This window comes from Ambystoma mexicanum (assembly GCF_040938575.1).
Source record: "Ambystoma mexicanum isolate Mex_15411 chromosome 12 unlocalized genomic scaffold, UKY_AmexF1_1 Mex_chr12_unloc.1, whole genome shotgun sequence".
NCBI lineage: Eukaryota > Metazoa > Chordata > Amphibia > Caudata > Ambystomatidae > Ambystoma > Ambystoma mexicanum.
The window spans coordinates 2,499,234-2,571,322 of NW_027182322.1; the positions used below are offsets into that span (position 1 = coordinate 2,499,234).

At 46.3% G+C, this 72,089-nt stretch overlaps 11 non-coding genes across 11 annotated transcripts; all 11 read left to right on the plus strand.

The window, feature by feature from the left end:
• The first annotated feature begins 14,812 nt into the window (after nt 1-14,812).
• Nucleotides 14,813-14,884, plus strand: TRNAH-GUG (transfer RNA histidin (anticodon GUG)). Its single transcript has one exon. It is a non-coding gene; the product is annotated as a tRNA-His (tRNA).
• Nucleotides 14,885-17,282: 2,398 nt separating this feature from the next.
• On the plus strand, nt 17,283-17,354 carry TRNAH-GUG (transfer RNA histidin (anticodon GUG)). Its single transcript has one exon. It is a non-coding gene; the product is annotated as a tRNA-His (tRNA).
• Nucleotides 17,355-19,752: 2,398 nt separating this feature from the next.
• Nucleotides 19,753-19,824, plus strand: TRNAH-GUG (transfer RNA histidin (anticodon GUG)). The gene has a single exon. It is a non-coding gene; the product is annotated as a tRNA-His (tRNA).
• Nucleotides 19,825-22,222: 2,398 nt separating this feature from the next.
• Nucleotides 22,223-22,294, plus strand: TRNAH-GUG (transfer RNA histidin (anticodon GUG)). Its single transcript has one exon. It is a non-coding gene; the product is annotated as a tRNA-His (tRNA).
• A 2,160-nt stretch (nt 22,295-24,454) lies between these two features.
• Nucleotides 24,455-24,526, plus strand: TRNAH-GUG (transfer RNA histidin (anticodon GUG)). The gene has a single exon. It is a non-coding gene; the product is annotated as a tRNA-His (tRNA).
• Nucleotides 24,527-26,924: 2,398 nt separating this feature from the next.
• TRNAH-GUG (transfer RNA histidin (anticodon GUG)) lies at nt 26,925-26,996 on the plus strand. Its single transcript has one exon. It is a non-coding gene; the product is annotated as a tRNA-His (tRNA).
• A 7,320-nt stretch (nt 26,997-34,316) lies between these two features.
• TRNAH-GUG (transfer RNA histidin (anticodon GUG)) lies at nt 34,317-34,388 on the plus strand. Its single transcript has one exon. It is a non-coding gene; the product is annotated as a tRNA-His (tRNA).
• Nucleotides 34,389-47,630: 13,242 nt separating this feature from the next.
• Nucleotides 47,631-47,702, plus strand: TRNAH-GUG (transfer RNA histidin (anticodon GUG)). Its single transcript has one exon. It is a non-coding gene; the product is annotated as a tRNA-His (tRNA).
• Nucleotides 47,703-50,218: 2,516 nt separating this feature from the next.
• Nucleotides 50,219-50,290, plus strand: TRNAH-GUG (transfer RNA histidin (anticodon GUG)). The gene has a single exon. It is a non-coding gene; the product is annotated as a tRNA-His (tRNA).
• Nucleotides 50,291-55,276: 4,986 nt separating this feature from the next.
• On the plus strand, nt 55,277-55,348 carry TRNAH-GUG (transfer RNA histidin (anticodon GUG)). Its single transcript has one exon. It is a non-coding gene; the product is annotated as a tRNA-His (tRNA).
• A 2,279-nt stretch (nt 55,349-57,627) lies between these two features.
• On the plus strand, nt 57,628-57,699 carry TRNAH-GUG (transfer RNA histidin (anticodon GUG)). Its single transcript has one exon. It is a non-coding gene; the product is annotated as a tRNA-His (tRNA).
• The last annotated feature ends 14,390 nt before the right edge of the window (nt 57,700-72,089 follow it).

The window sequence follows — 72,089 nt, forward strand, 5'->3', positions numbered from 1 at the left end:
TTTGTTTCTTTAATGCTCTTTGCACACTTTTTCATCGGGTGACTGTAATGTATTTCAACCAAATCTAATTAAGAGCGCATTATGTGGTGACATTTGCAGTACATGAAACATTATAACACTGCCATTTACGTCAATAACCACTAGCTTGATTAAGACATATGTATTGCAGCGACAGTATTTCCCAGTTACAAATGGGAATAAAAACAACATCCGCGAGGGATTGAACCAACGACATTTAACTGATGTTGCCAATGGAGCGCGTTACAGAGAGCGCGAGGTCCCGCCTTTACAGTCACACGCTGATGATAATACAGATGTTTAAATAAACAGGCATATCTGTGGACTTGTGGTCTTTCTACATTGGGACTCATAGTCTAGTCCTAGGCTATTGTAGGCACTGGAGTATCTTTTAGTGGAATGAGAGGCATTCTGTAGTCGCGTGAAAGGACCTTTCAAGTCAATCTGATCTGTATTGTCCTGTGAAAAAAAGCGTTCTGAGACACAGTGAGGAGTTTTTGGGGATAATGGGAAAATCATTTCCAACTAAATGACAGGAATTTCTTAGTCCAATCATGAGGTGTGCTAGGCTTTTTTATACTGTGGCGGAAAGAGAGAGAGTATAACAGTCATTATAAATAAAGGGCCAAGGAAGTTACAGTTTATGGAAGGAACAATTTGCACATAGTTTTAGAATGTGGTCAGGAGGAGGACAATGTGCTTACACATATGAAACATTAGAAGGTAGACATTATGGAAGCACATATATTTCTTTATTTTTATTGTATTTGGGGAGAGGGGGTTAATATAGCACGTCCAATGTGGAAAAGGGCTTTCAATAGCACCTTGCAGGTGGGCGACATCTAGAGCTGTGCAGTAGCCACCCATGCCCCAGACGTCAAAGAGAACAAGAAGTTACACATGTTGGAAGTGAGGGTGAGACATTGAGGAGATATGATCCCCGTATGAAGCCGAGAGAAGGAGGAGGCGTGAACGTGCATCCATGTATGCAGGCGAGAAGGGAAGGAGCATTGGTCATGCATCCCTGCATGAGGGTGAGACAGGGAGGAGATATGATCCCCGTATGAAGCTGAGAGAAGGAGGAGGCGTGAACGTGCAGCCATGTATGCGGGCGAGACAGGAAGGAGCATTGGTCATGCATCCCTGCATGAGGGTGAGACAGGGAGGAGATATGATCCCCGTATGAAGCCGAGAGAAGGAGGAGGCGTGAACGTGCATCCATGTATGCAGGCGAGAAGGGAAGGAGCATTGGTCATGCATGCCTGCATGAGGGTGAGACAGGGAGGAGATATGATCCCTGTATGAAGCCGAGAGAAGGAGGAGGCGTGAACGTGCATCCATGTATGCGGGCGAGACAGGAAGGAGCATTGGTCATGCATCCCTGCATGAGGGTGAGACAGGGAGGAGATATGATCCCCGTATGAAGCCGAGAGAAGGAGGAGGCGTGAACGTGCATCCATGTATGCGGGCGAGACGGGAAGGAGCATTGGTCATGCATCCCTTCCTGAGGGTGAGACAGGGAGGAGATAAAATCCCTGTATGAAGCCGAGAGAACGAGGAGACATGAACGTGCATCCATGTATGCGGGCGAGAAGGGAAGGAGCATTGGTCATGCATCCCTGCATGAGGGTGAGACAGGGAGGAGATAAAATCCCTGTATGAAGCCAAGAGAACGAGGCGGCATGAACATACATCCTTGTATGCAGGTGTGACATGGAGTCATCATGAACATGCATCCCTTTATAAGGACATAACATGGAGGACGCATGAACATGAATGCCTGAATTTTATGGTGGTGGCCTTCGGGTGATTTGGCACGTGCAATTGGTGAAGAGCACTTCTCCTGCGCAAAAAAAGAAATGTACTATTAGCACCCCGGAGGGAGCCTCTGCACTTCTTATAGGGAGAAAACTCTGCAATGGAAGGGGACAGGGTCAATAACAGCTGTAAACTCTCACAAGACCATCACTGCTCTCACACTTTCCTGCTCTCAGGCTGGCGGGCCATTATCGGCCCTGGCTGCCGCACCATTGCCAGGTTTGTGTAACTATATTATTTCTAATTGGCTCCACTTTGATGACTTTCATTTGGATTCTGACTTGATTATTGAGATCTTAAATAAGTGACTGGGGATCAGGTGTCCACTTATTCTCATGGATAACATCACAACCAACCTTTAATTCAAACATGAGTCATGACATCACAGATGGATTACAGCTTATGATAGAGGTGGAACGTCACATTGTAGTAGCCCAAGTAGCTCGCCGTGATCATATAGTGGTTAGTACTCTGCGTTGTGGCCGCAGCAACCTCGGTTCGAATCCGAGTCACGGCATTGCGGTGTGGCAATGTCACGGCAGTTGGGCAGATATTTTAGAATTTCCATTAATACATTGGCAATCTCTGTGGAGGACTGAAACAATTCGATATGTCCTGTTACTGTTATGAACCTTTTGTTTCTTTAATGCTCTTTGCACACTTTTTCATCGGGTGACTGTAATGTATTTCAACCAAATCTAATTAAGAGCGCATTATGTGGTGACATTTGCAGTACATGAAACATTATAACACTGCCATTTACGTCAATAACCACTAGCTTGATTAAGACATATGTATTGCAGCGACAGTATTTCCCAGTTACAAATGGGAATAAAAACAACATCCGCGAGGGATTGAACCAACGACATTTAACTGATGTTGCCAATGGAGCGCGTTACAGAGAGCGCGAGGTCCCGCCTTTACAGTCACACGCTGATGATAATACAGATGTTTAAATAAACAGGCATATCTGTGGACTTGTGGTCTTTCTACATTGGGACTCATAGTCTAGTCCTAGGCTATTGTAGGCACTGGAGTATCTTTTAGTGGAATGAGAGGCATTCTGTAGTCGCGTGAAAGGACCTTTCAAGTCAATCTGATCTGTATTGTCCTGTGAAAAAAAGCGTTCTTAGACACAGTGAGGAGTTTTTGGGGATAATGGGAAAATCATTTCCAACTAAATGACAGGAATTTCTTCGTCCAATCATGAGGTGTGCTAGGCTTTTTTATACTGTGGCGGAAAGAGAGAGAGTATAACAGTCATTATAAATAAAGGGCCAAGGAAGTTACAGTTTATGGAAGGAACAATTTGCACATAGTTCTAGAATGTGGTCAGGAGGAGGACAATGTGCTTACACATATGAAACATTAGAAGGTAGACATTATGGAAGCACATATATTTCTTTATTTTTATTGTATTTGGGGAGAGGGGGTTAATATAGCACGTCCAATGTGGAAAAGTGCTTTCAATAGCACCTTGCAGGTGGGCGACATCTAGAGCTGTGCAGTAGCCACCCATGCCCCAGACGTCAAAGAGAACAAGAAGTTACACATGTTGGAAGTGAGGGTGAGACATTGAGGAGATATGATCCCCGTATGAAGCCGAGAGAAGGAGGAGGCGTGAACGTGCATCCATGTATGCAGGCGAGAAGGGAAGGAGCATTGGTCATGCATCCCTGCATGAGGGTGAGACAGGGAGGAGATATGATCCCCGTATGAAGCCGAGAGAAGGAGGAGGCGTGAACGTGCAGCCATGTATGCGGGCGAGACAGGAAGGAGCATTGGTCATGCATCCCTGCATGAGGGTGAGACAGGGAGGAGATATGATCCCCGTATGAAGCCGAGAGAAGGAGGAGGCGTGAACGTGCATCCATGTATGCAGGCGAGAAGGGAAGGAGCATTGGTCATGCATGCCTGCATGAGGGTGAGACAGGGAGGAGATATGATCCCTGTATGAAGCCGAGAGAAGGAGGAGGCGTGAACGTGCATCCATGTATGCGGGCGAGACAGGAAGGAGCATTGGTCATGCATCCCTGCATGAGGGTGAGACAGGGAGGAGATATGATCCCCGTATGAAGCCGAGAGAAGGAGGAGGCGTGAACGTGCATCCATATATGCGGGCGAGACGGGAAGGAGCATTGGTCATGCATCCCTTCCTGAGGGTGAGACAGGGAGGAGATAAAATCCCTGTATGAAGCCGAGAGAACGAGGAGACATGAACGTGCATCCATGTATGCGGGCGAGAAGGGAAGGAGCATTGGTCATGCATCCCTGCATGAGGGTGAGACAGGGAGGAGATAAAATCCCTGTATGAAGCCAAGAGAACGAGGCGGCATGAACATACATCCTTGTATGCAGGTGTGACATGGAGTCATCATGAACATGCATCCCTTTATAAGGACATAACATGGAGGACGCATGAACATGAATGCCTGAATTTTATGGTGGTGGCCTTCGGGTGATTTGGCACGTGCAATTGGTGAAGAGCACTTCTCCTGCGCAAAAAAAGAAATGTACTATTAGCACCCCGGAGGGAGCCTCTGCACTTCTTATAGGGAGAAAACTCTGCAATGGAAGGAGACAGGGTCAATAACAGCTGTAAACTCTCACAAGACCATCACTGCTCTCACACTTTCCTGCTCTCAGGCTGGCGGGCCATTATCGGCCCTGGCTGCCGCACCATTGCCAGGTTTGTGTAACTATATTATTTCTAATTGGCTCCACTTTGATGACTTTCATTTGGATTCTGACTTGATTATTGAGATCTTAAATAAGTGACTGGGGATCAGGTGTCCACTTATTCTCATGGATAACATCACAACCAACCTTTAATTCAAACATGAGTCATGACATCACAGATGGATTACAGCTTATGATAGAGGTGGAACGTCACATTGTAGTAGCCCAAGTAGCTCGCCGTGATCGTATAGTGGTTAGTACTCTGCGTTGTGGCCGCAGCAACCTCGGTCCGAGTCACGGCATTGCGGTGAGGCAATGTCACGGCAGTTGGGCAGATATTTTAGAATTTCCATTAATACATTGGCAATCTCTGTGGAGGACTGAAACAATTCGATATGTCCTGTTACTGTTATGAACCTTTTGTTTCTTTAATGCTCTTTGCACACTTTTTCATCGGGTGACTGTAATGTATTTCAACCAAATCTAATTAAGAGCGCATTATGTGGTGACATTTGCAGTACATGAAACATTATAACACTGCCATTTACGTCAATAACCACTAGCTTGATTAAGACATATGTATTGCAGCGACAGTATTTCCCAGTTACAAATGGGAATAAAAACAACATCCGCGAGGGATTGAACCAACGACATTTAACTGATGTTGCCAATGGAGCGCGTTACAGAGAGCGCGAGGTCCCGCCTTTACAGTCACACGCTGATGATAATACAGATGTTTAAATAAACAGGCATATCTGTGGACTTGTGGTCTTTCTACATTGGGACTCATAGTCTAGTCCTAGGCTATTGTAGGCACTGGAGTATCTTTTAGTGGAATGAGAGGCATTCTGTAGTCGCGTGAAAGGACCTTTCAAGTCAATCTGATCTGTATTGTCCTGTGAAAAAAAGCGTTCTTAGACACAGTGAGGAGTTTTTGGGGATAATGGGAAAATCATTTCCAACTAAATGACAGGAATTTCTTAGTCCAATCATGAGGTGTGCTAGGCTTTTTTATACTGTGGCGGAAAGAGAGAGAGTATAACAGTCATTATAAATAAAGGGCCAAGGAAGTTACAGTTTATGGAAGGAACAATTTGCACATAGTTTTAGAATGTGGTCAGGAGGAGGACAATGTGCTTACACATATGAAACATTAGAAGGTAGACATTATGGAAGCACATATATTTCTTTATTTTTATTGTATTTGGGGAGAGGGGGTTAATATAGCACGTCCAATGTGGAAAAGTGCTTTCAATAGCACCTTGCAGGTGGGCGACATCTAGAGCTGTGCAGTAGCCACCCATGCCCCAGACGTCAAAGAGAACAAGAAGTTACACATGTTGGAAGTGAGGGTGAGACATTAAGGAGATATGATCCCCGTATGAAGCCGAGAGAAGGAGGAGGCGTGAACGTGCATCCATGTATGCAGGCGAGAAGGGAAGGAGCATTGGTCATGCATCCCTGCATGAGGGTGAGACAGGGAGGAGATATGATCCCCGTATGAAGCCGAGAGAAGGAGGAGGCGTGAACGTGCAGCCATGTATGCGGGCGAGACAGGAAGGAGCATTGGTCATGCATCCCTGCATGAGGGTGAGACAGGGAGGAGATATGATCCCCGTATGAAGCCGAGAGAAGGAGGAGGCGTGAACGTGCATCCATGTATGCAGGCGAGAAGGGAAGGAGCATTGGTCATGCATGCCTGCATGAGGGTGAGACAGGGAGGAGATATGATCCCTGTATGAAGCCGAGAGAAGGAGGAGGCGTGAACGTGCATCCATGTATGCGGGCGAGACAGGAAGGAGCATTGGTCATGCATCCCTGCATGAGGGTGAGACAGGGAGGAGATATGATCCCCGTATGAAGCCGAGAGAAGGAGGAGGCGTGAACGTGCATCCATGTATGCGGGCGAGACGGGAAGGAGCATTGGTCATGCATCCCTTCCTGAGGGTGAGACAGGGAGGAGATAAAATCCCTGTATGAAGCCGAGAGAACGAGGAGACATGAACGTGCATCCATGTATGCGGGCGAGAAGGGAAGGAGCATTGGTCATGTCTCCCTGCATGAGGGTGAGACAGGGAGGAGATAAAATCCCTGTATGAAGCCAAGAGAACGAGGCGGCATGAACATACATCCTTGTATGCAGGTTTGACATGGAGTCATCATGAACATGCCGGTCAAGTGGCACAGCGAGTAGAGCGCTCGCTTTGACATCAGTGCAGAGCCTGCGAACGCAGGTTCGAATCCCGGCAGCGCCAAACTCAGCGTTTCATCCTTCCGAGGTCGATAAATGAACACCACACACCGTGGGTAATAATAAGCAGCGCTCAGATACCTGAGGGTTCGTAGCGCTATATAAAAGCCAAATTATTATTATTATTATTATTAACATGCATCCCTTTATAAGGACATAACATGGAGGACGCATGAACATGAATGCCTGAATTTTATGGTGGTGGCCTTCGGGTGATTTGGCACGTGCAATTGGTGAAGAGCACTTCTCCTGCGCAAAAAAAGAAATGTACTATTAGCACCCCGGAGGGAGCCTCTGCACTTCTTATAGGGAGAAAACTCTGCAATGGAAGGGGACAGGGTCAATAACAGCTGTAAACTCTCACAAGACCATCACTGCTCTCACACTTTCCTGCTCTCAGGCTGGCGGGCCATTATCGGCCCTGGCTGCCGCACCATTGCCAGGTTTGTGTAACTATATTATTTCTAATTGGCTCCACTTTGATGACTTTCATTTGGATTCTGACTTGATTATTGAGATCTTAAATAAGTGACTGGGGATCAGGTGTCCACTTATTATCATGGATAACATCACAACCAACCTTTAATTCAAACATGAGTCATGACATCACAGATGGATTACAGCTTATGATAGAGGTGGAACGTCACATTGTAGTAGCCCAAGTAGCTCGCCGTGATCGTATAGTGGTTAGTACTCTGCGTTGTGGCCGCAGCAACCTCGGTCCGAATCCGAGTTGGGCAGATATTTTAGAATTTCCATTAATACATTGGCAATCTCTGTGGAGGACTGAAACAATTCGATATGTCCTGTTACTGTTATGAACCTTTTGTTTCTTTAATGCTCTTTGCACACTTTTTCATCGGGTGACTGTAATGTATTTCAACCAAATCTAATTAAGAGCGCATTATGTGGTGACATTTGCAGTACATGAAACATTATAACACTGCCATTTACGTCAATAACCACTAGCTTGATTAAGACATATGTATTGCAGCGACAGTATTTCCCAGTTACAAATGGGAATAAAAACAACATCCGCGAGGGATCGAACCAACGACATTTAACTGATGTTGCCAATGGAGCGCGTTACAGAGAGCGCGAGGTCCCGCCTTTACAGTCACACGCTGATGATAATACAGATGTTTAAATAAACAGGCATATCTGTGGACTTGTGGTCTTTCTACATTGGGACTCATAGTCTAGTCCTAGGCTATTGTAGGCACTGGAGTATCTTTTAGTGGAATGAGAGGCATTCTGTAGTCGCGTGAAAGGACCTTTCAAGTCAATCTGATCTGTATTGTCCTGTGAAAAAAAGCGTTCTTAGACACAGTGAGGAGTTTTTGGGGATAATGGGAAAATCATTTCCAACTAAATGACAGGAATTTCTTAGTCCAATCATGAGGTGTGCTAGGCTTTTTTATACTGTGGCGGAAAGAGAGAGAGTATAACAGTCATTATAAATAAAGGGCCAAGGAAGTTACAGTTTATGGAAGGAACAATTTGCACATAGTTTTAGAATGTGGTCAGGAGGAGGACAATGTGCTTACACATATGAAACATTAGAAGGTAGACATTATGGAAGCACATATATTTCTTTATTTTTATTGTATTTGGGGAGAGGGGGTTAATATAGCACGTCCAATGTGGAAAAGTGCTTTCAATAGCACCTTGCAGGTGGGCGACATCTAGAGCTGTGCAGTAGCCACCCATGCCCCAGACGTCAAAGAGAACAAGAAGTTACACATGTTGGAAGTGAGGGTGAGACATTGAGGAGATATGATCCCCGTATGAAGCCGAGAGAAGGAGGAGGCGTGAACGTGCATCCATGTATGCAGGCGAGAAGGGAAGGAGCATTGGTCATGCATCCCTGCATGAGGGTGAGACAGGGAGGAGATATGATCCCCGTATGAAGCCGAGAGAAGGAGGAGGCGTGAACGTGCATCCATGTATGCGGGCGGGACAGGAAGGAGCATTGGTCATGCATCCCTGCATGAGGGTGAGACAGGGAGGAGATATGATCCCCGTATGAAGCCGAGAGAAGGAGGAGGCGTGAACGTGCATCCATGTATGCAGGCGAGAAGGGAAGGAGCATTGGTCATGCATGCCTGCATGAGGGTGAGACAGGGAGGAGATATGATCCCTGTATGAAGCCGAGAGAAGGAGGAGGCGTGAACGTGCATCCATGTATGCGGGCGAGACAGGAAGGAGCATTGGTCATGCATCCCTGCATGAGGGTGAGACAGGGAGGAGATATGATCCCCGTATGAAGCCGAGAGAAGGAGGAGGCGTGAACGTGCATCCATGTATGCGGGCGAGACGGGAAGGAGCATTGGTCATGCATCCCTTCCTGAGGGTGAGACAGGGAGGAGATAAAATCCCTGTATGAAGCCGAGAGAACGAGGAGACATGAACGTGCATCCATGTATGCGGGCGAGAAGGGAAGGAGCATTGGTCATGCATCCCTGCATGAGGGTGAGACAGGGAGGAGATAAAATCCCTGTATGAAGCCAAGAGAACGAGGCGGCATGAACATACATCCTTGTATGCAGGTGTGACATGGAGTCATCATGAACATGCATCCCTTTATAAGGACATAACATGGAGGACGCATGAACATGAATGCCTGAATTTTATGGTGGTGGCCTTCAGGTGATTTGGCACGTGCAATTGGTGAAGAGCACTTCTCCTGCGCAAAAAAAGAAATGTACTATTAGCACCCCGGAGGGAGCCTCTGCACTTCTTATAGGGAGAAAACTCTGCAATGGAAGGGGACAGGGTCAATAACAGCTGTAAACTCTCACAAGACCATCACTGCTCTCACACTTTCCTGCTCTCAGACTGGCGGGCCATTATCGGCCCTGGCTGCCGCACCATTGCCAGGTTTGTGTAACTATATTATTTCTAATTGGCTCCACTTTGATGACTTTCATTTGGATTCTGACTTGATTATTGAGATCTTAAATAAGTGACTGGGGATCAGGTGTCCACTTATTCTCATGGATAACATCACAACCAACCTTTAATTCAAACATGAGTCATGACATCACAGATGGATTACAGCTTATGATAGAGGTGGAACGTCACATTGTAGTAGCCCAAGTAGCTCGCTGTGATCGTATAGTGGTTAGTACTCTGCGTTGTGGCCGCAGCAACCTCGGTTCGACTCCGAGTCACGGCATTGCGGTGAGGCAATGTCACGGCAGTTGGGCAGATATTTTAGAATTTCCATTAATACATTGGCAATCTCTGTGGAGGACTGAAACAATTCGATATGTCCTGTTACTGTTATGAACCTTTTGTTTCTTTAGTGCTCTTTGCACACTTTTTCATCGGGTGACTGTAATGTATTTCAACCAAATCTAATTAAGAGCGCATTATGTGGTGACATTTGCAGTACATGAAACATTATAACACTGCCATTTACGTCAATAACCACTAGCTTGATTAAGACATATGTATTGCAGCGACAGTATTTCCCAGTTACAAATGGGAATAAAAACAACATCCGCGAGGGATTGAACCAACGACATTTAACTGATGTTGCCAATGGAGCGCGTTACAGAGAGCGCGAGGTCCCGCCTTTACAGTCACACGCTGATGATAATACAGATGTTTAAATAAACAGGCATATCTGTGGACTTGTGGTCTTTCTACATTGGGACTCTTAGTCTAGTCCTAGGCTATTGTAGGCACTGGAGTATCTTTTAGTGGAATGAGAGGCATTCTGTAGTCGCGTGAAAGGACCTTTCAAGTCAATCTGATCTGTATTGTCCTGTGAAAAAAAGCGTTCTTAGACACAGTGAGGAGTTTTTGGGGATAATGGGAAAATCATTTCCAACTAAATGACAGGAATTTCTTAGTCCAATCATGAGGTGTGCTAGGCTTTTTTATACTGTGGCGGAAAGAGAGAGAGTATAACAGTCATTATAAATAAAGGGCCAAGGAAGTTACAGTTTATGGAAGGAACAATTTGCACATAGTTTTAGAATGTGGTCAGGAGGAGGACAATGTGCTTACACATATGAAACATTAGAAGGTAGACATTATGGAAGCACATATATTTCTTTATTTTTATTGTATTTGGGGAGAGGGGGTTAATATAGCACGTCCAATGTGGAAAAGTGCTTTCAATAGCACCTTGCAGGTGGGCGACATCTAGAGCTGTGCAGTAGCCACCCATGCCCCAGACGTCAAAGAGAACAAGAAGTTGCACATGTTGGAAGTGAGGGTGAGACATTGAGGAGATATGATCCCCGTATGAAGCCGAGAGAAGGAGGAGGCGTGAACGTGCATCCATGTATGCAGGCGAGAAGGGAAGGAGCATTGGTCATGCATCCCTGCATGAGGGTGAGACAGGGAGGAGATATGATCCCCGTATGAAGCCGAGAGAAGGAGGAGGCGTGAACGTGCATCCATGTATGCGGGCGAGACAGGAAGGAGCATTGGTCATGCATCCCTGCATGAGGGTGAGACAGGGAGGAGATATGATCCCCGTATGAAGCCGAGAGAAGGAGGAGGCGTGAACGTGCATCCATGTATGCAGGCGAGAAGGGAAGGAGCATTGGTCATGCATCCCTGCATGAGGGTGAGACAGGGAGGAGATATGATCCCCGTATGAAGCCGAGAGAAGGAGGAGGCGTGAACGTGCATCCATGTATGCGGGCGAGACAGGAAGGAGCATTGGTCATGCATCCCTGCATGAGGGTGAGACAGGGAGGAGATATGATCCCCGTATGAAGCCGAGAGAAGGAGGAGGCGTGAACGTGCATCCATGTATGCGGGCGAGACGGGAAGGAGCATTGGTCATGCATCCCTTCCTGAGGGTGAGACAGGGAGGAGATAAAATCCCTGTATGAAGCCGAGAGAACGAGGAGACATGAACGTGCATCCATGTATGCGGGCGAGAAGGGAAGGAGCATTGGTCATGCATCCCTGCATGAGGGTGAGACAGGGAGGAGATAAAATCCCTGTATGAAGCCAAGAGAACGAGGCGGCATGAACATGCATCCTTGTATGCAGGTGTGACATGGAGTCATCATGAACATGCATCCCTTTATAAGGACATAACATGGAGGACGCATGAACATGAATGCCTGAATTTTATGGTGGTGGCCTTCGGGTGATTTGGCACGTGCAATTGGTGAAGAGCACTTCTCCTGCGCAAAAAAATAAATGTACTATTAGCACCCCGGAGGGAGCCTCTGCACTTCTTATAGGGAGAAAACTCTGCAATGGAAGGGGACAGGGTCAATAACAGCTGTAAACTCTCACAAGACCATCACTGCTCTCACACTTTCCTGCTCTCAGGCTGGCGGGCCATTATCGGCCCTGGCTGCCGCACCATTGCCAGGTTTGTGTAACTATATTATTTCTAATTGGCTCCACTTTGATGACTTTCATTTGGATTCTGACTTGATTATTGAGATCTTAAATAAGTGACTGGGGATCAGGTGTCCACTTATTCTCATGGATAACATCACAACCAACCTTTAATTCAAACATGAGTCATGACATCACAGATGGAGTACAGCTTATGATAGAGGTGGAACGACACATTGTAGCAGCCCAAGTAGCTTGCCGTGATTGTATAGTGGTTAGTACTCTGCGTTGTGGCCGCAGCAACCTCGGTTCGGATCCGAGTCACGGCATTGCGGTGAGGCAATGTCACGGCAGTTGGGCAGATATTTTAGAATTTCCATTAATACATTGGCAATCTCTGTGGAGGACTGAAACAATTCGATATGTCCTGTTACTGTTATGAACCTTTTGTTTCTTTAATGCTCTTTGCACACTTTTTCATCGGGTGACTGTAATGTATTTCAACCAAATCTAATTAAGAGCGCATTATGTGGTGACATTTGCAGTACATGAAACATTATAACACTGCCATTTACGTCAATAACCACTAGCTTGATTAAGACATATGTATTGCAGCGACAGTATTTCCCAGTTACAAATGGGAATAAAAACAACATCCGCGAGGGATTGAACCAACGACATTTAACTGATGTTGCCAATGGAGCGCGTTACAGAGAGCGCGAGGTCCCGCCTTTACAGTCACACGCTGATGATAATACAGATGTTTAAATAAACAGGCATATCTGTGGACTTGTGGTCTTTCTACATTGGGACTCATAGTCTAGTCCTAGGCTATTGTAGGCACTGGAGTATCTTTTAGTGGAATGAGAGGCATTCTGTAGTCGCGTGAAAGGACCTTTCAAGTCAATCTGATCTGTATTGTCCTGTGAAAAAAAGCGTTCTGAGACACAGTGAGGAGTTTTTGGGGATAATGGGAAAATCATTTCCAACTAAATGACAGGAATTTCTTAGTCCAATCATGAGGTGTGCTAGGCTTTTTTATACTGTGGCGGAAAGAGAGAGAGTATAACAGTCATTATAAATAAAGGGCCAAGGAAGTTACAGTTTATGGAAGGAACAATTTGCACATAGTTTTAGAATGTGGTCAGGAGGAGGACAATGTGCTTACACATATGAAACATTAGAAGGTAGACATTATGGAAGCACATATATTTCTTTATTTTTATTGTATTTGGGGAGAGGGGGTTAATATAGCACGTCCAATGTGGAAAAGGGCTTTCAATAGCACCTTGCAGGTGGGCGACATCTAGAGCTGTGCAGTAGCCACCCATGCCCCAGACGTCAAAGAGAACAAGAAGTTACACATGTTGGAAGTGAGGGTGAGACATTGAGGAGATATGATCCCCGTATGAAGCCGAGAGAAGGAGGAGGCGTGAACGTGCATCCATGTATGCAGGCGAGAAGGGAAGGAGCATTGGTCATGCATCCCTGCATGAGGGTGAGACAGGGAGGAGATATGATCCCCGTATGAAGCCGAGAGAAGGAGGAGGCGTGAACGTGCAGCCATGTATGCGGGCGAGACAGGAAGGAGCATTGGTCATGCATCCCTGCATGAGGGTGAGACAGGGAGGAGATATGATCCCCGTATGAAGCCGAGAGAAGGAGGAGGCGTGAACGTGCATCCATGTATGCAGGCGAGAAGGGAAGGAGCATTGGTCATGCATGCCTGCATGAGGGTGAGACAGGGAGGAGATATGATCCCTGTATGAAGCCGAGAGAAGGAGGAGGCGTGAACGTGCATCCATGTATGCGGGCGAGACAGGAAGGAGCATTGGTCATGCATCCCTGCATGAGGGTGAGACAGGGAGGAGATATGATCCCCGTATGAAGCCGAGAGAAGGAGGAGGCGTGAACGTGCATCCATGTATGCGGGCGAGACGGGAAGGAGCATTGGTCATGCATCCCTTCCTGAGGGTGAGACAGGGAGGAGATAAAATCCCTGTATGAAGCCGAGAGAACGAGGAGACATGAACGTGCATCCATGTATGCGGGCGAGAAGGGAAGGAGCATTGGTCATGCATCCCTGCATGAGGGTGAGACAGGGAGGAGATAAAATCCCTGTATGAAGCCAAGAGAACGAGGCGGCATGAACATACATCCTTGTATGCAGGTGTGACATGGAGTCATCATGAACATGCATCCCTTTATAAGGACATAACATGGAGGACGCATGAACATGAATGCCTGAATTTTATGGTGGTGGCCTTCGGGTGATTTGGCACGTGCAATTGGTGAAGAGCACTTCTCCTGCGCAAAAAAAGAAATGTACTATTAGCACCCCGGAGGGAGCCTCTGCACTTCTTATAGGGAGAAAACTCTGCAATGGAAGGGGACAGGGTCAATAACAGCTGTAAACTCTCACAAGACCATCACTGCTCTCACACTTTCCTGCTCTCAGGCTGGCGGGCCATTATCGGCCCTGGCTGCCGCACCATTGCCAGGTTTGTGTAACTATATTATTTCTAATTGGCTCCACTTTGATGACTTTCATTTGGATTCTGACTTGATTATTGAGATCTTAAATAAGTGACTGGGGATCAGGTGTCCACTTATTCTCATGGATAACATCACAACCAACCTTTAATTCAAACATGAATCATGACATCACAGATGGATTACAGCTTATGATAGAGGTGGAACGTCACATTGTAGCAGCCCAAGTAGCTCGCCGTGATCGTATAGTGGTTAGTACTCTGCGTTGTGGCCGCAGCAACCTCGGTTCGAATCCGAGTCACGGCATTGCGGTGAGGCAATGTCACGGCAGTTGGGCAGATATTTTAGAATTTCCATTAATACATTGGCAATCTCTGTGGAGGACTGAAACAATTCGATATGTCCTGTTACTGTTATGAACCTTTTGTTTCTTTAATGCTCTTTGCACACTTTTTCATCGGGTGACTGTAATGTATTTCAACCAAATCTAATTAAGAGCGCATTATGTGGTGACATTTGCAGTACATGAAACATTATAACACTGCCATTTACGTCAATAACCACTAGCTTGATTAAGACATATGTATTGCAGCGACAGTATTTCCCAGTTACAAATGGGAATAAAAACAACATCCGCGAGGGATTGAACCAACGACATTTAACTGATGTTGCCAATGGAGCGCGTTACAGAGAGCGCGAGGTCCCGCCTTTACAGTCACACGCTGATGATAATACAGATGTTTAAATAAACAGGCATATCTGTGGACTTGTGGTCTTTCTACATTGGGACTCATAGTCTAGTCCTAGGCTATTGTAGGCACTGGAGTATCTTTTAGTGGAATGAGAGGCATTCTGTAGTCGCGTGAAAGGACCTTTCAAGTCAATCTGATCTGTATTGTCCTGTGAAAAAAAGCGTTCTTAGACACAGTGAGGAGTTTTTGGGGATAATGGGAAAATCATTTCCAACTAAATGACAGGAATTTCTTAGTCCAATCATGAGGTGTGCTAGGCTTTTTTATACTGTGGCGGAAAGAGAGAGAGTATAACAGTCATTATAAATAAAGGGCCAAGGAAGTTACAGTTTATGGAAGGAACAATTTGCACATAGTTTTAGAATGTGGTCAGGAGGAGGACAATGTGCTTACACATATGAAACATTAGAAGGTAGACATTATGGAAGCACATATATTTCTTTATTTTTATTGTATTTGGGGAGAGGGGGTTAATATAGCACGTCCAATGTGGAAAAGTGCTTTCAATAGCACCTTGCAGGTGGGCGACATCTAGAGCTGTGCAGTAGCCACCCATGCCCCAGACGTCAAAGAGAACAAGAAGTTACACATGTTGGAAGTGAGGGTGAGACATTGAGGAGATATGATCCCCGTATGAAGCCGAGAGAAGGAGGAGGCGTGAACGTGCATCCATGTATGCAGGCGAGAAGGGAAGGAGCATTGGTCATGCATCCCTGCATGAGGGTGAGACAGGGAGGAGATATGATCCCCGTATGAAGCCGAGAGAAGGAGGAGGCGTGAACGTGCAGCCATGTATGCGGGCGAGACAGGAAGGAGCATTGGTCATGCATCCCTGCATGAGGGTGAGACAGGGAGGAGATATGATCCCCGTATGAAGCCGAGAGAAGGAGGAGGCGTGAACGTGCATCCATGTATGCAGGCGAGAAGGGAAGGAGCATTGGTCATGCATGCCTGCATGAGGGTGAGACAGGGAGGAGATATGATCCCTGTATGAAGCCGAGAGAAGGAGGAGGCGTGAACGTGCATCCATGTATGCGGGCGAGACAGGAAGGAGCATTGGTCATGCATCCCTGCATGAGGGTGAGACAGGGAGGAGATATGATCCCCGTATGAAGCCGAGAGAAGGAGGAGGCGTGAACGTGCATCCATGTATGCGGGCGAGACGGGAAGGAGCATTGGTCATGCATCCCTTCCTGAGGGTGAGACAGGGAGGAGATAAAATCCCTGTATGAAGCCGAGAGAACGAGGAGACATGAACGTGCATCCATGTATGCGGGCGAGAAGGGAAGGAGCATTGGTCATGCATCCCTGCATGAGGGTGAGACAGGGAGGAGATAAAATCCCTGTATGAAGCCAAGAGAACGAGGCGGCATGAACATACATCCTTGTATGCAGGTGTGACATGGAGTCATCATGAACATGCATCCCTTTATAAGGACATAACATGGAGGACGCATGAACATGAATGCCTGAATTTTATGGTGGTGGCCTTCGGGTGATTTGGCACGTGCAATTGGTGAAGAGCACTTCTCCTGCGCAAAAAAAGAAATGTACTATTAGCACCCCGGAGGGAGCCTCTGCACTTCTTATAGGGAGAAAACTCTGCAATGGAAGGGGACAGGGTCAATAACAGCTGTAAACTCTCACAAGACCATCACTGCTCTCACACTTTCCTGCTCTCAGGCTGGCGGGCCATTATCGGCCCTGGCTGCCGCACCATTGCCAGGTTTGTGTAACTATATTATTTCTAATTGGCTCCACTTTGATGACTTTCATTTGGATTCTGACTTGATTATTGAGATCTTAAATAAGTGACTGGGGATCAGGTGTCCACTTATTCTCATGGATAACATCACAACCAACCTTTAATTCAAACATGAGTCATGACATCACAGATGGATTACAGCTTATGATAGAGGTGGAACGTCACATTGTAGTAGCCCAAGTAGCTCGCCGTGATCGTATAGTGGTTAGTACTCTGCGTTGTGGCCGCAGCAACCTCGGTTCGAATCCGAGTCACGGCATTGCGGTGTGGCAATGTCACGGCAGTTGGGCAGATATTTTAGAATTTCCATTAATACATTGGCAATCTCTGTGGAGGACTGAAACAATTCGATATGTCCTGTTACTGTTATGAACCTTTTGTTTCTTTAATGCTCTTTGCACACTTTTTCATCGGGTGACTGTAATGTATTTCAACCAAATCTAATTAAGAGCGCATTATGTGGTGACATTTGCAGTACATGAAACATTATAACACTGCCATTTACGTCAATAACCACTAGCTTGATTAAGACATATGTATTGCAGCGACAGTATTTCCCAGTTACAAATGGGAATAAAAACAACATCCGCGAGGGATTGAACCAACGACATTTAACTGATGTTGCCAATGGAGCGCGTTACAGAGAGCGCGAGGTCCCGCCTTTACAGTCACACGCTGATGATAATACAGATGTTTAAATAAACAGGCATATCTGTGGACTTGTGGTCTTTCTACATTGGGACTCATAGTCTAGTCCTAGGCTATTGTAGGCACTGGAGTATCTTTTAGTGGAATGAGAGGCATTCTGTAGTCGCGTGAAAGGACCTTTCAAGTCAATCTGATCTGTATTGTCCTGTGAAAAAAAGCGTTCTTAGACACAGTGAGGAGTTTTTGGGGATAATGGGAAAATCATTTCCAACTAAATGACAGGAATTTCTTAGTCCAATCATGAGGTGTGCTAGGCTTTTTTATACTGTGGCGGAAAGAGAGAGAGTATAACAGTCATTATAAATAAAGGGCCAAGGAAGTTACAGTTTATGGAAGGAACAATTTGCACATAGTTTTAGAATGTGGTCAGGAGGAGGACAATGTGCTTACACATATGAAACATTAGAAGGTAGACATTATGGAAGCACATATATTTCTTTATTTTTATTGTATTTGGGGAGAGGGGGTTAATATAGCACGTCCAATGTGGAAAAGTGCTTTCAATAGCACCTTGCAGGTGGGCGACATCTAGAGCTGTGCAGTAGCCACCCATGCCCCAGACGTCAAAGAGAACAAGAAGTTACACATGTTGGAAGTGAGGGTGAGACATTGAGGAGATATGATCCCCGTATGAAGCCGAGAGAAGGAGGAGGCGTGAACGTGCATCCATGTATGCAGGCGAGAAGGGAAGGAGCATTGGTCATGCATCCCTGCATGAGGGTGAGACAGGGAGGAGATATGATCCCCGTATGAAGCCGAGAGAAGGAGGAGGCGTGAACGTGCAGCCATGTATGCGGGCGAGACAGGAAGGAGCATTGGTCATGCATCCCTGCATGAGGGTGAGACAGGGAGGAGATATGATCCCCGTATGAAGCCGAGAGAAGGAGGAGGCGTGAACGTGCATCCATGTATGCAGGCGAGAAGGGAAGGAGCATTGGTCATGCATGCCTGCATGAGGGTGAGACAGGGAGGAGATATGATCCCTGTATGAAGCCGAGAGAAGGAGGAGGCGTGAACGTGCATCCATGTATGCGGGCGAGACAGGAAGGAGCATTGGTCATGCATCCCTGCATGAGGGTGAGACAGGGAGGAGATATGATCCCCGTATGAAGCCGAGAGAAGGAGGAGGCGTGAACGTGCATCCATGTATGCGGGCGAGACGGGAAGGAGCATTGGTCATGCATCCCTTCCTGAGGGTGAGACAGGGAGGAGATAAAATCCCTGTATGAAGCCGAGAGAACGAGGAGACATGAACGTGCATCCATGTATGCGGGCGAGAAGGGAAGGAGCATTGGTCATGCATCCCTGCATGAGGGTGAGACAGGGAGGAGATAAAATCCCTGTATGAAGCCAAGAGAACGAGGCGGCATGAACATACATCCTTGTATGCAGGTGTGACATGGAGTCATCATGAACATGCATCCCTTTATAAGGACATAACATGGAGGACGCATGAACATGAATGCCTGAATTTTATGGTGGTGGCCTTCGGGTGATTTGGCACGTGCAATTGGTGAAGAGCACTTCTCCTGCGCAAAAAAAGAAATGTACTATTAGCACCCCGGAGGGAGCCTCTGCACTTCTTATAGGGAGAAAACTCTGCAATGGAAGGGGACAGGGTCAATAACAGCTGTAAACTCTCACAAGACCATCACTGCTCTCACACTTTCCTGCTCTCAGGCTGGCGGGCCATTATCGGCCCTGGCTGCCGCACCATTGCCAGGTTTGTGTAACTATATTATTTCTAATTGGCTCCACTTTGATGACTTTCATTTGGATTCTGACTTGATTATTGAGATCTTAAATAAGTGACTGGGGATCAGGTGTCCACTTATTCTCATGGATAACATCACAACCAACCTTTAATTCAAACATGAGTCATGACATCACAGATGGATTACAGCTTATGATAGAGGTGGAACGTAACATTGTAGTAGCCCAAGTAGCTCGCCGTGATCGTATAGTGGTTAGTACTCTGCGTTGTGGCCGCAGCAACCTCGGTTCGAATCCGAGTCACGGCATTGCGGTGTGGCAATGTCACGGCAGTTGGGCAGATATTTTAGAATTTCCATTAATACATTGGCAATCTCTGTGGAGGACTGAAACAATTCGATATGTCCTGTTACTGTTATGAACCTTTTGTTTCTTTAATGCTCTTTGCACACTTTTTCATCGGGTGACTGTAATGTAGTTCAACCAAATCTAATTAAGAGCGCATTATGTGGTGACATTTGCAGTACATGAAACATTATAACACTGCCATTTACGTCAATAACCACTAGCTTGATTAAGACATATGTATTGCAGCGACAGTATTTCCCAGTTACAAATGGGAATAAAAACAACATCCGCGAGGGATTGAACCAACGACATTTAACTGATGTTGCCAATGGAGCGCGTTACAGAGAGCGCGAGGTCCCGCCTTTACAGTCACACGCTGATGATAATACAGATGTTTAAATAAACAGGCATATCTGTGGACTTGTGGTCTTTCTACATTGGGACTCATAGTCTAGTCCTAGGCTATTGTAGGCACTGGAGTATCTTTTAGTGGAATGAGAGGCATTCTGTAGTCGCGTGAAAGGACCTTTCAAGTCAATCTGATCTGTATTGTCCTGTGAAAAAAAGCGTTCTTAGACACAGTGAGGAGTTTTTGGGGATAATGGGAAAATCATTTCCAACTAAATGACAGGAATTTCTTCGTCCAATCATGAGGTGTGCTAGGCTTTTTTATACTGTGGCGGAAAGAGAGAGAGTATAACAGTCATTATAAATAAAGGGCCAAGGAAGTTACAGTTTATGGAAGGAACAATTTGCACATAGTTTTAGAATGTGGTCAGGAGGAGGACAATGTGCTTACACATATGAAACATTAGAAGGTAGACATTATGGAAGTACATATATTTCTTTATTTTTATTGTATTTGGGGAGAGGGGGTTAATATAGCACGTCCAATGTGGAAAAGTGCTTTCAATAGCACCTTGCAGGTGGGCGACATCTAGAGCTGTGCAGTAGCCACCCATGCCCCAGACGTCAAAGAGAACAAGAAGTTACACATGTTGGAAGTGAGGGTGAGACATTGAGGAGATATGATCCCCGTATGAAGCCGAGAGAAGGAGGAGGCGTGAACGTGCATCCATGTATGCAGGCGAGAAGGGAAGGAGCATTGGTCATGCATCCCTGCATGAGGGTGAGACAGGGAGGAGATATGATCCCCGTATGAAGCCGAGAGAAGGAGGAGGCGTGAACGTGCAGCCATGTATGCGGGCGAGACAGGAAGGAGCATTGGTCATGCATCCCTGCATGAGGGTGAGACAGGGAGGAGATATGATCCCCGTATGAAGCCGAGAGAAGGAGGAGGCGTGAACGTGCATCCATGTATGCAGGCGAGAAGGGAAGGAGCATTGGTCATGCATGCCTGCATGAGGGTGAGACAGGGAGGAGATATGATCCCTGTATGAAGCCGAGAGAAGGAGGAGGCGTGAACGTGCATCCATGTATGCGGGCGAGACAGGAAGGAGCATTGGTCATGCATCCCTGCATGAGGGTGAGACAGGGAGGAGATATGATCCCCGTATGAAGCCGAGAGAAGGAGGAGGCGTGAACGTGCATCCATGTATGCGGGCGAGACGGGAAGGAGCATTGGTCATGCATCCCTTCCTGAGGGTGAGACAGGGAGGAGATAAAATCCCTGTATGAAGCCGAGAGAACGAGGAGACATGAACGTGCATCCATGTATGCGGGCGAGAAGGGAAGGAGCATTGGTCATGCATCCCTGCATGAGGGTGAGACAGGGAGGAGATAAAATCCCTGTATGAAGCCAAGAGAACGAGGCGGCATGAACATACATCCTTGTATGCAGGTGTGACATGGAGTCATCATGAACATGCATCCCTTTATAAGGACATAACATGGAGGACGCATGAACATGAATGCCTGAATTTTATGGTGGTGGCCTTCGGGTGATTTGGCACGTGCAATTGGTGAAGAGCACTTCTCCTGCGCAAAAAAAGAAATGTACTATTAGCACCCCGGAGGGAGCCTCTGCACTTCTTATAGGGAGAAAACTCTGCAATGGAAGGGGACAGGGTCAATAACAGCTGTAAACTCTCACAAGACCATCACTGCTCTCACACTTTCCTGCTCTCAGGCTGGCGGGCCATTATCGGCCCTGGCTGCCGCACCATTGCCAGGTTTGTGTAACTATATTATTTCTAATTGGCTCCACTTTGATGACTTTCATTTGGATTCTGACTTGATTATTGAGATCTTAAATAAGTGACTGGGGATCAGGTGTCCACTTATTCTCATGGATAACATCACAACCAACCTTTAATTCAAACATGAGTCATGACATCACAGATGGATTACAGCTTATGATAGAGGTGGAACGTCACATTGTAGTAGCCCAAGTAGCTCGCCGTGATCGTATAGTGGTTAGTACTCTGCGTTGTGGCCGCAGCAACCTCGGTTCGAATCCGAGTCACGGCATTGCGGTGAGGCAATGTCACGGCAGTTGGGCAGATATTTTAGAATTTCCATTAATACATTGGCAATCTCTGTGGAGGACTGAAACAATTCGATATGTCCTGTTACTGTTATGAACCTTTTGTTTCTTTAATGCTCTTTGCACACTTTTTCATCGGGTGACTGTAATGTATTTCAACCAAATCTAATTAAGAGCGCATTATGTGGTGACATTTGCAGTACATGAAACATTATAACACTGCCATTTACGTCAATAACCACTAGCTTGATTAAGACATATGTATTGCAGCGACAGTATTTCCCAGTTACAAATGGGAATAAAAACAACATCCGCGAGGGATTGAACCAACGACATTTAACTGATGTTGCCAATGGAGCGCGTTACAGAGAGCGCGAGGTCCCGCCTTTACAGTCACACGCTGATGATAATACAGATGTTTAAATAAACAGGCATATCTGTGGACTTGTGGTCTTTCTACATTGGGACTCATAGTCTAGTCCTAGGCTATTGTAGGCACTGGAGTATCTTTTAGTGGAATGAGAGGCATTCTGTAGTCGCGTGAAAGGACCTTTCAAGTCAATCTGATCTGTATTGTCCTGTGAAAAAAAGCGTTCTTAGACACAGTGAGGAGTTTTTGGGGATAATGGGAAAATCATTTCCAACTAAATGACAGGAATTTCTTAGTCCAATCATGAGGTGTGCTAGGCTTTTTTATACTGTGGCGGAAAGAGAGAGAGTATAACAGTCATTATAAATAAAGGGCCAAGGAAGTTACAGTTTATGGAAGGAACAATTTGCACATAGTTTTAGAATGTGGTCAGGAGGAGGACAATGTGCTTACACATATGAAACATTAGAAGGTAGACATTATGGAAGCACATATATTTCTTTATTTTTATTGTATTTGGGGAGAGGGGGTTAATATAGCACGTCCAATGTGGAAAAGTGCTTTCAATAGCACCTTGCAGGTGGGCGACATCTAGAGCTGTGCAGTAGCCACCCATGCCCCAGACGTCAAAGAGAACAAGAAGTTACACATGTTGGAAGTGAGGGTGAGACATTAAGGAGATATGATCCCCGTATGAAGCCGAGAGAAGGAGGAGGCGTGAACGTGCATCCATGTATGCAGGCGAGAAGGGAAGGAGCATTGGTCATGCATGCCTGCATGAGGGTGAGACAGGGAGGAGATATGATCCCTGTATGAAGCCGAGAGAAGGAGGAGGCGTGAACGTGCATCCATGTATGCGGGCGAGACAGGAAGGAGCATTGGTCATGCATCCCTGCATGAGGGTGAGACAGGGAGGAGATATGATCCCCGTATGAAGCCGAGAGAAGGAGGAGGCGTGAACGTGCATCCATGTATGCGGGCGAGACGGGAAGGAGCATTGGTCATGCATCCCTTCCTGAGGGTGAGACAGGGAGGAGATAAAATCCCTGTATGAAGCCGAGAGAACGAGGAGACATGAACGTGCATCCATGTATGCGGGCGAGAAGGGAAGGAGCATTGGTCATGCATCCCTGCATGAGGGTGAGACAGGGAGGAGATAAAATCCCTGTATGAAGCCAAGAGAACGAGGCGGCATGAACATACATCCTTGTATGCAGGTGTGACATGGAGTCATCATGAACATGCATCCCTTTATAAGGACATAACATGGAGGACGCATGAACATGAATGCCTGAATTTTATGGTGGTGGCCTTCGGGTGATTTGGCACGTGCAATTGGTGAAGAGCACTTCTCCTGCGCAAAAAAAGAAATGTACTATTAGCACCCCGGAGGGAGCCTCTGCACTTCTTATAGGGAGAAAACTCTGCAATGGAAGGGGACAGGGTCAATAACAGCTGTAAACTCTCACAAGACCATCACTGCTCTCACACTTTCCTGCTCTCAGGCTGGCGGGCCATTATCGGCCCTGGCTGCCGCACCATTGCCAGGTTTGTGTAACTATATTATTTCTAATTGGCTCCACTTTGATGACTTTCATTTGGATTCTGACTTGATTATTGAGATCTTAAATAAGTGACTGGGGATCAGGTGTCCACTTATTATCATGGATAACATCACAACCAACCTTTAATTCAAACATGAGTCATGACATCACAGATGGATTACAGCTTATGATAGAGGTGGAACGTCACATTGTAGTAGCCCAAGTAGCTCGCCGTGATCGTATAGTGGTTAGTACTCTGCGTTGTGGCCGCAGCAACCTCGGTTCGAATCCGAGTCACGGCATTGCGGTGAGGCAATGTCACGGCAGTTGGGCAGATATTTTAGAATTTCCATTAATACATTGGCAATCTCTGTGGAGGACTGAAACAATTCGATATGTCCTGTTACTGTTATGAACCTTTTGTTTCTTTAATGCTCTTTGCACACTTTTTCATCGGGTGACTGTAATGTATTTCAACCAAATCTAATTAAGAGCGCATTATGTGGTGACATTTGCAGTACATGAAACATTATAACACTGCCATTTACGTCAATAACCACTAGCTTGATTAAGACATATGTATTGCAGCGACAGTATTTCCCAGTTACAAATGGGAATAAAAACAACATCCGCGAGGGATTGAACCAACGACATTTAACTGATGTTGCCAATGGAGCGCGTTACAGAGAGCGCGAGGTCCCGCCTTTACAGTCACACGCTGATGATAATACAGATGTTTAAATAAACAGGCATATCTGTGGACTTGTGGTCTTTCTACATTGGGACTCATAGTCTAGTCCTAGGCTATTGTAGGCACTGGAGTATCTTTTAGTGGAATGAGAGGCATTCTGTAGTCGCGTGAAAGGACCTTTCAAGTCAATCTGATCTGTATTGTCCTGTGAAAAAAAGCGTTCTTAGACACAGTGAGGAGTTTTTGGGGATAATGGGAAAATCATTTCCAACTAAATGACAGGAATTTCTTAGTCCAATCATGAGGTGTGCTAGGCTTTTTTATACTGTGGCGGAAAGAGAGAGAGTATAACAGTCATTATAAATAAAGGGCCAAGGAAGTTACAGTTTATGGAAGGAACAATTTGCACATAGTTTTAGAATGTGGTCAGGAGGAGGACAATGTGCTTACACATATGAAACATTAGAAGGTAGACATTATGGAAGCACATATATTTCTTTATTTTTATTGTATTTGGGGAGAGGGGGTTAATATAGCACGTCCAATGTGGAAAAGTGCTTTCAATAGCACCTTGCAGGTGGGCGACATCTAGAGCTGTGCAGTAGCCACCCATGCCCCAGACGTAAAAGAGAACAAGAAGTTACACATGTTGGAAGTGAGGGTGAGACATTGAGGAGATATGATCCCCGTATGAAGCCGAGAGAAGGAGGAGGCGTGAACGTGCATCCATGTATGCAGGCGAGAAGGGAAGGAGCATTGGTCATGCATCCCTGCATGAGGGTGAGACAGGGAGGAGATATGATCCCCGTATGAAGCCGAGAGAAGGAGGAGGCGTGAACGTGCAGCCATGTATGCGGGCGAGACAGGAAGGAGCATTGGTCATGCATCCCTGCATGAGGGTGAGACAGGGAGGAGATATGATCCCCGTATGAAGCCGAGAGAAGGAGGAGGCGTGAACGTGCATCCATGTATGCAGGCGAGAAGGGAAGGAGCATTGGTCATGCATGCCTGCATGAGGGTGAGACAGGGAGGAGATATGATCCCTGTATGAAGCCGAGAGAAGGAGGAGGCGTGAACGTGCATCCATGTATGCGGGCGAGACAGGAAGGAGCATTGGTCATGCATCCCTGCATGAGGGTGAGACAGGGAGGAGATATGATCCCCGTATGAAGCCGAGAGAAGGAGGAGGCGTGAACGTGCATCCATGTATGCGGGCGAGACGGGAAGGAGCATTGGTCATGCATCCCTTCCTGAGGGTGAGACAGGGAGGAGATAAAATCCCTGTATGAAGCCGAGAGAACGAGGAGACATGAACGTGCATCCATGTATGCGGGCGAGAAGGGAAGGAGCATTGGTCATGCATCCCTGCATGAGGGTGAGACAGGGAGGAGATAAAATCCCTGTATGAAGCCAAGAGAACGAGGCGGCATGAACATACATCCTTGTATGCAGGTGTGACATGGAGTCATCATGAACATGCATCCCTTTATAAGGACATAACATGGAGGACGCATGAACATGAATGCCTGAATTTTATGGTGGTGGCCTTCGGGTGATTTGGCACGTGCAATTGGTGAAGAGCACTTCTCCTGCGCAAAAAAAGAAATGTACTATTAGCACCCCGGAGGGAGCCTCTGCACTTCTTATAGGGAGAAAACTCTGCAATGGAAGGGGACAGGGTCAATAACAGCTGTAAACTCTCACTAGACCATCACTGCTCTCACACTTTCCTGCTCTCAGGCTGGCGGGCCATTATCGGCCCTGGCTGCCGCACCATTGCCAGGTTTGTGTAACTATATTATTTCTAATTGGCTCCACTTTGATGACTTTCATTTGGATTCTGACTTGATTATTGAGATCTTAAATAAGTGACTGGGGATCAGGTGTCCACTTATTCTCATGGATAACATCACAACCAACCTTTAATTCAAACATGAGTCATGACATCACAGATGGATTACAGCTTATGATAGAGGTGGAACGTCACATTGTAGTAGCCCAAGTAGCTCGCCGTGATCGTATAGTGGTTAGTACTCTGCGTTGTGGCCGCAGCAACCTCGGTTCGAATCCGAGTCACGGCATTGCGGTGAGGCAATGTCACGGCAGTTGGGCAGATATTTTAGAATTTCCATTAATACATTGGCAATCTCTGTGGAGGACTGAAACAATTCGATATGTCCTGTTACTGTTATGAACCTTTTGTTTCTTTAATGCTCTTTGCACACTTTTTCATCGGGTGACTGTAATGTATTTCAACCAAATCTAATTAAGAGCGCATTATGTGGTGACATTTGCAGTACATGAAACATTATAACACTGCCATTTACGTCAATAACCACTAGCTTGATTAAGACATATGTATTGCAGCGACAGTATTTCCCAGTTACAAATGGGAATAAAAACAACATCCGCGAGGGATTGAACCAACGACATTTAACTGATGTTGCCAATGGAGCGCGTTACAGAGAGCGCGAGGTCCCGCCTTTACAGTCACACGCTGATGATAATACAGATGTTTAAATAAACAGGCATATCTGTGGACTTGTGGTCTTTCTACATTGGGACTCATAGTCTAGTCCTAGGCTATTGTAGGCACTGGAGTATCTTTTAGTGGAATGAGAGGCATTCTGTAGTCGCGTGAAAGGACCTTTCAAGTCAATCTGATCTGTATTGTCCTGTGAAAAAAAGCGTTCTTAGACACAGTGAGGAGTTTTTGGGGATAATGGGAAAATCATTTCCAACTAAATGACAGGAATTTCTTAGTCCAATCATGAGGTGTGCTAGGCTTTTTTATACTGTGGCGGAAAGAGAGAGAGTATAACAGTCATTATAAATAAAGGGCCAAGGAAGTTACAGTTTATGGAAGGAACAATTTGCACATAGTTTTAGAATGTGGTCAGGAGGAGGACAATGTGCTTACACATATGAAACATTAGAAGGTAGACATTATGGAAGCACATATATTTCTTTATTTTTATTGTATTTGGGGAGAGGGGGTTAATATAGCACGTCCAATGTGGAAAAGTGCTTTCAATAGCACCTTGCAGGTGGGCGACATCTAGAGCTGTGCAGTAGCCACCCATGCCCCAGACGTCAAAGAGAACAAGAAGTTACACATGTTGGAAGTGAGGGTGAGACATTGAGGAGATATGATCCCCGTATGAAGCCGAGAGAAGGAGGAGGCGTGAACGTGCATCCATGTATGCAGGCGAGAAGGGAAGGAGCATTGGTCATGCATCCCTGCATGAGGGTGAGACAGGGAGGAGATATGATCCCCGTATGAAGCCGAGAGAAGGAGGAGGCGTGAACGTGCATCCATGTATGCGGGCGGGACAGGAAGGAGCATTGGTCATGCATCCCTGCATGAGGGTGAGACAGGGAGGAGATATGATCCCCGTATGAAGCCGAGAGAAGGAGGAGGCGTGAACGTGCATCCATGTATGCAGGCAAGAAGGGAAGGAGCATTGGTCATGCATGCCTGCATGAGGGTGAGACAGGGAGGAGATATGATCCCTGTATGAAGCCGAGAGAAGGAGGAGGCGTGAACGTGCATCCATGTATGCGGGCGAGACAGGAAGGAGCATTGGTCATGCATCCCTGCATGAGGGTGAGACAGGGAGGAGATATGATCCCCGTATGAAGCCGAGAGAAGGAGGAGGCGTGAACGTGCATCCATGTATGCGGGCGAGACGGGAAGGAGCATTGGTCATGCATCCCTTCCTGAGGGTGAGACAGGGAGGAGATAAAATCCCTGTATGAAGCCGAGAGAACGAGGAGACATGAACGTGCATCCATGTATGCGGGCGAGAAGGGAAGGAGCATTGGTCATGCATCCCTGCATGAGGGTGAGACAGGGAGGAGATAAAATCCCTGTATGAAGCCAAGAGAACGAGGCGGCATGAACATACATCCTTGTATGCAGGTGTGACATGGAGTCATCATGAACATGCATCCCTTTATAAGGACATAACATGGAGGACGCATGAACATGAATGCCTGAATTTTATGGTGGTGGCCTTCGGGTGATTTGGCACGTGCAATTGGTGAAGAGCACTTCTCCTGCGCAAAAAAAGAAATGTACTATTAGCACCCCGGAGGGAGCCTCTGCACTTCTTATAGGGAGAAAACTCTGCAATGGAAGGGGACAGGGTCAATAACAGCTGTAAACTCTCACAAGACCATCACTGCTCTCACACTTTCCTGCTCTCAGGCTGGCGGGCCATTATCGGCCCTGGCTGCCGCACCATTGCCAGGTTTGTGTAACTATATTATTTCTAATTGGCTCCACTTTGATGACTTTCATTTGGATTCTGACTTGATTATTGAGATCTTAAATAAGTGACTGGGGATCAGGTGTCCACTTATTCTCATGGATAACATCACAACCAACCTTTAATTCAAACATGAGTCATGACATCACAGATGGATTACAGCTTATGATAGAGGTGGAACGTCACATTGTAGTAGCCCAAGTAGCTCGCTGTGATCGTATAGTGGTTAGTACTCTGCGTTGTGGCCGCAGCAACCTCGGTTCGACTCCGAGTCACGGCATTGCGGTGAGGCAATGTTACGGCAGTTGGGCAGATATTTTAGAATTTCCATTAATACATTGGCAATCTCTGTGGAGGACTGAAACAATTCGATATGTCCTGTTACTGTTATGAACCTTTTGTTTCTTTAATGCTCTTTGCACACTTTTTCATCGGGTGACTGTAATGTATTTCAACCAAATCTAATTAAGAGCGCATTATGTGGTGACATTTGCAGTACATGAAACATTATAACACTGCCATTTACGTCAATAACCACTAGCTTGATTAAGACATATGTATTGCAGCGACAGTATTTCCCAGTTACAAATGGGAATAAAAACAACATCCGCGAGGGATTGAACCAACGACATTTAACTGATGTTGCCAATGGAGCGCGTTACAGAGAGCGCGAGGTCCCGCCTTTACAGTCACACGCTGATGATAATACAGATGTTTAAATAAACAGGCATATCTGTGGACTTGTGGTCTTTCTACATTGGGACTCATAGTCTAGTCCTAGGCTATTGTAGGCACTGGAGTATCTTTTAGTGGAATGAGAGGCATTCTGTAGTCGCGTGAAAGGACCTTTCAAGTCAATCTGATCTGTATTGTCCTGTGAAAAAAAGCGTTCTTAGACACAGTGAGGAGTTTTTGGGGATAATGGGAAAATCATTTCCAACTAAATGACAGGAATTTCTTAGTCCAATCATGAGGTGTGCTAGGCTTTTTTATACTGTGGCGGAAAGAGAGAGAGTATAACAGTCATTATAAATAAAGGGCCAAGGAAGTGACAGTTTATGGAAGGAACAATTTGCACATAGTTTTAGAATGTGGTCAGGAGGAGGACAATGTGCTTACACATATGAAACATTAGAAGGTAGACATTATGGAAGCACATATATTTCTTTATTTTTATTGTATTTGGGGAGAGGGGGTTAATATAGCACGTCCAATGTGGAAAAGTGCTTTCAATAGCACCTTGCAGGTGGGCGACATCTAGAGCTGTGCAGTAGCCACCCATGCCCCAGACGTCAAAGAGAACAAGAAGTTACACATGTTGGAAGTGAGGGTGAGACATTGAGGAGATATGATCCCCGTATGAAGCCGAGAGAAGGAGGAGGCGTGAACGTGCATCCATGTATGCAGGCGAGAAGGGAAGGAGCATTGGTCATGCATCCCTGCATGAGGGTGAGACAGGGAGGAGATATGATCCCCGTATGAAGCCGAGAGAAGGAGGAGGCGTGAACGTGCATCCATGTATGCGGGCGAGACAGGAAGGAGCATTGGTCATGCATCCCTGCATGAGGGTGAGACAGGGAGGAGATATGATCCCCGTATGAAGCCGAGAGAAGGAGGAGGCGTGAACGTGCATCCATGTATGCAGGCGAGAAGGGAAGGAGCATTGGTCATGCATCCCTGCATGAGGGTGAGACAGGGAGGAGATATGATCCCCGTATGAAGCCGAGAGAAGGAGGAGGCGTGAACGTGCATCCATGTATGCGGGCGAGACAGGAAGGAGCATTGGTCATGCATCCCTGCATGAGGGTGAGACAGGGAGGAGATATGATCCCCGTATGAAGCCGAGAGAAGGAGGAGGCGTGAACGTGCATCCATGTATGCGGGCGAGACGGGAAGGAGCATTGGTCATGCATCCCTTCCTGAGGGTGAGACAGGGAGGAGATAAAATCCCTGTATGAAGCCGAGAGAACGAGGAGACATGAACGTGCATCCATGTATGCGGGCGAGAAGGGAAGGAGCATTGGTCATGCATCCCTGCATGAGGGTGAGACAGGGAGGAGATAAAATCCCTGTATGAAGCCAAGAGAACGAGGCGGCATGAACATGCATCCTTGTATGCAGGTGTGACATGGAGTCATCATGAACATGCATCCCTTTATAAGGACATAACATGGAGGACGCATGAACATGAATGCCTGAATTTTATGGTGGTGGCCTTCGGGTGATTTGGCACGTGCAATTGGTGAAGAGCACTTCTCCTGCGCAAAAAAATAAATGTACTATTAGCACCCCGGAGGGAGCCTCTGCACTTCTTATAGGGAGAAAACTCTGCAATGGAAGGGGACAGGGTCAATAACAGCTGTAAACTCTCACAAGACCATCACTGCTCTCACACTTTCCTGCTCTCAGGCTGGCGGGCCATTATCGGCCCTGGCTGCCGCACCATTGCCAGGTTTGTGTAACTATATTATTTCTAATTGGCTCCACTTTGATGACTTTCATTTGGATTCTGACTTGATTATTGAGATCTTAAATAAGTGACTGGGGATCAGGTGTCCACTTATTCTCATGGATAACATCACAACCAACCTTTAATTCAAACATGAGTCATGACATCACAGATGGAGTACAGCTTATGATAGAGGTGGAACGTCACATTGTAGCAGCCCAAGTAGCTCGCCGTGATCGTATAGTGGTTAGTACTCTGCGTTGTGGCCGCAGCAACCTCGGTTTGAATCCGAGTCACGGCATTGCGGTGAGGCAATATCACGGCATTTGGGCAGATATTTTAGAATTTCCATTAATACATTGGCAATCTCTGTGGAGGACTGAAACAATTCGATATGTCCTGTTACTGTTATGAACCTTTTGTTTCTTTAATGCTCTTTGCACACTTTTTCATCGGGTGCAAATCTAATTAAGAGCGCATTATGTGGTGACATTTGCAGTACATGAAACATTATAACACTGCCATTTACGTCAATAACCACTAGCTTGATTAAGACATATGTATTGCAGCGACAGTATTTCCCAGTTACAAATGGGAATAAAAACAACATCCGCGAGGGATTGAACCAACGACATTTAACTGATGTTGCCAATGGAGCGCGTTACAGAGAGCGCAAGGTCCCGCCTTTACAGTCACACGCTGATGATAATACAGATGTTTAAATAAACAGGCATATCTGTGGACTTGTGGTCTTTCTACATTGGGACTCATAGTCTAGTCCTAGGCTATTGTAGGCACTGGCGTATCTTTGAGTGGAATGAGAGGCGTTCTGTAGTCGCGTGAAAGGACCTTTCAAGTCAATCTGATCTGTATTGTCCTGTGAAAAAAAGCGTTCTTAGACACAGTGAGGAGTTTTTGTGGATAATGGGAAAATAATTTCCAACTAAATGACAGGAATTTCTTAGTCCAATCATGAAGTGTGCTAGGCTTTTTTATACTGTGGCGGAAAGAGAGAGAGTATAACAGTCATTATAAATAAAGGGCCAAGGAAGTGACAGTTTATGGAAGGAACAATTTGCACATAGTTTTAGAATGTGGTCAGGAGGAGGACAATGTGCTTACACATATGAAACATTAGAAGGTAGACATTATGGAAGCACATATATTTCTTTATTTTTATTGTATTTGGGGAGAGGGGGTTAATATAGCACGTCCAATGTGGAAAAGTGCTTTCCATAGCACCTTGCAGGTGGGCGACATCTAGAGCTGTGCAGTAGCCACCCATGCCCCAGACGTCAAAGAGAACAAGAAGTTACACATGTTGGAAGTGAGGGTGAGACATTGAGGAGATATGATCCCCGTATGAAGCCGAGAGAAGGAGGAGGCGTGAACGTGCATCCATGTATGCGGGCGAGACAGGAAGGAGCATTGGTCATGCATCCCTGCATGAGGGTGAGACAGGGAGGAGATATGATCCCCGTATGAAGCCGAGAGAAGGAGGAGGCGTGAACGTGCAGCCATGTATGCGGGCGAGACAGGAAGGAGCATTGGTCATGCATCCCTGCATGAGGGTGAGACAGGGAGGAGATATGATCCCCGTATGAAGCCGAGAGAAGGAGGAGGCGTGAACGTGCATCCATGTATGCAGGCGAGAAGGGAAGGAGCATTGGTCATGCATGCCTGCATGAGGGTGAGACAGGGAGGAGATATGATCCCTGTATGAAGCCGAGAGAAGGAGGAGGCGTGAACGTGCATCCATGTATGCGGGCGAGACAGGAAGGAGCATTGGTCATGCATCCCTGCATGAGGGTGAGACAGGGAGGAGATATGATCCCCGTATGAAGCCGAGAGAAGGAGGAGGCGTGAACGTGCATCCATGTATGCGGGCGAGACGGGAAGGAGCATTGGTCATGCATCCCTTCCTGAGGGTGAGACAGGGAGGAGATAAAATCCCTGTATGAAGCCGAGAGAAAGAGGAGACATGAACGTGCATCCATGTATGCGGGCGAGAAGGGAAGGAGCATTGGTCATGCATCCCTGCATGAGGGTGAGACAGGGAGGAGATAAAATCCCTGTATGAAGCCAAGAGAACGAGGCGGCATGAACATGCATCCTTGTATGCAGGTGTGACATGGAGTCATCATGAACATGCATCCCTTTATAAGGACATAACATGGAGGACGCATGAACATGAATGCCTGAATTTTATGGTGGTGGCCTTCGGGTGATTTGGCACGTGCAATTGGTGAAGAGCACTTCTCCTGCGCAAAAAAAGAAATGTACTATTAGCACCCCGGAGGGAGCCTCTGCACTTCTTATAGGGAGAAAACTCTGCAATGGAAGGGGACAGGGTCAATAACAGCTGTAAACTCTCACAAGACCATCACTGCTCTCACACTTTCCTGCTCTCAGGCTGGCGGGCCATTATCGGCCCTGGCTGCTGCACCATTGCCAGGTTTGTGTAACTATATTATTTCTAATTGGCTCCACTTTGATAACTTTCATTTGGATTCTGACTTGATTATTGAGATCTTAAATAAGTGACTGGGGATCAGGTGTCCACTTATTCTCATGGATAACATCACAACCAACCTTTAATTCAAACATGAGTCATGACATCACAGATGGGTTACAGCTTATGATAGAGGTGGAACGTCACATTGTAGTAGCCCAAGTAGCTTGCCGTGATCGTATAGTGGTTAGTACTCTGCGTTGTGGCCGCAGCAACCTCGGTTCGAATCCGAGTCACGGCATTGCGGTGAGGCAATGTCACGGCAGTTGGGCAGATATTTTAGAATTTCCATTAATACATTGGCAATCTCTGTGGAGGACTGAAACAATTCGATATGTCCTGTTACTGTTATGAACCTTTTGTTTCTTTAATGCTCTTTGCACACTTTTTCATCGGGTGACTGTAATGTATTTCAACCAAATCTAATTAAGAGCGCATTATGTGGTGACATTTGCAGTACATGAAACATTATAACACTGCCATTTACGTCAATAACCACTAGCTTGATTAAGACATATGTATTGCAGCGACAGTATTTCGCAGTTACAAATGGGAATAAAAACAACATCCGCGAGGGATTGAACCAACGACATTTAACTGATGTTGCCAATGGAGCGCGTTACAGAGAGCGCGAGGTCCCGCCTTTACAGTCACACGATGATGATAATACAGATGTTTAAATAAACAGGCATATCTGTGGACTTGTGGTCTTTCTACATTGGGACTCATAGTCTAGTCCTAGGCTATTGTAGGCACTGGCGTATCTTTTAGTGGAATGAGAGACATTCTGTAGTCGCGTGAAAGGACCTTTCAAGTCAATCTGATCTGTATTGTCCTGTGAAAAAAAGCGTTCTTAGACACAGTGAGGAGTTTTTGGGGATAATGGGAAAATCATTTCCAACTAAATGACAGGAATTTCTTAGTCCAATCATGAGGTGTGCTAGGCTTTTTTATACTGTGGCGGAAAGAGAGAGAGTATAACAGTCATTATAAATAAAGGGCCAAGGAAGTTACAGTTTATGGAAGGAACAATTTGCACATAGTTTTAGAATGTGGTCAGGAGGAGGACAATGTGCTTACACATATGAAACATTAGAAGGTAGACATTATGGAAGCACATATATTTCTTTATTTTTATTGTATTTGGGGAGAGGGGGTTAATATAGCTCGTCCAATGTGGAAAAGTGCTTTCAATAGCACCTTGCAGGTGGGCGACATCTAGAGCTGTGCAGTAGCCACCCATGCCCCAGACGTCAAAGAGAACAAGAAGTTACACATGTTGGAAGTGAGGGTGAGACATTGAGGAGATATGATCCCCGTATGAAGCCGAGAGAAGGAGGAGGCGTGAACGTGCATCCATGTATGCAGGCGAGAAGGGAAGGAGCATTGGTCATGCATCCCTGCATGAGGGTGAGACAGGGAGGACATATGATCCCCGTATGAAGCCGAGAGAAGGAGGAGGCGTGAACGTGCATCCATGTATGCAGGCGAGAAGGGAAGGAGCATTGGTCATGCATCCCTGCATGAGGGTGAGACAGGGAGGACATATGATCCCCGTATGAAGCCGAGAGAAGGAGGAGGCGTGAACGTGCATCCATGTATGCAGGCGAGAAGGGAAGGAGCATTGGTCATGCATCCCTGCATGAGGGTGAGACAGGGAGGAGATATGATCCCCGTATGAAGCCGAGAGAAGGAGGAGGCGTGAACGTGCATCCATGTATGCGGGCGAGACAGGAAGGAGCATTGATCATGCATCCCTGCATGAGGGTGAGACAGGGAGGAGATATGATCCCCGTATGAAGCCGAGAGAAGGAGGAGGCGTGAACGTGCATCCATGTATGCGGGCGAGACGGGAAGGAGCATTGGTCATGCATCCCTTCCTGAGGGTGAGACAGGGAGGAGATAAAATCCCTGTATGAAGCCGAGAGAACGAGGAGACATGAACGTGCATCCATGTATGCGGGCGAGAAGGGAAGGAGCATTGGTCATGCATCCCTGCATGAGGGTGAGACAGGGAGGAGATAAAATCCCTGTATGAAGCCAAGAGAACGAGGCGGCATGAACATGCATCCTTGTATGCAGGTGTGACATGGAGTCATCATGAACACGCATCCCTTTATAAGGACATAACATGGAGGACGCATGAACATGAATGCCTGAATTTTATGGTGGTGGCCTTCGGGTGATTTGGCACGTGCAATTGGTGAAGAGCATTTCTCCTGCGCAAAAAAATAAATGTACTATTAGCACCCCGGAGGGAGCCTCTGCACTTCTTATAGGGAGAAAACTCTGCAATGGAAGGGGACAGGGTCAATAACAGCTGTAAACTCTCACAAGACCATCACTGCTCTCACACTTTCCTGCTCTCAGGCTGGCGGGCCATTATCGGCCCTGGCTGCCGCACCATTGCCAGGTTTGTGTAACTATATTATTTCTAATTGGCTCCACTTTGATGACTTTCATTTGGATTCTGACTTGATTATTGAGATCTTAAATAAGTGACTGGGGATCAGTTGTCCACTTATTCTCATGGATAACATCACAACCAACCTTTAATTCAAACATGAGTCATGACATCACAGATGGAGTACAGCTTATGATAGAGGTGGAACGTCACATTGTAGCAGCCCAAGTAGCTCCCCGTGATCGTATAGTGGTTAGTACTCTGCATTGTGGCCTCAGCAACCTCGGTTCGAATCCGAGTCACGGCATTGCGGTGAGGCAATGTCACGGCAGTTGGGCAGATATTTTAGAATTTCCATTAATACATTGGCAATCTCTGTGGAGGACTGAAACAATTCGATATGTCCTGTTACTGTTATGAACCTTTTGTTTCTTTAATGCTCTTTGCACACTTTTTCATCGGGTGACTGTAATGTATTTCAACCAAATCTAATTAAGAGCGCATTATGTGGTGACATTTGCAGTACATGAAACATTATAACACTGCCATTTACGTCAATAACCACTAGCTTGATTAAGACATATGTATTGCAGCGACAGTATTTCCCAGTTACAAATGGGAATAAAAACAACATCCGCGAGGGATTGAACCAACGACATTTAACTGATGTTGCCAATGGAGCGCGTTACAGAGAGCGCGAGGTCCCGCATTTACAGTCACACGCTGATGATAATACAGATGTTTAAATAAACAGGCATATCTGTGGACTTGTGGTCTTTCTACATTGGGACTCATAGTCTAGTCCTAGGCTATTGTAGGCACTGGCGTATCTTTTAGTGGAATGAGAGGCATTCTGTAGTCGCGTGAAAGGACCTTTCAAGTCAATCTGATCTGTATTGTCCTGTGAAAAAAAGCGTTCTTAGACACAGTGAGGAGTTTTTGGGGATAATGGGAAAATCATTTCCAACTAAATGACAGGAATTTCTTAGTCCAATCATGAAGTGTGCTAGGCTTTTTTATACTGTGGCGGAAAGAGAGAGAGTATAACAGTCATTATAAATAAAGGGCCAAGGAAGTGACAGTTTATGGAAGGAACAATTTGCACATAGTTTTAGAATGTGGTCAGGAGGAGGACAATGTGCTTACACATATGAAACATTAGAAGGTAGACATTATGGAAGCACATATATTTCTTTATTTTTATTGTATTTGGGGAGAGGGGGTTAATATAGCACGTCCAATGTGGAAAAGTGCTTTCCATAGCACCTTGCAGGTGGGCGACATCTAGAGCTGTGCAGTAGCCACCCATGCCCCAGACGTCAAAGAGAACAAGAAGTTACACATGTTGGAAGCGAGGGTGAGACATTGAGGAGATATGATCCCCGTATGAAGCCAAGAGAAGGAGGAGGCGTGAACGTGCATCCATGTATGCAGGCGAGAAGGGAAGGAGCATTGGTCATGCATCCCTGCATGAGGGTGAGACAGGGAGGAGATATGATCCCCGTATGAAGCCGAGAGAAGGAGGAGGCGTGAACGTGCATCCATGTATGCGGGCGAGACAGGAAGGAGCATTGGTCATGCATCCCTGCATGAGGGTGAGACAGGGAGGAGATATGATCCCCGTATGAAGCCGAGAGAAGGAGGAGGCGTGAACGTGCATCCATGTATGCAGGCGAGAAGGGAAGGAGCATTGGTCATGCATCCCTGCATGAGGGTGAGACAGGGAGGAGATATGATCCCCGTATGAAGCCGAGAGAAGGAGGAGGCGTGAACGTGCATCCATGTATGCGGGCGAGACAGGAAGGAGCATTGGTCATGCATCCCTGCATGAGGGTGAGACAGGGAGGAGATATGATCCCCGTATGAAGCCGAGAGAAGGAGGAGGCGTGAACGTGCATCCATGTATGCGGGCGAGACGGGAAGGAGCATTGGTCATGCATCCCTTCCTGAGGGTGAGACAGGGAGGAGATAAAATCCCCGTATGAAGCCGAGAAAACGAGGAGACATGAACGTGCATCCATGTATGCGGGCGAGAAGGGAAGGAGCATTGGTCATGCATCCCTGCATGAGGGTGAGACAGGGAGGAGATATGATCCCCGTATGAAGCCGAGAGAAGGAGGAGGCGTGAACGTGCATCCATGTATGCGGGCGAGACGGGAAGGAGCATTGGTCATGCATCCCTTCCTGAGGGTGAGACAGGGAGGAGATAAAATCCCCGTATGAAGCCGAGAGAACGAGAAGACATGAACGTGCATCCATGTATGCGGTCGAGAAGGGAAGGAGCATTGGTCATGCATCCCTGCATGAGGGTGAAACAGGGAGGAGATAAAATCCCTGTATGAAGCCAAGAGAACGAGGCGGCATGAACATGCATCCTTGTATGCAGGTATGACATGGAGTCATCATGAACATGCATCCCTTTATAAGGACATAACATGGAGGACGCATGAACATGAATGCCTGAATTATATGGTGGTGGCCTTCGGGTGATTTGGCACGTGCAATTGGCGAAGAGCACTTCTCCTGTGCAAAAAAATAAATGTACTATTAGCACCCCGGAGGGAGCCTCTGCACTTCTTATAGGGAGAAAACTCTGCAATGGAAGGGGACAGGGTCAATAACAGCTGTAAACTCTCACAAGACCATCACTGCTCTCACACTTTCCTGCTCTCAGGCTGGCGGGCCATTATCGGCCCAGGCTGCCGCACCATTGCCAGGTTTGTGTAACTATATTATTTCTAATTGGCTCCACTTTGATGACTTTCATTTGGATTCTGACTTGATTATTGAGATCTTAAATAAGTGACTGGGGATCAGGTGTCCACTTATTCTCATGGATAACATCACAACCAACCTTTAATTCAAACATGAGTCATGACATCACAGATGGAGTACAGCTTATGATAGAGGTGGAACATCACATTGTAGCAGCCCAAGTAGCTCGCCGTGATCGTATAGTGGTTAGTACTTTGCATTGTGGCAGCAGCAACCTCGGTTCGAATCTGAGTCACGGCATTGCGGTGAGGCAATGTCACGGCAGTTGGGCAGATATTTTAGAATTTCCATTAATACATTGGCAATCTCTGTGGAGGACTGAAACAATTCGATATGTCCTGTTACTGTTATGAACCTTTTGTTTCTTTAATGCTCTTTGCACACTTTTTCATCGGGTGACTGTAATGTATTTCAACCAAATCTAATTAAGAGCGCATTATGTGGTGACATTTGCAGTACATGAAACATTATAACACTGCCATTTACGTCAATAACCACTAGCTTGATTAAGACATATGTATTGCAGCGACAGTATTTCCCAGTTACAAATGGGAATAAAAACAACATCCGCGAGGGATTGAACCAACGACATTTAACTGATGTTGCCAATGGAGCGCGTTACAGAGAGCGCGAGGTCCCGCATTTACAGTCACACGCTGATGATAATACAGATGTTTAAATAAACAGGCATATCTGTGGACTTGTGGTCTTTCTACATTGGGACTCATAGTCTAGTCCTAGGCTATTGTAGGCACTGGCGTATCTTTTAGTGGAATGAGAGGCATTCTGTAGTCGCGTGAAAGGACCTTTCAAGTCAATCTGATCTGTATTGTCCTGTGAAAAAAAGCGTTCTTAGACACAGTGAGGAGTTTTTGGGGATAATGGGAAAATCATTTCCAACTAAATGACAGGAATTTCTTAGTCCAATCATGAGGTGTGCTAGGCTTTTTTATACTGTGGCGGAAAGAGAGAGAGTATAACAGTCATTATAAATAAAGGGCCAAGGAAGTGACAGTTTATGGAAGGAACAATTTTCACATAGTTTTAGAGTGTGGTCAGGAGGAGGACAATGTGCTTACACATATGAAACATTAGAAGGTAGACATTATGGAAGCACATATATTTCTTTATTTTTATTGTATTTGGGGAGAGGGGGTTAATATAGCACGTCCAATGTGGAAAAGTGCTTTCCATAGCACCTTGCAGGTGGGCGACATCTAGAGCTGTGCAGTAGCCACCCATGCCCCAGACGTCAAAGAGAACAAGAAGTTACACATGTTGGAAGCGAGGGTGAGACATTGAGGAGATATGATCCCCGTATGAAGCCAAGAGAAGGAGGAGGCGTGAACGTGCATCCATGTATGCAGGCGAGAAGGGAAGGAGCATTGGTCATGCATCCCTGCATGAGGGTGAGACAGGGAGGAGATATGATCCCCGTATGAAGCCGAGAGAAGGAGGAGGCGTGAACGTGCATCCATGTATGCGGGCGAGACAGGAAGGAGCATTGGTCATGCATCCCTGCATGAGGGTGAGACAGGGAGGAGATATGATCCCCGTATGAAGCCGAGAGAAGGAGGAGGCGTGAACGTGCATCCATGTATGCAGGCGAGAAGGGAAGGAGCATTGGTCATGCATCCCTGCATGAGGGTGAGACAGGGAGGAGATATGATCCCCGTATGAAGCCGAGAGAAGGAGGAGGCGTGAACGTGCATCCATGTATGCGGGCGAGACAGGAAGGAGCATTGGTCATGCATCCCTGCATGAGGGTGAGACAGGGAGGAGATATGATCCCCGTATGAAGCCGAGAGAAGGAGGAGGCGTGAACGTGCATCCATGTATGCGGGCGAGACGGGAAGGAGCATTGGTCATGCATCCCTTCCTGAGGGTGAGACAGGGAGGAGATAAAATCCCCGTATGAAGCCGAGAAAACGAGGAGACATGAACGTGCATCCATGTATGCGGGCGAGAAGGGAAGGAGCATTGGTCATGCATCCCTGCATGAGGGTGAGACAGGGAGGAGATATGATCCCCGTATGAAGCCGAGAGAAGGAGGAGGCGTGAACGTGCATCCATGTATGCGGGCGAGACGGGAAGGAGCATTGGTCATGCATCCCTTCCTGAGGGTGAGACAGGGAGGAGATAAAATCCCCGTATGAAGCCGAGAGAACGAGAAGACATGAACGTGCATCCATGTATGCGGTCGAGAAGGGAAGGAGCATTGGTCATGCATCCCTGCATGAGGGTGAAACAGGGAGGAGATAAAATCCCTGTATGAAGCCAAGAGAATGAGGCGGCATGAACATGCATCCTTGTATGCAGGTATGACATGGAGTCATCATGAACATGCATCCCTTTATAAGGACATAACATGGAGGACGCATGAACATGAATGCCTGAATTATATGGTGGTGGCCTTCGGGTGATTTGGCACGTGCAATTGGCGAAGAGCACTTCTCCTGTGCAAAAAAATAAATGTACTATTAGCACCCCGGAGGGAGCCTCTGCACTTCTTATAGGGAGAAAACTCTGCAATGGAAGGGGACAGGGTCAATAACAGCTGTAAACTCTCACAAGACCATCACTGCTCTCACACTTTCCTGCTCTCAGGCTGGCGGGCCATTATCGGCCCAGGCTGCCGCACCATTGCCAGGTTTGTGTAACTATATTATTTCTAATTGGCTCCACTTTGATGACTTTCATTTGGATTCTGACTTGATTATTGAGATCTTAAATAAGTGACTGGGGATCAGGTGTCCACTTATTCTCATGGATAACATCACAACCAACCTTTAATTCAAACATGAGTCATGACATCACAGATGGAGTACAGCTTATGATAGAGGTGGAACATCACATTGTAGCAGCCCAAGTAGCTCGCCGTGATCGTATAGTGGTTAGTACTTTGCATTGTGGCAGCAGCAACCTCGGTTCGAATCTGAGTCACGGCATTGCGGTGAGGCAATGTCACGGCAGTTGGGCAGATATTTTAGAATTTCCATTAATACATTGGCAATCTCTGTGGAGGACTGAAACAATTCGATATGTCCTGTTACTGTTATGAACCTTTTGTCTCTTTAATGCTCTTTGCACACTTTTTCATCGGGTGACTGTAATGTATTTCAACCAAATCTAATTAAGAGCGCATTATGTGGTGACATTTGCAGTACATGAAACATTATAACACTGCCATTTACGTCAATAACCACTAGCTTGATTAAGACATATGTATTGCAGCGACAGTATTTCCCAGTTACAAATGGGAATAAAAAATGGGAATAAAAACAACATCCGCGAGGGATTGAACCAACGACATTTAACTGATGTTGCCAATGGAGCGCGTTACAGAGAGCGCAAGGTCCCGCCTTTACAGTCACACGCTGATAATAATACAGATGTTTAAATAAACAGGCATATCTGTGGACTTGTGGTCTTTCTACATTGGGACTCATAGTCTAGTCCTAGGCTATTGTAGGCACTGGCGTATCTTTGAGTGGAATGAGAGGCGTTCTGTAGTCGCGTGAAAGGACCTTTCAAGTCAATCTGATCTGTATTGTCCTGTGAAAAAAAGCGTTCTTAGACACAGTGAGGAGTTTTTGGGGATAATGGGAAAATAATTTCCAACTAAATGGCAGGAATTTCTTAGTCCAATCATGAGGTGTGCTAGGCTTTTTTATACTGTGGCGGAAAGAGAGAGAGTATAACAGTCATTATAAATAAAGGGCCAAGGAAGTGACAGTTTATGGAAGGAACAATTTGCACATAGTTTTAGAATGTGGTCAGGAGGAGGACAATGTGCTTACACATATGAAACATTAGAAGGTAGACATTATGGAAGCACATATATTTCTTTATTTTTATTGTATTTGGGGAGAGGGGGTTAATATAGCACGTCCAATGTGGAAAAGTGCTTTCCATAGCACCTTGCAGGTGGGCGACATCTAGAGCTGTGCAGTAGCCACCCATGCCCCAGACGTCAAAGAGAACAAGAAGTTACACATGTTGGAAGTGAGGGTGAGACATTGAGGAGATATGATCCCCGTATGAAGCCGAGAGAAGGAGGAGGCGTGAACGTGCATCCATGTATGCGGGCGAGACAGGAAGGAGCATTGGTCATGCATCCCTGCATGAGGGTGAGACAGGGAGGAGATATGATCCCCGTATGAAGCCGAGAGAAGGAGGAGGCGTGAACGTGCAGCCATGTATGCGGGCGAGACAGGAAGGAGCATTGGTCATGCATCCCTGCATGAGGGTGAGACAGGGAGGAGATATGATCCCCGTATGAAGCCGAGAGAAGGAGGAGGCGTGAACGTGCATCCATGTATGCAGGCGAGAAGCGAAGGAGCATTGGTCATGCATGCCTGCATGAGGGTGAGACAGGGAGGAGATATGATCCCTGTATGAAGCCGAGAGAAGGAGGAGGCGTGAACGTGCATCCATGTATGCGGGCGAGACAGGAAGGAGCATTGGTCATGCATCCCTGCATGAGGGTGAGACAGGGAGGAGATATGATCCCCGTATGAAGCCGAGAGAAGGAGGAGGCGTGAACGTGCATCCATGTATGCGGGCGAGACGGGAAGGAGCATTGGTCATGCATCCCTTCCTGAGGGTGAGACAGGGAGGAGATAAAATCCCTGTATGAAGCCGAGAGAACGAGGAGACATGAACGTGCATCCATGTATGCGGGCGAGAAGGGAAGGAGCATTGGTCATGCATCCCTGCATGAGGGTGAGACAGGGAGGAGATAAAATCCCTGTATGAAGCCAAGAGAACGAGGCGGCATGAACATGCATCCTTGTATGCAGGTGTGACATGGAGTCATCATGAACATGCATCCCTTTATAAGGACATAACATGGAGGACGCATGAACATGAATGCCTGAATTTTATGGTGGTGGCCTTCGGGTGATTTGGCACGTGCAATTGGTGAAGAGCACTTCTCCTGCGCAAAAAAAGAAATGTACTATTAGCACCCCGGAGGGAGCCTCTGCACTTCTTATAGGGAGAAAACTCTGCAATGGAAGGGGACAGGGTCAATAACAGCTGTAAACTCTCACAAGACCATCACTGCTCTCACACTTTCCTGCTCTCAGGCTGGCGGGCCATTATCGGCCCTGGCTGCCGCACCATTGCCAGGTTTGTGTAACTATATTATTTCTAATTGGCTCCACTTTGATGACTTTCATTTGGATTCTGACTTGATTATTGAGATCTTAAATAAGTGACTGGGGATCAGGTGTCCACTTATTCTCATGGATAACATCACAACCAACCTTTAATTCAAACATGAGTCATGACATCACAGATGGAGTACAGCTTATGATAGAGGTGGAACGACACATTGTAGCAGCCCAAGTAGCTTGCCGTGATTGTATAGTGGTTAGTACTCTGCGTTGTGGCCGCAGCAACCTCGGTTCGGATCCGAGTCACGGCATTGCGGTGAGGCAATGTCACGGCAGTTGGGCAGATATTTTAGAATTTCCATTAATACATTGGCAATCTCTGTGGAGGACTGAAACAATTCGATATGTCCTGTTACTGTTATGAACCTTTTGTTTCTTTAATGCTCTTTGCACACTTTTTCATCGGGTGACTGTAATGTATTTCAACCAAATCTAATTAAGAGCGCATTATGTGGTGACATTTGCAGTACATGAAACATTATAACACTGCCATTTACGTCAATAACCACTAGCTTGATTAAGACATATGTATTGCAGCGACAGTATTTCCCAGTTACAAATGGGAAAAAAACAACATCCGCGAGGGATTGAACCAACGACATTTAACTGATGTTGCCAATGGAGCGCGTTACAGAGAGCGCGAGGTCCCGCCTTTACAGTCACACGATGATGATAATACAGATGTTTAAATAAACAGGCATATCTGTGGACTTGTGGTCTTTCTACATTGGGACTCATAGTCTAGTCCTAGGCTATTGTAGGCACTGGCGTATCTTTTAGTGGAATGAGAGACATTCTGTAGTCGCGTGAAAGGACCTTTCAAGTCAATCTGATCTGTATTGTCCTGTAAAAAAAAGCGTTCTTAGACACAGTGAGGAGTTTTTGGGGATAATGGGAAAATCATTTCCAACTAAATGACAGGAATTTCTTAGTCCAATCATGAGTTGTGCTAGGCTTTTTTATACTGTGGCGGAAAGAGAGAGAGTATAACAGTCATTATAAATAAAGGGCCAAGGAAGTTACAGTTTATGGAAGGAACAATTTGCACATAGTTTTAGAATGTGGTCAGGAGGAGGACAATGTGCTTACACATATGAAACATTAGAAGGTAGACATTATGGAAGCACATATATTTCTTTATTTTTATTGTATTTGGGGAGAGGGGGTTAATATAGCTCGTCCAATGTGGAAAAGTGCTTTCAATAGCACCTTGCAGGTGGGCGACATCTAGAGCTGTGCAGTAGCCACCCATGCCCCAGACGTCAAAGAGAACAAGAAGTTACACATGTTGGAAGTGAGGGTGAGACATTGAGGAGATATGATCCCCGTATGAAGCCGAGAGAAGGAGGAGGCGTGAACGTGCAGCCATGTATGCAGGCGAGAAGGGAAGGAGCATTGGTCATGCATCCCTGCATGAGGGTGAGACAGGGAGGAGATATGATCCCCGTATGAAGCCGAGAGAAGGAGGAGGCGTGAACGTGCATCCATGTATGCGGGCGAGACAGGAAGGAGCATTGGTCATGCATCCCTGCATGAGGGTGAGACAGGGAGGAGATATGATCCCCGTATGAAGCCGAGAGAAGGAGGAGGCGTGAACGTGCATCCATGTATGCAGGCGAGAAGGGAAGGAGCATTGGTCATGCATCCCTGCATATGGGTGAGACAGGGAGGAGATATGATCCCCGTATGAAGCCGAGAGAAGGAGGAGGCGTGAACGTGCATCCATGTATGCGGGCGAGACAGGAAGGAGCATTGGTCATGCATCCCTGCATGAGGGTGAGACAGGGAGGATGTATGATCCCCGTATGAAGCCGAGAGAAGGAGGAGGCGTGAACGTGCATCCATGTATGCGGGCGAGACAGGAAGGAGCATTGGTCATGCATCCCTGCATGAGGGTGAGACAGGGAGGAGATATGATCCTCGTATGAAGCCGAGAGAAGGAGGAGGCGTGAACGTGCATCCATGTATGCGGGCGAGACAGGAAGGAGCATTGGTCATGCATCCCTGCATGAGGGTGAGACAGGGAGGAGATATGATCCCCGTATGAAGCCGAGAGAAGGAGGAGGCGTGAACGTGCATCCATGTATGCAGGCGAGAAGGGAAGGAGCATTGGTCATGCATCCCTGCATGAGGGTGAGACAGGGAGGAGATATGATCCCCGTATGAAGCCGAGAGAAGGAGGAGGCGTGAACGTGCATCCATGTATGCGGGCGAGACAGGAAGGAGCATTGGTCATGCATCCCTGCATGAGGGTGAGACAGGGAGGAGATATGATCCTCGTATGAAGCTGAGAGAAGGAGGAGGCGTGAACGTGCATCCATGTATGCGGGCGAGACGGGAAGGAGCATTGGTCATGCATCCCTTCCTGAGGGTGAGACAGGGAGGAGATAAAATCCCTGTATGAAGCCGAGAGAACGAGGAGACATGAACGTGCATCCATGTATGCGGGCGAGAAGGGAAGGAGCATTGGTCATGCATCCCTGCATGAGGGTGAGACAGGGAGGAGATAAAATACCTGTATGAAGCCAAGAGAACGAGGCGGCATGAACATGCATCCTTGTATGCAGGTGTGACATGGAGTCATCATGAACATGCATCCCTTTATAAGGACATAACATGGAGGACGCATGAACATGAATGCCTGAATTTTATGGTGGTGGCCTTCGGGTGATTTGGCACGTGCAATTGGTGAAGAGCATTTCTCCTGCGCAAAAAAATAAATGTACTATTAGCACCCCGGAGGGAGCCTCTGCACTTCTTATAGGGAGAAAACTCTGCAATGGAAGGGGACAGGGTCAATAACAGCTGTAAACTCTCACAAGACCATCACTGCTCTCACACTTTCCTGCTCTCAGGCTGGCGGGCCATTATCGGCCCTGGCTGCCGCACCATTGCCAGGTTTGTGTAACTATATTATTTCTAATTGGCTCCACTTTGATGACTTTCATTTGGATTCTGACTTGATTATTGAGATCTTAAATAAGTGACTGGGGATCAGGTGTCCACTTATTCTCATGGATAACATCACAACCAACCTTTAATTCAAACATGAGTCATGACATCACAGATGGAGTACAGCTTATGATAGAGGTGGAACGTCACATTGTAGCAGCCCAAGTAGCTCGCTGTGATCGTATAGTGGTTAGTACTCTGCGTTGTGGCCGCAGCAACCTCGGTTCGAATCCGAGTCACGGCATTGCGGTGAGGCAATGTCACGGCAGTTGGGCAGATATTTTAGAATTTCCATTAATACATTGGCAATCTCTGTGGAGGACTGAAACAATTCGATATGTCCTGTTACTGTTATGAACCTTTTGTTCTTTAATGCTCTTTGCACACTTTTTCATCGGGTGACTGTAATGTATTTCAACCAAATCTAATTAAGAGCGCATTATGTGGTGACATTTGCAGTACATGAAACATTATAACACTGCCATTTACGTCAATAACCACTAGCTTGATTAAGACATATGTATTGCAGCGACAGTATTTCCCAGTTACAAATGGGAATAAAAACAACATCCGCGAGGGATTGAACCAACGACATTTAACTGATGTTGCCAATGGAGCGCGTTACAGAGAGCGTGAGGTCCCGCCTTTACAGTCACACGCTGATGATAGTACAGATGTTTAAATAAACAGGCATATCTGTGGACTTGTGGTCTTTCTACATTGGGACTCATAGTCTAGTCCTAGGCTATTGTAGGCACTGGCGTATCTTTTAGTGGAATGAGAGGCATTCTGTAGTCGCATGAAAGGACCTTTCAAGTCAATCTGATCTGTATTGTCCTGTGAAAAAAAGCGTTCTTAGACACAGTGAGGAGTTTTTGGGGATAATGGGAAAATCATTTCCAACTAAATGACAGGAATTTCTTAGTCCAATCATGAGGTGTGCTAGGCTTTTTTATACTGTGGCGGAAAGAGAGAGAGTATAACAGTCATTATAAATAAAGGGCCAAGGAAGTGACAGTTTATGGAAGGAACAATTTGCACATAGTTTTAGAATGTGGTCAGGAGGAGGACAATGTGCTTACACATATGAAACATTAGAAGGTAGACATTATGGAAGCACATATATTTCTTTATTTTTATTGTATTTGGGGAGAGGGGGTTAATATAGCACGTCCAATGTGGAAAAGTGCTTTCCATAGCACCTTGCAGGTGGGCGACATCTAGAGCTGTGCAGTAGCCACCCATGCCCCAGACGTCAAAGAGAACAAGAAGTTACACATGTTGGAAGTGAGGGTGAGACATTGAGGAGATATGATCCCAGTATGAAGCCGAGAAAAGGAGGAGGCGTGAACGTGCATCCATGTATGCAGGCGAGAAGGGAAGGAGCATTGGTCATGCATCCCTGCATGAGGGTGAGACAGGGAGGAGATATGATCCCCGTATGAAGCCGAGAGAAGGAGGAGGCGTGAACGTGCATCCATGTATGCGGGCGAGACAGGAAGGAGCATTGGTCATGCATCCCTGCATGAGGGTGAGACAGGGAGGAGATATGATCCCTGTATGAAGCCGAGAGAAGGAGGAGGCGTGAACGTGCATCCATGTATGCAGGCGAGAAGGGAAGGAGCATTGGTCATGCATCCCTGCATGAGGGTGAGACAGGGAGGAGATATGATCCCCGTATGAAGCCGAGAGAAGGAGGAGGCGTGAACGTGCATCCATGTATGCGGGCGAGACAGGAAGGAGCATTGGTCATGCATCCCTGCATGAGGGTGAGACAGGGAGGAGATATGATCCCCGTATGAAGCCGAGAGAAGGAGGAGGCGTGAACGTGCATCCATGTATGCGGGCGAGACAGGAAGGAGCATTGGTCATGCATCCCTGCATGAGGGTGAGACAGGGAGGAGATATGATCCCCGTATGAAGCCGAGAGAAGGAGGAGGCGTGAACGTGCATCCATGTATGCAGGCGAGAAGGGAAGGAGCATTGGTCATGCATCCCTGCATGAGGGTGAGACAGGGAGGAGATATGATACCCGTATGAAGCCGAGAGAAGGAGGAGGCGTGAACGTGCATCCATGTATGCGGGCGAGACAGGAAGGAGCATTGGTCATGCATCCCTGCATGAGGGTGAGACAGGGAGGAGATAAAATCCCTGTATGAAGCCAAGAGAACGAGGCGGCATGAACATGCATCCTTGTATGCAGGTGTGACATGGAGTCATCATGAACATGCATCCCTTTATAAGGACATAACATGGAGGACGCATGAACATGAATGCCTGAATTTTATGGTGGTGGCCTTCGGGTGATTTGGCACGTGCAATTGGCGAAGAGGACTTCTCCTGTGCAAAAAAATAAATTTACTATTAGCACCCCGGAGGGAGCCTCTGCACTTCTTATAGGGAGAAAACTCTGCAATGGAAGGTGACAGGGTCAATAACAGCTGTAAACTCTCACAAGACCATCACTGCTCTCACACTTTCCTGCTCTCAGGCTGGCGGGCCATTATCGGCCCTGGCTGCCGCACCATTGCCAGGTTTGTGTAACTATATTATTTCTAATTGGCTCCACTTTGATGACTTTCATTTGGATTCTGACTTGATTATTGAGATCTTAAATAAGTGACTGGGGATCAGGTGTCCACTTATTCTCATGGATAACATCACAACCAACCTTTAATTCAAACATGAGTCATGACATCACAGATGGAGTACAGCTTATGATAGAGGTGGAACGTCACATTGTAGCAGCCCAAGTAGCTCGCCGTGATCGTATAGTGGTTAGTACTCTGCGTTGTGGCCGCAGCAACCTCGGTTCGAATCCGAGTCACGGCATTGCGGTGAGGCAATGTCACGGCAGTTGGGCAGATATTTTAGAATTTCCATTAATACATTGGCAATCTCTGTGGAGGACTGAAACAATTCGATATGTCCTGTTACTGTTATGAACCTTTTGTTTCTTTAATGCTCTTTGCACACTTTTTCATCGGGTGACTGTAATGTATTTCAACCAAATCTAATTAAGAGCGCATTATGTGGTGACATTTGCAGTACATGAAACATTATAACACTGCCATTTACGTCAATAACCACTAGCTTGATTAAGACATATGTATTGCAGCAACAGTATTTCCCAGTTACAAATGGGAATAAAAACAACATCCGCGAGGGATTGAAAAAACGACATTTAACTGATGTTGCCAATGGAGCGCTTTACAGAGAGCGCGAGGTCCCGCCTTTACAGTCACACGCTGATCATAATACAGATGTTTAAATAAACAGGCATATCTGTGGACTTGTGGTCTTTCTACATTGAGACTCATAGTCTAGTCCTAGGCTATTGTAGGCACTGGCGTATCTTTTAGTGGAATGAGAGACATTCTGTAGTCGCGTGAAAGGACCTTTCAAGTCAATCTGATCTGTATTGTCCTGTGAAAAAAAGCGTTCTTAGACACAGTGAGGAGTTTTTGGGGATAATGGGAAAATCATTTCCAACTAAATGACAGGAATTTCTTAGTCCAATCATGAGGTGTGCTAGGCTTTTTTATACTGTGGCGGAAAGAGAGAGAGTATAACAGTCATTATAAATAAAGGGCCAAGGAAGTGACAGTTTATGGAAGGAACAATTTGCACATAGTTTTAGAATGTGGTCAGGAGGAGGACAATGTGCTTACACATATGAAACATTAGAAGGTAGACATTATGGAAGCACATATATTTCTTTATTTTTATTGTATTTGGGGAGAGGGGGTTAATATAGCACGTCCAATGTGGAAAAGTGCTTTCAATAGCACCTTGCAGGTGGGCGACATCTAGAACTGTGCAGTAGCCACCCATGCCCAGACGTCAAAGAGAACAAGAAGTTACACATGTTGGAAGTGAGGGTGAGACATTGAGGAGATATGATCCCCGTATGAAGCCGAGAGAAGGAGGAGGCGTGAACGTGCATCCATGTATGCAGGCGAGACAGGAAGGAGCATTGGTCATGCATCCCTGCATGAGGGTGAGACAGGGAGGAGATATGATCCCCGTATGAAGCCGAGAGAAGGAGGAGGCGTGAACGTGCATCCATGTATGCGGGCGAGACAGGAAGGAGCATTGGTCATGCATCCCTGCATGAGGGTGAGACAGGGAGGAGATATGATCCCCGTATGAAGCCGAGAGAAGGAGGAGGCGTGAATGTGCATCCATGTATGCAGGCGAGAAGGGAAGGAGCATTGGTCATGCATCCCTGCATGAGGGTGAGACAGGGAGGAGATATGATCCCCGTATGAAGCCGAGAGAAGGAGGAGGCGTGAACGTGCATCCATGTATGCGGGCGAGACAGGAAGGAGCATTGGTCATGCATCCCTGCATGAGGGTGAGACAGGGAGGAGATATGATCCCCGTATGAAGCCGAGAGAAGGAGGAGGCGTGAACGTGCATCCATGTATGCGGGCGAGACGGGAAGGAGCATTGGTCATGCATCCCTTCCTGAGGGTGAGACAGGGAGGAGATAAAATCCCCGTATGAAGCCGAGAGAACGAGAAGACATGAACGTGCATCATTGTATGCGGGCGAGAAGGGAAGGAGCATTGGTCATGCATCCCTGCATGAGGGTGAGACAGGGAGGAGATAAAATCCCTGTATGAAGCCAAGAGAACGAGGCGGCATGAACGTGCATCCATGTATGCGGGCGAGACGGGAAGGAGCATTGGTCATGCATCCCTTCCTGAGGGTGAGACAGGGAGGAGATAAAATCCCTGTATGAAGCCGAGAGAACGAGGAGACATGAACGTGCATCCATGTATGCGGGCGAGAAGGGAAGGAGCATTGGTCATGCATCCCTGCATGAGGGTGAGACAGGGAGGAGATAAAATCCCTGTATGAAGCCAAGAGAACGAGGCGGCATGAACATGCATCCTTGCATGCAGGTGTGAAATGGAGTCATCATGAACATGCATCCCTTTATAAGGACATAACATGGAGGACGCATGAACATGAATGCCTGAATTTTATGATGGTGGCCTTCGGGTGATTTGGCACGTGCAATTGGTGAAGAGCACTTCTCCTGCGCAAAAAAATAAATGTACTATTAGCACCCCGGAGGCAGCCTCTGCACTTCTTATAGGGAGAAAACTCTGCAATGGAAGGGGACAGGGTCAATAACAGCTGTAAACTCTCACAAGACCATCACTGCTCTCACACTTTCCTGCTCTCAGGCTGGCGGGCCATTATCGGCCCTGGCTGCCGCACCATTGCCAGGTTTGTGTAACTATATTATTTCTAATTGGCTCCACTTTGATGACTTTCATTTGGATTCTGACTTGATTATTGAGATCTTAAATAAGTGACTGGGGATCAGGTGTCCACTTATTCTCATGGATAACATCACAACCAACCTTTAATTCAAACATGAGTCATGACATCACAGATGGAGTACAGCTTATGATAAAGGTGGAACGTCACATTGTAGTAGCCCAAGTAGCTCGCCGTGATCTTATAGTGGTTAGTACTCTGCGTTGTGGCCGCAGCAACCTCGGTTCAAATCCGAGTCACGGCATTGCAGTGAGGCAATGTCACGGCAGTTAGGCAGATATTTTAGAATTTCCATTAATACATTGGCAATCTCTGTGGAGGACTGAAACAATTCGATATGTCCTGTTACTGTTATGAACCTTTTGTTTCTTTAATGCTCTTTGCACACTTTTTCATCGGGTGACTGTAATGTATTTCAACCAAATCTAATTAAGAGCGCATTATGTGGTGACATTTGCAGTACATGAAACATTATAACACTGCCATTTACGTCAATAACCACTAACTTGATTAAGACATATGTATTGCAGCGACAGTATTTCCCAGTTACAAATGGGAATAAAAACAACATCCGCGAGGGATTGAACCAACGACATTTAACTGATGTTGCCAACGGAGCGCGTTACAGAGAGCGCGAGGTCCCGCCTTTACAGACACACGCTGATGATAATACAGATGTTTAAATAAACAGGCATATCTGTGGACTTGTGGTCTTTCTACATTGGGACTCATAGTCTAGTCCTAGGCTATTGTAGGCACTGGCGTATCTTTTAGTGGAATGAGAGGCATTCTGTAGTCGCGTGAAAGGACCTTTCAAGTCAATCTGATCTGTATTGTCCTGTGAAAAAAAGCGTTCTTAGACACAGTGAGGAGTTTTTGGGGATAATGGGAAAATCATTTCCAACTAAATGACAGGAATTTCTTAGTCCAATCATGAGGTGTGCTAGGCTTTTTTATACTGTGGCGGAAAGAGAGAGAGTATAACAGTCATTATCAATAAAGGGCCAAGGAAGGGACAGTTTATGGAAGGAACAATTTGCACATAGTTTTAGAATGTGTTCAGGAGGAGGACAATGTGCTTACACATATGAAACATTAGAAGGTAGACATTATGGAAGCACATATATTTCTTTATTTTTATTGTATTTGGGGAGAGGGGGTTAATATAGCACGTCCAATGTGGAAAAGTGCTTTCCATAGCACCTTGCAGGTGGGCGACATCTAGAGCTGTGCAGTAGCCACCCATGGCCCAGACGTCAAAGAGAACAAGAAGTTACACATGTTGGAAGTGAGGGTGAGACATTGAGGAGATATGATCCCCGTATGAAGCCGAGAGAAGGAGGAGGCGTGAACGTGCATCCATGTATGCAGGCGAGAAGGGAAGGAGCATTGGTCATGCATCCCTGCATGAGGGTGAGACAGGGAGGAGATATGATCCCCGTATGAAGCCGAGAGAAGGAGGAGGCGTGAACGTGCATCCATGTATGCAGGCGAGAAGGGAAGGAGCATTGGTCATGCATCCCTGCATGAGGGTGAGACAGGGAGGAGATATGATCCCCGTATGAAGCCGAGAGAAGGAGGAGGCGTGAACGTGTATCCATGTATGCGGGCGAGACAGGAAGGAGCATTGGTCATGCATCCCTGCATGAGGGTGAGACAGGGAGGAGATATGATCCCCGTATGAAGCCGAGAGAAGGAGGAGGCGTGAACGTGCATCCATGTATGCGGGCGAGACGGGAAGGAGCATTGGTCATGCATCCCTTCCTGAGGGTGAGACAGTGAGGAGATAAAATCCCCGTATGAAGCCGAGAGAACGAGGAGACATAAACGTGCATCCATGTATGCGGGCGAGAAGGGAAGTAGCATTGGTCATGCATCCCTGCATGAGGGTGAGACAGGGAGGAGATAAAATCCCTGTATGAAGCCAAGAGAACGAGGCGGCATGAACATGCATCCTTCTATGCAGGTGTGACATGGAGTCATCATGAACATGCATCCCTTTATAAGGACATAACATGGAGGACGCATGAACATGAATGCCTGAATTTTATGGTGGTGACCTTCGGGTGATTTGGCACGTGCAATTGGTGAAGAGCACTTCTCCTGCGCAAAAAAATAAATGTACTATTAGCACCCCGGAGGGAGCCTCTGCACTTCTTATAGGGAGAAAACTCTGCAATGGAAGGGGACAGGGTCAATAACAGCAGTAAACTCTCACAAGACCATCACTGCTCTCACACTTTCCTGCTCTCAGGCTGGCGGGCCATTATCGGCCCTGGCTGCCGCACCATTGCCAGGTTTGTGTAACTATATTATTTCTAATTGGCTCCACTTTGATGACTTTCATTTGGATTCTGACTTGATTATTGAGATCTTAAATAAGTGACTGGGCATCAGGTGTCCACTTATTCTCATGGATAACATCACAACCAACCTTTAATTCAAACATGAGTCATGACATCACAGATGGAGTACAGCTTATGATAGAGGTGGAACGTCACATTGTAGCAGCCCAAGTAGCTCGCCGTGATCGTATAGTGGTTAGTACTCTGCGTTGTGGCCGCAGCAACCTCGGTTCGAATCCGAGTCACGGCATTGCGGTGAGGCAATGTCACGGCAGTTGGGCAGATATTTTAGAATTTCCATTAATACATTGGCAATCTCTGTGGAGGACTGAAACAATTCGATATGTCCTGTTACTGTTATGAACCTTTTGTTTCTTTAATGCTCTTTGCACACTTTTTCATCGGGTGACTGTAATGTATTTCAACCAAATCTAATTAAGAGCGCATTATGTGGTGACATTTGCAGTACATGAAACATTGTAACACTGCAATTTACGTCAATAACCACTAGCTTGATTAAGACATATGTATTGCAGCGACAGTATTTCCCAGTTACAAATGGGAATAAAAACAACATCCGCGAGGGATTGAACCAACGACATTTAACTGATGTTGCCAATGGAGCGCGTTACAGAGAGCGCGAGGTCCCGCCTTTACAGTCACACGCTGATGATAATACAGATGTTTAAATAAACAGGCATATCTGTGGACTTGTGGTCTTTCTACATTGGGACTCATAGTCTAGTCCTAGGCTATTGTAGGCACTGGCGTATCTTTTAGTGGAATGAGAGGCATTCTGTAGTCGCGTGAAAGGACCTTTCAAGTCAATCTGATCTGTATTGTCCTGTGAAAAAAAGCGTTCTTAGACACAGTGAGGAGTTTTTGGGGATAATGGGAAAATCATTTCCAACTAAATGACAGGAATTTCTTAGTCCAATCATGAGGTGTGCTAGGCTTTTTTATACTGTGGCTGAAAGAGAGAGAGTATAACAGTCATTATAAATAAAGGGCCAAGGAAGTGACAGTTTATGGAAGGAACAATTTGCACATAGTTTTAGAATGTGGTCAGGAGGAGGACAATGTGCTTACACATATGAAACATTAGAAGGTAGACATTATGGAAGCACATATATTTCTTTATTTTTATTGTATTTGGGGAGAGGGGGTTAATATAGCACGTCCAATGTGGAAAAGTGCTTTCCATAGCACCTTGCAGGTGGGCGACATCTAGAGCTGTGCAGTAGCCACCCATGCCCCAGACGTCAAAGAGAACAAGAAGTTACACATGTTGGAAGTGAGGGTGAGACATTGAGGAGATATGATCCCCGTATGAAGCCGAGAGAAGGAGGAGGCGTGAACGTGCATCCATGTATGCGGGCGAGACAGGAAGGAGCATTGGTCATGCATCCCTGCATGAGGGTGAGACAGGGAGGAGATATGATCCCTGTATGAAGCCGAGAGAAGGAGGAGGCGTGAACGTGCATCCATGTATGCAGGCGAGAAGGGAATGAGCATTGGTCATGCATCCCTGCATGAGGGTGAGACAGGGAGGAGATATGATCCCCGTATGAAGCCGAGAGAAGGAGGAGGCGTGAACGTGCATCCATGTGTGCGGGTGAGACAGGAAGGAGCATTGGTCATGCATCCCTGCATGAGGGTGAGACAGGGAGGAGATATGATCCCCGTATGAAGCCGAGAGAAGGAGGAGGCGTGAACGTGCATCCATGTATGCGGGCGAGACGGGAAGGAGCATTGGTCATGCATCCCTTCCTGAGGGTGAGACAGGGAGGAGATAAAATCCCTGTATGAAGCCGAGAGAACGAGGAGACATGAACGTGCATCCATGTATGTGGGCGAGAAGGGAAGGAGCATTGGTCATGCATCCCTGCATGAGGGTGAGACAGGGAGGAGATAAAATCCCTGTATGAAGCCAAGAGAACGAGGCGGCATGAACATGCATCCTTGTATGCAGGTGTGACATGGAGTCATCATGAACATGCATCCCTTTATAAGGACATAACATGGAGGACGCATGAACATGAATGCCTGAATTGTATGGTGGTGGCCTTCGGGTGATTTGGCACGTGCAATTGGTGAAGAGCACTTCTCCTGCGCAAAAAAATAAATGTACTATTAGCACCCCGGAGGGAGCCTCTGCACTTCTTATAGGGAGAAAACTCTGCAATGGAAGGGGACAGGGTCAATAACAGCTGTAAACTCTCACAAGACCATCACTGCTCTCACACTTTCCTGCTCTCAGGCTGGCGGGCCATTATCGGCCCTGGCTTCCGCACCATTGCCAGGTTTGTGTAACTATATTATTTCTAATTGGCTCCACTTTGATGACTTTCATTTGGATTCTGACTTGATTATTGAGATCTTAAATAAGTGACTGGGGATCAGGTGTCCACTTATTCTCATGGATAACATCACAACCCACCTTTAATTCAAACATGAGTCATGACATCACAGATGGAGTACAGCTTATGATAGAGGTGGAACTTTACATTGTAGCAGCCCAAGTAGCTCGCCGTGATCGTATAGTGGTTAGTACTCTGCGTTGTGGCCGCAGCAACCTCGGTTCGAATCCGAGTCACGGCATTGCGGTGAGGCAATGTCACGGCAGTTGGGCAGATATTTTAGAATTTCCATTAATACATTGGCAATCTCTGTGGAGGACTGAAACAATTCGATATGTCCTGTTACTGTTATGAACCTTTTGTTTCTTTAATGCTCTTTGCACACTTTTTCATCGGGTGACTGTAATGTATTTCAACCAAATCTAATTAAGATCGCATTATGTGGTGACATTTGCAGTACATGAAACATTATAACACTGCCATTTACGTCAATAACCACTAGCTTGATTAAGACATATGTATTGCAGCGACAGTATTTCCCAGTTACAAATGGGAATAAAAACAACATCCGCGAGGGATTGAACCAACGACATTTAACTGATGTTGCCAATGGAGCGCGTTACAGAGAGCGCGAGGTCCTGCCTTTACAGTCACACGCTGATGATAATACAGATGTTTAAATAAACAGGCATATCTGTGGACTTGTGGTCTTTCTACATTGGGACTCATAGTCTAGTCCTAGGCTATTGTAGGCACTGGCGTATCTTTTAGTGGAATGAGAGGCATTCTGTAGTCGCGTGAAAGGACCTTTCAAGTCAATCTGATCTGTATTGTCCTGTGAAAAAAAGCGTTCTTAGACACAGTGAGGAGTTTTTGGGGATAATGGGAAAATCATTTCCAACTAAATGACAGGAATTTCTTAGTCCAATCATGAGGTGTGCTAGGCTTTTTTATACTGTGGCGGAAAGAGAGAGAGTATAACAGTCATTATAAATAAAGGGCCAAGGAAGTGACAGTTTATGGAAGGAACAATTTGCACATAGTTTTAGAATGTGGTCAGGAGGAGGACAATGTGCTTACACATATGAAACATTAGAAGGTAGACATTATGGAAGCACATATATTTCTTTATTTTTATTGTATTTGGGGAGAGGGGGTTAATATAGCACGTCCAATGTGGAAAAGTGCTTTCCATAGCACCTTGCAGGTGGGCGACATCTAGAGCTGTGCAGTAGCCACCCATGCCCCAGACGTCAAAGAGAACAAGAAGTTACACATGTTGGAAGTGAGGGTGAGACATTGAGGAGATATGATCCCCGTATGAAGCCGAGAGAAGGAGGAGGCGTGAACGTGCATCCATGTATGCAGGCGAGAAGGGAAGGAGCATTGGTCATGCATCCCTGCATGAGGGTGAGACAGGGAGGAGATATGATCCCCGTCTGAAGCCGAGAGAAGGAGGAGGCGTGAACGTGCATCCATGTATGCAGGCGAGAAGGGAAGGAGCATTGGTCATGCATCCCTGCATGAGGGTGAGACAGGGAGGAGATATGATCCCCGTATGAAGCCGAGAGAAGGAGGAGGCGTGAACGTGCATCCATGTATGCGGGCGAGACAGGAAGGAGCATTGGTCATGCATCCCTGCATGAGGGTGAGACAGGGAGGAGATATGATCCCTGTATGAAGCCGAGAGAAGGAGGAGGCGTGAACGTGCATCCATGTATGCAGGCGAGAAGGGAATGAGCATTGGTCATGCATCCCTGCATGAGGGTGAGACAGGGAGGAGATGTGATCCCCGTATGAAGCCGAGAGAAGGAGGAGGCGTGAACGTGCATCCATGTATGCGGGCGAGACAGGAAGGAGCATTGGTCATGCATCCCTGCATGAGGGTGAGACAGGGAGGAGATATGATCCCCGTATGAAGCCGAGAGAAGGAGGAGGCGTGAACGTGCATCCATGTATGCGGGCGAGACGGGAAGGAGCATTGGTCATGCATCCTTTCCTGAGGGTGAGACAGGGAGGAGATAAAATCCCTGTATGAAGCCGAGAGAACGAGGAGACATGAACGTGCATCCATGTATGTGGGCGAGAAGGGAAGGAGCATTGGTCATGCTTCCCTGCATGAGGGTGAGACAGGGAGGAGATAAAATCCCTGTATGAAGCCAAGAGAACGAGGCGGCATGAACATGCATCCTTGTATGCAGGTGTGACATGGAGTCATCATGAACATGCATCCCTTTATAAGGACATAACATGGAGGACGCATGAACATGAATGCCTGAATTTTATGGTGGTGGCCTTCGGGTGATTTGGCACGTGCAATTGGTGAAGAGCACTTCTCCTGCGCAAAAAAATAAATGTACTATTAGCACCCCGGAGGGAGCCTCTGCACTTCTTATAGGGAGAAAACTCTGCAATGGAAGGGGACAGGGTCAATAACAGCTGTAAACTCTCACAAGACCATCACTGCTCTCACACTTTCCTGCTCTCAGGCTGGCGGGCCATTATCGGCCCTGGCTGCCGCACCATTGCCAGGTTTGTGTAACTATATTATTTCTAATTGGCTCCACTTTGATGACTTTCATTTGGATTCTGACTTGATTATTGAGATCTTAAATAAGTGACTGGGGATCAGGTGTCCACTTATTCTCATGGATAACATCACAACCCACCTTTAATTCAAACATGAGTCATGACATCACAGATGGAGTACTGCTTATGATAGAGGTGGAACGTCACATTGTAGCAGCCCAAGTAGCTCGCCGTGATCGTATAGTGGTTAGTACTCTGCGTTGTAGCCGCAGCAACCGGCATTGCGGTGAGGCAATGTCACGGCAGTTGGGCAGATATTTTAGAATTTCCATTAATACATTGGCAATCTCTGTGGAGGACTGAAACAATTCGATATGTCCTGTTACTGTTATGAACCTTTTGTTTCTTTAATGCTCTTTGCACACTTTTTCATCGGGTGACTGTAATGTATTTCAACCAAATCTAATTAAGAGCGCATTATGTGGTGACATTTGCAGTACATGAAACATTATAACACTGCCATTTACGTCAATAACCACTAGCTTGATTAAGACATATGTATTGCAGCGACAGTATTTCCCAGTTACAAATGGGAATAAAAACAACATCCGCGAGGGATTGAACCAACGACATTTAACTGATGTTGCCAATGGAGCGCGTTACAGAGAGCGCGAGGTCCCGCCTTTACAGTCACACGCTGATGATAATACAGATGTTTAAATAAACAGGCATATCTGTGGACTTGTGGTCTTTCTACATTGGGACTCATAGTCTAGTCCTAGGCTATTGTAGGCACTGGCGTATCTTTTAGTGGCATGAGAGGCATTCTGTAGTCGCGTGAAAGGACCTTTCAAGTCAATCTGATCTGTATTGTCCTGTGAAAAAAAGCGTTCTTAGACACAGTGAGGAGTTTTTGGGGATAATGGGAAAATCATTTCCAACTAAATGACAGGAATTTCTTAGTCCAATCATGAGGTGTGCTAGGCTTTTTTATACTGTGGCGGAAAGAGAGAGAGTATAACAGTCATTATAAATAAAGGGCCAAGGAAGTGACAGTTTATGGAAGGAACAATTTGCACATAGTTTTAGAATGTGGTCAGGAGGAGGACAATGTGCTTACACATATGAAACATTAGAAGGTAGACATTATGGAAGCACATATATTTCTTTATTTTTATTGTATTTGGGGAGAGGGGGTTAATATAGCACGTCCAATGTGGAAAAGTGCTTTCCATAGCACCTTGCAGGTGGGCGACATCTAGAGCTGTGCAGTAGCCACCCATGACCCAGACGTCAAAGAGAACAAGAAGTTACACATGTTGGAAGTGAGGGTGAGACATTGAGGAGATATGATCCCCGTATGAAGCCGAGAGAAGGAGGAGGCGTGAACGTGCATCCATGTATGCGGGCGAGACAGGAAGGAGCATTGGTCATGCATCCCTGCATGAGGGTGAGACAGGGAGGAGATATGATCCCCGTATGAAGCCGAGAGAAGGAGGAGGCGTGAACGTGCATCCATGTATGCGGGCGAGACGGGAAGGAGCATTGGTCATGCATCCCTTCCTGAGGGTGAGACAGGGAGGAGATAAAATCCCTGTATGAAGCCGAGAGAACGAGGAGACATGAACGTGCATCCATGTATGTGGGCGAGAAGGGAAGGAGCATTGGTCATGCATCCCTGCATGAGGGTGAGACAGGGAGGAGATAAAATCCCTGTATGAAGCCAAGAGAACGAGGCGGCATGAACATGCATCCTTGTATGCAGGTGTGACATGGAGTCATCATGAACATGCATCCCTTTATAAGGACATAACATGGAGGACGCATGAACATGAATGCCTGAATTTTATGGTGGTGGCCTTCGGGTGATTTGGCACGTGCAATTGGTGAAGAGCACTTCTCCTGCGCAAAAAAATAAATGTACTATTAGCACCCCGGAGGGAGCCTCTGCACTTCTTATAGGGAGAAAACTCTGCAATGGAAGGGGACAGGGTCAATAACAGCTGTAAACTCTCACAAGACCATCACTGCTCTCACACTTTCCTGCTCTCAGGCTGGCGGGCCATTATCGGCCCTGGCTGCCGCACCATTGCCAGGTTTGTGTAACTATATTATTTCTAATTGGCTCCACTTTGATGACTTTCATTTGGATTCTGACTTGATTATTGAGATCTTAAATAAGTGACTGGGGATCAGGTGTCCACTTATTCTCATGGATAACATCACAACCCACCTTTAATTCAAACATGAGTCATGACATCACAGATGGAGTACAGCTTATGATAGAGGTGGAATGTCACATTGTAGCAGCCCAAGTAGCTCGCCGTGATCTTATAGTGGTTAGTACTCTGCGTTGTGGCCGCAGCAACCTTGGTTCGAATCCGAGACACAGCATTGCGGTGAGGCAATGTCACGGCAGTTGGGCAGATATTTTAGAATTTCCATTAATACATTGGCAATCTCTGTGGAGGACTGAAACAATTCGATATGTCCTGTTACTGTTATGAACCTTTTGTTTCTTTAATGCTCTTTGCACACTTTTTCATCGGGTGACTGTAATGTATTTCAACCAAATCTAATTAAGAGCGCATTATGTGGTGACATTTGCAGTACATGAAACATTATAACACTGCCATTTACGTCAATAACCACTAGCTTGATTAAGACATATGTATTGCAGCGACAGTATTTCCCAGTTACAAATGGGAATAAAAACAAGATCCGCGAGGGATTGAACCAACGAAATTTAACTGATGTTGCCAATGGGGCGCGTTACAGAGAGCGCGAGGTCCCGCCTTTACAGTCCCACGCTGATGATAATACAGATGTTTAAATAAACAGGCATATCTGTGGACTTGTGGTCTTTCTACATTGGGACTCATAGTCTAGTCCTAGGCTATTGTAGGCATTGGCGTATCTTTTAGTGGAATGAGAGGCATTCTGTAGTCGCGTGAAAGGACCTTTCAAGTCAATCTGATCTGTATTGTCCTGTGAAAAAAAGCGTTCTTAGACACAGTGAGGAGTTTTTGGGGATAATGGGAAAATCATTTCCAACTAAATGACAGGAATTTCTTAGTCCAATCATGAGGTGTGCTAGGCTTTTTTATACTGTGGCGGAAAGAGAGAGAGTATAACAGTCATTATAAATAAAGGGCCAAGGAAGTGACAGTTTATGGAAGGAACAATTTGCACATAGTTTTAGAATGTGGTCAGGAGGAGGACAATGTGCTTACACATATGAAACATTAGAAGGTAGACATTATGGAAGCACATATATTTCTTTATTTTTATTGTATTTGGGGAGAGGGGGTTAATATAGCACGTCCAATGTGGAAAAGTGCTTTCCATAGCACCTTGCAGGTGGGCGACATCTAGAGCTGTGCAGTAGCCACCCATGCCCCAGACGTCAAAGAGAACAAGAAGTTACACATGTTGGAAGTGAGGGTGAGACATTGAGGAGATATGATCCCCGTATGAAGCCGAGAGAAGGAGGAGGCGTGAACGTGCATCCATGTATGCGGGCGAGACAGGAAGGAGCATTGGTCATGCATCCCTGCATGAGGGTGAGACAGGGAGGAGATATGATCCCTGTATGAAGCCGAGAGAAGGAGGAGGCGTGAACGTGCATCCATGTATGCAGGCGAGAAGGGAATGAGCATTGGTCATGCATCCCTGCATGAGGGTGAGACAGGGAGGAGATGTGATCCCCGTATGAAGCCGAGAGAAGGAGGAGGCGTGAACGTGCATCCATGCATGCGGGCGAGACAGGAAGGAGCATTGGTCATGCATCCCTGCATGAGGGTGAGACAGGGAGGAGATATGATCCCCGTATGAAGCCGAGAGAAGGAGGAGGCGTGAACGTGCATCCATGTATGCGGGCGAGACGGGAAGGAGCATTGGTCATGCATCCTTTCCTGAGGGTGAGACAGGGAGGAGATAAAATCCCTGTATGAAGCCGAGAGAACGAGGAGACATGAACGTGCATCCATGTATGTGGGCGAGAAGGGAAGGAGCATTGGTCATGCTTCCCTGCATGAGGGTGAGACAGGGAGGAGATAAAATCCCTGTATGAAGCCAAGAGAACGAGGCGGCATGAACATGCATCCTTGTATGCAGGTGTGACATGGAGTCATCATGAACATGCATCCCTTTATAAGGACATAACATGGAGGACGCATGAACATGAATGCCTGAATTTTATGGTGGTGGCCTTCGGGTGATTTGGCACGTGCAATTGGTGAAGAGCACTTCTCCTGCGCAAAAAAATAAATGTACTATTAGCACCCCGGAGGGAGCCTCTGCACTTCTTATAGGGAGAAAACTCTGCAATGGAAGGGGACAGGGTCAATAACAGCTGTAAACTCTCACAAGACCATCACTGCTCTCACACTTTCCTGCTCTCAGGCTGGCGGGCCATTATCGGCCCTGGCTGCCGCACCATTGCCAGGTTTGTGTAACTATATTATTTCTAATTGGCTCCACTTTGATGACTTTCATTTGGATTCTGACTTGATTATTGAGATCTTAAATAAGTGACTGGGGATCAGGTGTCCACTTATTCTCATGGATAACATCACAACCCACCTTTAATTCAAACATGAGTCATGACATCACAGATGGAGTACAGCTTATGATAGAGGTGGAACGTCACATTGTAGCAGCCCAAGTAGCTCGCCGTGATCGTATAGTGGTTAGTACTCTGCGTTGTGGCCGCAGCAACCGGCATTGCGGTGAGGCAATGTCACGGCAGTTGGGCAGATATTTTAGAATTTCCATTAATACATTTGCAATCTCTGTGGAGGACTGAAACAATTCGATATGTCCTGTTACTGTTATGAACCTTTTGTTTCTTTAATGCTCTTTGCACACTTTTTCATCGGGTGACTGTAATGTATTTCAACCAAATCTAATTAAGAGCGCATTATGTGGTGACATTTGCAGTACATGAAACATTATAACACTGCCATTTACGTCAATAACCACTAGCTTGATTAAGACATATGTATTGCAGCGACAGTATTTCCCAGTTACAAATGGGAATAAAAACAAGATCCGCGAGGGATTGAACCAACGACATTTAACTGATGTTGCCAATGGGGCGCGTTACAGAGAGCGCGAGGTCCCGCCTTTACAGTCACACGCTGATGATAATACAGATGTTTAAATAAACAGGCATATCTGTGGACTTGTGGTCTTTCTACATTGGGACTCATAGTCTAGTCCTAGGCTATTGTAGGCACTGGCTTATCTTTTAGTGGCATGAGAGGCATTCTGTAGTCGCGTGAAAGGACCTTTCAAGTCAATCTGATCTGTATTGTCCTGTGAAAAAAAGCGTTCTTAGACACAGTGAGGAGTTTTTGGGGATAATGGGAAAATCATTTCCAACTAAATGACAGGAATTTCTTAGTCCAATCATGAGGTGTGCTAGGCTTTTTTATACTGTGGCGGAAAGAGAGAGAGTATAACAGTCATTATAAATAAAGGGCCAAGGAAGTGACAGTTTATGGAAGGAACAATTTGCACATAGTTTTAGAATGTGGTCAGGAGGAGGACAATGTGCTTACACATATGAAACATTAGAAGGTAGACATTATGGAAGCACATATATTTCTTTATTTTTATTGTATTTGGGGAGAGGGGGTTAATATAGCACGTCCAATGTGGAAAAGTGCTTTCCATAGCACCTTGCAGGTGGGCAACATCTAGAGCTGTGCAGTAGCCACCCATGCCCCAGACGTCAAAGAGAACAAGAAGTTACACATGTTGGAAGTGAGGGTGAGACATTGAGGAGATATGATCCCCGTATGAAGCCGAGAGAAGGAGGAGGCGTGAACCTGCATCCATGTATGCAGGCGAGAAGGGAAGGAGCATTGGTCATGCATCCCTGCATGAGGGTGAGACAGGGAGGAGATATGATCCCCGTCTGAAGCCGAGAGAAGGAGGAGGCGTGAACGTGCATCCATGTATGCAGGCGAGAAGGGAAGGAGCATTGGTCATGCATCCCTGCATGAGGGTGAGACAGGGAGGAGATATGATCCCCGTATGAAGCCGAGAGAAGGAGGAGGCGTGAACGTGCATCCATGTATGCGGGCGAGACAGGAAGGAGCATTGGTCATGCATCCCTGCATGAGGGTGAGACAGGGAGGAGATAAAATCCCTGTATGAAGCCAAGAGAACGAGGCGGCATGAACATGCATCCTTGTATGCAGGTGTGACATGGAGTCATCACGAACATGCATCCCTTTATAAGGACATAACATGGAGGACGCATGAACATGAATGCCTGAATTTTATGGTGGTGGCCTTCGGGTGATTTGGCACGTGCAATTGGTGAAGAGCACTTCTCCTGCGCAAAAAAATAAATGTACTATTAGCACCCCGGAGGGAGCCTCTGCACTTCTTATAGGGAGAAAACTCTGCAATGGAAGGGGACAGGGTCAATAACAGCTGTAAACTCTCACAAGACCATCATTGCTCTCACACTTTCCTGCTCTCAGGCTGGCGGGCCATTATCGGCCCTGGCTGACGCACCATTGCCAGGTTTGTGTAACTATATTATTTCTAATTGGCTCCACTTTGATGACTTTCATTTGGATTCTGACTTGATTATTGAGATCTTAAATAAGTGACTGGGGATCAGGTGTCCACTTATTCTCATGGATAACATCACAACCAACCTTTAATTCAAACATGAGTCATGACATCACAGATGGAGTACAGCTTATGATAGAGGTGGAACGTCACATTGTAGCAGCCCAAGTAGCTCGCTGTGATCCTATAGTGGTTAGTACTATGCGGTGTGGCCGCAGCAACCTCGGTTCGAATCCGAGTCACGGCATTGCGGTGAGGCAATGTCACGGCAGTTGGGCAGATATTTTAGAATTTCCATTAATACATTGGCAATCTCTGTGGAGGACTGAAACAATTCGATATGTCCTGTTACTGTTATGAACCTTTTGTTTCTTTAATGCTCTTTGCACACTTTTTCATCGGGTGACTGTAATGTATTTCAACCAAATCTAATTAAGAGCGCATTATGTGGTGACATTTGCAGTACATGAAACGTTATAACACTGCCATTTACGTCAATAACCACTAGCTTGATTAAGACATATGTATTGCAGCGACAGTATTTCCCAGTTACAAATGGGAATAAAAACAACATCCGCGAGGGATTGAACCAACGACATTTAACTGATGTTGCCAATGGAGCGCGTTACAGAGAGCGCGAGGTCCCGCCTTTACAGTCACACGCTGATGATAATACAGATGTTTAAATAAACAGGCATATCTGTGGACTTGTGGTCTTTCTACATTGGGACTCATAGTCTAGTCCTAGGCTATTGTAGGCACTGGCGTATCTTTGAGTGGAATGAGAGGCGTTCTGTAGTCGCGTGAAAGGACCTTTCAAGTCAATCTGATCTGTATTGTCCTGTGAAAAAAAGCGTTCTTAGACACAGTGAGGAGTTTTTGGGGATAATGGGAAAATCATTTCCAACTAAATGACAGGAATTTCTTAGTCCAATCATGAGGTGTGCTAGGCTTTTTTATACTGTGGCGGAAAGAGAGAGAGTATAACAGTCATTATAAATAAAGGGCCAAGGAAGTGACAGTTTATGGAAGGAACAATTTGCACATAGTTTTAGAATGTGGTCAGGAGGAGGACAATGTGCCTACACATATGAAACATTAGAAGGTAGACATTATGGAAGCACATATATTTCTTTATTTTTATTGTATTTGGGGAGAGGGGGTTAATATAGCACGTCCAATGTGGAAAAGTGCTTTCCATAGCACCTTGCAGGTGGGCGACATCTAGAGCTGTGCAGTAGCCACCCATGCCCCAGACGTCAAAGAGAACAAGAAGTTACACATGTTGGAAGTGAGGGTGAGACATTGAGGAGATATGATCCCCGTATGAAGCCGAGAGAAGGAGGAGGCATGAACGTGCATCCATGTATGCAGGCGAGAAGGGAAGGAGCATTGGTCATGCATCCCTGCATGAGGGTGAGACAGGGAGGAGATATGATCCCCGTATGAAGCCGAGAGAAGGAGGAGGCGTGAATGTGCATCCATGTATGCGGCGAGACGGGAAGGAGCATTGGTCATGCATCCCTTCCTGAGGGTGAGACAGGGAGGAGATAAAATCCCCGTATGAAGCCGAGAGAACGAGGAGACATGAACGTGCATCCATGTATGCGGGCGAGAAGGGAAGGAGCATTGGTCATGCATCCCTGCATGAGGGTGAGACAGGGAGGAGATAAAATCCCAGTATGAAGCCAAGAGAACGAGGCGGCATGAACATGCATCCTTGTATGCAGGTGTGACATGGAGTCATCATGAACATGCATCCCTTTATAAGGACATAACATGGAGGACGCATGAACATGAATGCCTGAATTTTATGGTGGTGGCCTTCGGGTGATTTGGCACGTGCAATTGGTGAAGAGCACTTCTCCTGCGCAAAAAAATAAATGTACTATTAGCACCCCGGAGGGAGCCTCTGCACTTCTTATAGGGAGAAAACTCTGCAATGGAAGGGGACAGGGTCAATAACAGCTGTAAACTCTCACAAGACCATCACTGCTCTCACACTTTCCTGCTCTCAGGCTGGCGGGCCATTATCGGCCCTGGCTGCCGCACCATTGCCAGGTTTGTGTAACTATATTATTTCTAATTGGCTCCACTTTGATGACTTTCATTTGGATTCTGACTTGATTATTGAGATCTTAAATAAGTGACTGGGGATCAGGTGTCCACTTATTCTCATGGATAACATCACAACCAACCTTTAATTCAAACATGAGTCATGACATCACAGATGGAGTACAGCTTATGATAGAGGTGGAACGTCACATTGTAGCAGCCCAAGTAGCTCGCCGTGATCGTATAGTGGTTAGTACTCTGCGTTGTGGCCGCAGCAACCTCGGTTCGCACGGCATTGCGGTGAGGCAATGTCACGGCAGTTGGGCAGATATTTTAGAATTTCCATTAATACATTGGCAATCTCTGTGGAGGACTGAAACAATTCGATATGTCCTGTTACTGTTATGAACCTTTTGTTTCTTTAATGCTCTTTGCACACTTTTTCATCGGGTGACTGTAATGTATTTCAACCAAATCTAATTAAGAGCGCATTATGTGGTGACATTTGCAGTACATGAAACATTGTAACACTGCCATTTACGTCAATAAGCACTAGCTTGATTAAGACATATGTATTGCAGCGACAGTATTTCCCAGTTACAAATGGGAATAAAAACAACATCCGCGAGGGATTGAACCAACGACATTTAACTGATGTTGCCAATGGAGCGCGTTACAGAGAGCGCGAGGTCCCGCCTTTACAGTCACACGCTGATGATAATACAGATGTTTAAATAAACAGGCATATCTGTGGACTTGTGGTCTTTCTACATTGGGACTCATAGTCTAGTCCTAGGCTATTGTAGGCACTGGCGTATCTTTTAGTGGAATGAGAGGCATTCTGTAGTCGCGTGAAAGGACCTTTCAACTCAATCTGATCTGTATTGTCCTGTGAAAAAAAGTGTTCTTAGACACAGTGAGGAGTTTTTGGGGATAATGGGAAAATCATTTCCAACTAAATGACAGGAATTTCTTAGTCCAATCATGAGGTGTGCTAGGCTTTTTTATACTGTGGCGGAAAGAGAGAGAGTATAACAGTCATTATAAATAAAGGGCCAAGGAAGTGACAGTTTATGGAAGGAACAATTTGCACATAGTTTTAGAATGTGGTCAGGAGGAGGACAATGTGCTTACACATATGAAACATTAGAAGGTAGACATTATGGAAGCACATATATTTCTTTATTTTTATTGTATTTGGGGAGAGGGGGTTAATATAGCACGTCCAATGTGGAAAAGTGCTTTCCATAGCACCTTGCAGGTTGGCGACATCTAGAGCTGTGCAGTAGTCACCCATGCCCCAGACGTCAAAGAGAACAAGAAGTTACACATGTTGGAAGTGAGGGTGAGACATTGAGGAGATATGATCCCCGTATGAAGCCGAGAGAAGGAGGAGGCGTGAACGTGCATCCATGTATGCAGGCGAGAAGGGAAGGAGCATTGGTCATGCATCCCTGCATGAGGGTGAGACAGGGAGGAGATATGATCCCCGTATGAAGCCGAGAGAAGGAGGAGGCGTGAACGTGCATCCATGTATGCGGGCGAGACAGGAAGGAGCGTTGGTCATGCATCCTTGCATGTGGGTGAGACAGGGAGGAGATATGATCCCCGTATGAAGCCGAGAGAAGGAGGAGGCGTGAACGTGCATCCATGTATGCAGGCGAGAAGGGAAGGAGCATTGGTCATGCATCCCTGCATGAGGGTGAGACAGGGAGGAGATATGATCCCCGTATGAAGCCCAGAGAAGGAGGAGGCGTGAACATGCATCCATGTATGCGGGCGAGACAGGAAGGAGCATTGGTCATGCATCCCTGCATGAGGGTGAGACAGGGAGGAGATATGATCCCCGTATGAAGCCGAGAGAAGGAGGAGGCGTGAACGTGCATCCATGTATGCGGGCAAGACGGGAAGGAGCATTGGTCATGCATCCCTTCCTGAGGGTGAGACAGGGAGGAGATAAAATCCCCGTATGAAGCCGAGAGAACGAGAAGACATGAACGTGCATCCATGTATGCGGGCGAGAAGGGAAGGAGCATTGGTCATGCATCCCTGCATGAGGGTGAGACAGGGAGGAGATAAAATCCCTGTATGAAGCCAAGAGAACGAGGCGGCATGAACATGCATCCTTGTATGCAGGTGTGACATGGAGTCATCATGAACATGCATCCCTTTATAAGGACATAACATGGAGGACGCATGAACATGAATGCCTGAATTTTATGGTGGTGGCCTTCGGGTGATTTGGCACGTGCAATTGGCGAAGAGCACTTCTCCTGTGCAAAAAAATAAATTTACTATTAGCACCCCGGAGGGAGCCTCTGCACTTCTTATAGGGAGAAAACTCTGCAATGGAAGGGGACAGGGTCAATAACAGCTGTAAACTCTCACAAGACCATCACTGCTCTCACACTTTCCTGCTCTCAGGCTGGCGGGCCATTATCGGCCCTGGCTGCCGCACCATTGCCAGGTTTGTGTAACTATATTATTTCTAATTGGCTCCACTTTGATGACTTTCATTTGGATTCTGACTTGATTATTGAGATCTTAAATAAGTGACTGGGGATCAGGTGTCCACTTATTCTCATGGATAACATCACAACCAACCTTTAATTCAAACATGAGTCATGACATCACAGATGGAGTACAGCTTATGATAGAGGTGGAACGTCACATTGTAGCAGCCCAAGTAGCTCGCCGTGATCGTATAGTGGTTAGTACTCTGCGTTGTGGCCGCAGCAACCTCGGTTGGAATCCGAGTCACGGCATTGCGGTGAGGCAATGTCACGGCAGTTGGGCAGATATTTTACAATTTCCATTAATACATTGGAAATCTCTGTGGAGGACTGAAACAATTCGATTTGTCCTGTTACTGTTATGAACCTTTTGTTTCTTTAATGCTCTTTGCACACTTTTTCATCGGGTGACTGTAATGTATTTCAACCAAATCTAATTAAGAGCGCATTATGTGGTGACATTTGCAGTACATGAAACATTATAACACTGCCATTTACGTCAATAACCACTAGCTTGATTAAGACATATGTATTGCAGTGACAGTATTTCCCAGTTACAAATGGGAATAAAAACAACATCCGCGAGGGATTGAACCAACTACGTTTAACTGATGTTGCCAATGGAGCGCGTTACAGAGAGCGCGAGGTCCCGCCTTTACAGTCACACGCTGATGATAATACAGATGTTTAAATAAACAGGCATATCTGTGGACTTGTGGTCTTTCTACATTGGGACTCATAGTCTAGTCCTAGGCTATTGTAGGCACTGGCGTATCTTTTAGTGGAATGAGAGGCATTCTGTAGTCGCGTGAAAGGACCTTTCAAGTCAATCTGATCTGTATTGTCCTGTGAAAAAAAGCGTTCTTAGACACAGTGAGGAGTTTTTGGGGTTAATGGGAAAATCATTTCCAACTAAATGACAGGAATTTCTTAGTCCAATCAT